Source organism: Pinus tabuliformis, chromosome 9 (assembly GCF_031772625.1).
Source record: "Pinus tabuliformis cultivar Carrire ecotype Pingquan chromosome 9, CPIR1, whole genome shotgun sequence".
Classification (NCBI taxonomy): Eukaryota; Viridiplantae; Streptophyta; class Pinopsida; order Pinales; family Pinaceae; genus Pinus; species Pinus tabuliformis.
This window is the reverse complement of record NC_142307.1, coordinates 260,901,721-260,973,809: the sequence shown is the minus strand read 5'-3', so window position 1 is coordinate 260,973,809 and position 72,089 is coordinate 260,901,721. Positions and strand designations below refer to the sequence as shown.

The 72,089-nt window shown below is 36.4% G+C and overlaps 3 protein-coding genes across 3 annotated transcripts in view; all 3 read left to right on the top strand.

Moving 5' to 3' along the window:
• Positions 1–6,421, top strand: part of LOC149148181 (putative phospholipid hydroperoxide glutathione peroxidase) — an 8,645-nt gene extending 2,224 nt beyond the window's left edge. The window contains exons 3-6 of the mRNA XM_089441599.1: positions 1,116–1,177; positions 5,602–5,720; positions 5,857–6,024; positions 6,189–6,421. Coding sequence (XP_089297725.1) covers positions 1,116–1,177; positions 5,602–5,720; positions 5,857–6,024; positions 6,189–6,221 — 382 coding nt within the window. The 3' untranslated portion in view covers positions 6,222–6,421. The remainder of the gene's footprint in view (positions 1–1,115; positions 1,178–5,601; positions 5,721–5,856; positions 6,025–6,188) is intronic.
• A 31,714-nt stretch (positions 6,422–38,135) lies between these two features.
• Positions 38,136–38,780, top strand: LOC149148180 (uncharacterized). The gene has a single exon (XM_089442097.1). It carries the CDS (start codon positions 38,136–38,138, stop codon positions 38,778–38,780), a length of 645 nt encoding a protein of 214 aa, XP_089298223.1.
• Positions 38,781–39,074: 294 nt separating this feature from the next.
• Positions 39,075–39,614, top strand: LOC149148179 (uncharacterized). Its single transcript, XM_089442096.1, has one exon. It carries the CDS (start codon positions 39,075–39,077, stop codon positions 39,612–39,614), a length of 540 nt encoding a protein of 179 aa, XP_089298222.1.
• The last annotated feature ends 32,475 nt before the right edge of the window (positions 39,615–72,089 follow it).

Below are 72,089 nucleotides of genomic sequence, written 5' to 3'. Positions count from 1 at the left end.
TGATACAACAATGGGACAGAAAGTAAATGTCCATGATACCCAACTTCACAGCTAGTCTCCGCATTCTGCCACGTTCGAGTACACATTGTTGTTTAGCTCAGCACCCACCTGCCAGATGTATGTAATACCTATCTGGGATAAATGATACAACAATGGGACAGAAAGTAAATGATAACCATCCATACCCTTGATAGCATCCTAACCCACCTGAATTTGTTGACCATTGCAAAGAGCCACTGTTTATTTCACAATACTGCGCCATATGTATGATGCACCCTTATACTCCTTTGCCCCTTCTCTAATCCACTGTGTAGATTCTATATGACGAAGGTATTTCCCCTTCATGATATTTTTCCAAATCCCTGTGCCATATAGTGCCCTCCAAAGGGATTTTGTGACCAATGAAATATTAAAACGTTCCGTATCCAATATACCCCATCTGCCACTTTGAATAGGTCGGGCTATGGTGGACATACGAACCAAGTGATATTTCCTTCCTGTACTTTTACCCGCCCAAAGAAATCTAGCCATTATTTTATTGATCTTATGTATAATTTCCTTTGGCAATATATACAAATGCATCCAGTAGACCGACATATTCTGTAGGACAGATTTGATAAGAGTGAGTCTACCCCGGGGAAAGCCACTTGTTTTGCCAAAAAGATAATTTCTTCTCAAATTTTTTTAACAGCCATTCAGTCTTTATTTCCATATTTGTTTGGTTTCAATGTATATCTGAGATAACTGAATCCATCATCTATCTGTATCTTTGCAATTTCAAACATGTGGCAAATTTCCATACTTACCACTGCATCCTGAGAATCTGTGATAAGGGCTGATTTACCTTTGTTCATGAATAAACCTGTAGCCGTAGTGATTTTATTTAGAAATTAAATTTTAAAAACCAAAAAAGTCCTTTGGGCTTCATGGATTGGTCATGGCTATTTGTTTGGTTAGAAAGTTAGACCCATTTCTAAGCTTGAGTAATTCGGGCCTCTTTGTTGCTGTTCTCTGGGCTTCATGGATTAGTCATGGCTATTTGTTTTGTTAGAAAGTTAGATCCATTTTTAATCTTGAGTAATTCGGGCCTCTTTATTGCTGTTCTCCTTTTGCAGTGGGTTGACTACCTCTAACTATAAAGAGCTGAGTGAAGTGTATGCGAAGTATAAGGACCAAGGTATTATTCAAACATAGTGTCACAGTATATATATTAGTTTTGACTAAAAATTTAAATATTTATAATTATCTATATATCTCGAAAAATACTTGTTCTAAAATCTTTTTGGTAAACTATTATGTTATAAGGAGTGTAATGTATTTATACAAAATTTATTTGATTAAGCTATTATAGCATCAAAGTTATTCAGAACTTGTATTTAGCTTCAACCACACTGTGGTTTTTAACCACGATTTAAGCATTAGTACAACCCATCACCTAGTTGCTTACCACTCAACCACATAGTATGTTTATAGCATCAAAGTTATTCAGAACTTGTATTTAGCCTCATCCACACTCTGGTTTTGAACCACGATTTAAGCATTAATACAACCCATCACCTAGTTGCTTACCATTAAACCACATATTCCCATTTGCTAGTTTTGACCATATTTAAAGTTTAAACATCCCAACCTTGCTTCTATACTAAGAGAGAAAAAAAAACTTAGATGCAAACCTAAGAGTGTCCAGAAGATTCAAAGTTAATATGAATTTATGCTAATTATTGTTATATTGTTAGTCCCAATTTTTTTTTATCATTTTGGTTTATAATAGTTACACATATTACATTTTTTTCTTCATACATACTAGGATGTAAAGTACACTTAGTTACCCATACTATAAATTTTTTGTCATACATACAAAGCTGTAAAGTACACCTTGCTTCTCTGTGTGTATGTGCTCTTTGCTTTAGCTGCCTTATTATTTCCTGATATTGACAGGGCATGCATCTTAGACCAGGAAGGTCAGAGTAACATACCTTTTTAAGTTTAGCTTTATTGGGTGACAGGCTCCTTAGGGATTTTTTTTTTAATTTCAATGCGATAGAAACTTTGTATTAGTTTAAATTTTAAACAATACGTTGTTATCGGAAAAACAGTCTTATGCTACCAGAAACCTGGCCAGGCCCCAAGTTCTCATTCAGTTACTATTCTCCAATTCTTGTATTGACAATACATGAGTGTATTACTGTTCAATTTGATGTGTATAACATGTGCCGGGACTGGGAGTAGGGTGGTTTCACGTTTTTTAAAACCCTATAGTCCTGTTTCTTATTCCTTCCCGCTTTCTGTGTGTGGTAACATACGAGATATCCACGTAATGATGTAATCTTTTTAGAGAGTGTTGGAGGTAGTAATCCACATCTTTAAATTGAACCAGAAATTATGCCTGTCATGAAAAGGTCATGTACCTCGGTGGTAGAGAAGACCACCAGACCGGGGCGGGTCTTTGGGGTTTAAACTTTAATTCCTAATCAATAGGGAGATTCTTTTTCTCAATATGCACATTTGAAAAGGTTGTTTTAGTTCTCTGACAGAGAAAATTTAAGATAGACTTGATTGTGTGGTGGTCCAACTCTTTGTGGGAAGGATTTTCAAGGGAGTTCCCTGCTGGCCTATCTTTGGGTAGGCCTATATGCTTTTTCAAAAAGCATACAATTGATGAACGAGGATCCCAGGGATCAACAAACTGCTTGCCATCTCTTTCATTTCTTTTTCTCTGACAGGCTAAAACTCATAGCAGACTTGATGTGTAGTTGTTCAGCCATTCGATGGAACGATTTTGTAGGTAGTTTCCTGCTGGCCTTCCTTCTCTTAGGCCTCTATACTCCTGCAAAAAACATGCAATTGATGAATGAGGAGTCCAGAGATAAACAAATGGCCAACCGTAGATTAAGTTTAGTGGGATTCTAATCTTAAAAACAACTAGGTTCATAAATCAAGGGCGTTGTCTAACCATTATAAGTTTTGGAGTTTCTAGCTGGAATTAGGCAAAACATTTTTTTAGCTAAATCTTGTTTTTTTGTTGTTTCAAATTTGTTTTTGATTCCATATATAGATTCAGCACCTGAGAAAAACCCCTGGGGCACTTGGATTGTGGAGAGTTCACAACTCAAACTTGTGATTCCAACAAATCCTTACTGGATTCTGGGCAAATTCAACTGAAAAATATATCCAGAAAATATCCAAAATGTAACAGGTAGACTACCGCTAAATCAAGCACATAGATCCTATGAATTTGAATAAATAACTCAAACCATTTTTTCAACATTGTTTAAAAAGGACTTTTCAGTACATGGTGAAAACATGGATACTTAATAAGCGTAGAGTTATGCTTGAGCCTTAAACTTGACAAGGCCAACATCAAGTCATTTGCATTAGTAAAGCATAAGTTATGTAGGAGCTAGATCTCCTGCCCTTGCTTTCCTATGCACTCTATGAAGAGAAGCCAATTGCTTTGCATAAAACATGGATACTTAATAAGCGTAGAGTTATGCTTGAGCCTTAAACTTGACAAGGCCAACATCAAGTCATTTGCATTAATAAAGCATAAGTTATGTAGGAGCTAGATCTCCTGCTCTTGCTTTCCTATGCACTCTATAAAGAGAAGCCAATTGCTTTCCATAAAACATGGATACTTAATAAGCGTAGAGTTATGCTTGAGCCTTAAACTTGACAAGGCCAACATAAAGTCATTTGCATTAATAAAACATAAGTTATGTACGAACTAGATCTCCTGCTCTTGCTTTTCTATGCACTCTATGAAGAGAAGCCAATTGCTTTCCATCCAGTAATGCAAGTATCAGTATACTGCAAGAAAGAAGAGAATTTGTATAAACCTTGAATACTTCATAAAATGTTGTTAGATGTCTTTTTATTGGTGAATTCAATTTTGGAGAGGTGTTGAGGAAGTAGCCCCGAAAGCTCCTTCACCGTCCTTTCAGGGATTTAACAGTAAACAATGATTTTATGTGGGCCTTATCTCGCACTTATCTCAGCGTGGGGCTGAGTCTGTAGTGGCTTACCTATAAGGAGGTCATAAAATCAATATCCATAGATAAGCAAAGTTCAAAGTTTATTCTATACTCTGAAGATCTATGTCCCTTGAGACGGGAGACTAGGACAAAGACCCTGCAAGGGGACGTGGGAATATATATGTTATGAGCAATATGAGCAATTTGAAAATAGAGTTATAATGCATCAAACTCACAAGAATGCACCCTAGGGTCATACACAGAAAACCATGAACAGTTGTTTTGCAATTTCCTTGTTCAGTGTCATCCAAATCCAAATATAATACATAAATAACATGATACATGGAATGCCAGTGACACATAATACAAAATAAGGTAGAAAAAGTATCACCACCCTTGACACTCTACTCACCTCTCCAACGTATCCAGTACCTCAAGAGGATCACCATCGTCAAAGAGATCAACTTGACTGATGCATTGAGATTCAAGTATTGATACTTCGAATTGATCAATGCCAATGAATGGGACATTAGCCATTGGGCATATGTGACTTCAGTGGTGGACATGCATGGTCATGTGTCCCTTCAGTGTTTTGTATTCAGGCCTTGAGTGTCCAGGTGTCCATCATGGAACAGACGACACATGGCCTAAAAAAGAGTGCCCTGTGACTTAGCTGGAAGATGTTCTTGGTTTCTGTGTCCCAACCCATACCACATGAATATAGAATTCAAAATCCTGGAAAAGATGGGCTGTAGAACTGTTATGTGCAATTTTAGTATGGCACTGATTTGAGCATTGGATCCCTTGAAGTGGCTTGTTTTTGGTCAAGAGTGGCATCATCTTGGTTTATGTTCCCCACATCTTAGGCCTTTTTTCAGGCTGAACCAGCTTTTAATGATGTAAAATATTGTATTTTATTGTGCTCTAAACCCAAACACTTGTATGTATAGCAACTACTTGATCCTTCAGTGAGGGTAGGTGAGAGCAATTATAATTGACTAGACCTTCATTTCCAGGCATTTTCGACTATGCTAATAATCTCCGCAGTATTGCATATTGGGTATATTCTCTTAAGAGTTTGCATTGTTAGTTCTGTAAAGTTTCTGTTCAATGTGCAATCTGGATAATCTACTTCTTAGCGCAGATCTGTTTATCTGTTATTTTCATAATTCGGTGTAATTAGGTTATTCCATTTGCGCACTCTGTTACAGTCTTGAACTCTAATCATCCAGTGCAATAGGTAGTTATCAGATACTTAGAGCAGTACCCTATTATCTGTTACTTAAGATCTGGTTAACCAGTGTGTTGGTGAGCGGGCCTTGAAGCTGTGTAATAGGGCTTTTAACAATAACAGAAATATCCTCTTTTGTATTCGGGTACATTATACCAAATTCACTGTATTGGGAGTCCAAATTTACTAGATAATTTTTATAAGAAGTGGAAAGTATTCTATGTTGAACATATTTAAGAGTCCAATGGCATCCACCAGGCTTGAGAGTAAACACCATGTTGAGTAGTTCAATAAATAGTATGTCAGTCATTCTCATAAAACCAGTTTTCAGAACTTGATTTTATTTTACAACACTAAAGTTTTCTGACAACTAAAAGGAGTGTGGGAAACTGTTTGCAGGATTAGAAATACTGGCCTTCCCATGCAATCAGTTTGGTGGACAGGAACCTGGTGATAATGCACAGATTGCAGAAGTGGCCTGCACTCGCTTTAAAGCAGAGTTTCCCATATTTGACAAGGTGTGTATCTTCGTAACAGTTTTTAGACCTCCTCGGTATTCTTCTCTTGTGATGCTAGAGGTTTCATTTGAAAGTAACCAGTCCATCTGGTTTGTTCTTTGAATTCTTGGTGTTAAGTGGCAGCTCTGTGACGTAGGTTGCAGTTAATGGTAGCAATGCAGCTCCAATCTACAAGTTCTTGAAGTCAAGCAAAGGTGGGATTTTTGGAAACAGCATAAAGTGGAACTTCACTAAGTTTCTAGTCGACAAAGATGGAAATGTTGTAGATCGATATGCGCCAACTACGTCTCCATCGAGTATTGAGGTCTTAGGCGAACTCTTTTTCTATCTCATCTATGCAGATATGCTTCCTATGGTCAACTCACTAAGTTATTTTGTTGAAAGGCTTTTGCATAAGAAATTCTACTGTGGTAATGAGATGCATGTCTTGAAGAAATAGTTACTAATATTTCGGTTTCATGTTTGCAGAAAAATATCAAGAAGCTTCTTGGAGTTGCATGATTCTTTTGAAAAGCAATATATTATATCCCATTTTGGGTAAAATAGAATAAGCAGCAGCAAATAAAAGACACCGTTCTAATTGTTGCATAAGATTCAAGCGAAAATTGTTAGCAGTTTGGCAGATCATTAGAGTGCATAGACTTTGTTGTTATCTTTCAATGTTTAAATATGCAATATAATAATGAGTTATTTACATTTTATTTTGCAGCTTTAACTTCTTGAACTCTTATTGAATTATAGATGATGTGGATATATTATTTTCCCAACACTTCCATGTTAGTAAATCAACTCAGTGCATGGTCCTTCAACTTCTGGGATGGAAATGGATGTACACTATAGGAAGCTCAGAAATCCGGGAAAATTTTACACATTATTATGTGTATGTTGGATAATTGTATTTATTCTATTTTTTTCAAACTCTCATACAATGTTCAAAGTATTTAAAAAAAATGAGGATGAATTTTAACAGAGAAAATACTTTACTTTTTGTTAGATCTTAGGCTTTGCTGATCAATAATGTAATAAGCAAGTCTGTCTGATTAGTCACATCAGAAAAATACTTTCCAGAATTATTAGTTTAAAAGATTTTTTAATTGAAAGTTTTTATTATAATTAAAAAAACAAAAATATTATGTGTATGTTGGATAATTGTATTTATTCTATTTTTTTCAATTTCTCATACAATGTTCAAAGTATTAAAAAAAATTGAGGATGAATTTTAACAGAGAAAATACTTTACTTTTTGTTAGATTTTAGGCTTTGCTGATCAATAATGTAATAAACAAGTCTGTCTGATTAGTCACATCAGAAAAATACTTTCCAGAATTATTAGTTTAAAAGATTTTATAATAGAAAGTTTTTATTATAATTAAAAAAACAAAAATTAAACAAATTGAATATTCATATTTTACATTAATTACAATAATCATTAGTAAAATTGTAGTTTTGCATTTTTTTTTATATGATCATTTTATTGGGTTTATCAGTGTCTATTATGTCATACATATGGTTGATCAATTAATTCTGTTATAATTATCTAATTACGGAATAAATGTGGAAATAGCAATCTCTATTCATCATGAAACCACGACAAAATTTTGCCAGTAAAATTGTAGTTATTATAATTATTTTACAATTGTAATTATGATACATTCCTTTATATTATTATCATTTTATTGGGTTTATTAAGTTTCAATTAAATCATATATATGATTGAGTATTTTATTTTGTTGGTTTAATCGTTTAACTATGGGACAAGGGGAAATAATAATATCTCATATATAAAGTGCAGTTAGGACGAATATTTATTTATTTATTTTTACTTAATGAATTCTTTTATATCATTTATTGATGAAAAAACTGAAAAAACTGATTATGAGGTTTATTAAATTATTGATCATTTATTCATGAAAATTGATTATGGTTTTATTAAATTCGGACTGCCGCTGATTCAATTATAAACCTGTGGGTTATGGGCCCACAAAAACTGGCTTAATTCTTGCCTTTTGTTACGATAATGAAATCACAAACCCCAACTTTTTTCAGTGGACTCGACACTCAACTTGATGTTCCTTCAGTCAAAAACCACAAATCATTTGTCATAGCCCGAATAAAGGTGCATTGGATAGATCTTAGTTTGGTCTAGTATGGTGGGTAACTTTCTTGGAGGGCACGAATGGCCTTTGGCCGAACTTATTGTTGGGCCCAGGCCTAGTATTTCAAATAATTTTTGCCTTGTTTTTCATGCCTGTCAATTTTTTTTCAACCTTGAGTTTTTCAAAAAATTTTGGTGATATTCAGTGCCTGCCCAGAGAAATCAAATTGGGCAACGGTGAAAAAATTGCAAACATTATACAGGTCTTGTTTAGCAAACACATACCAGGTCCCTTAAGCACTATGGAGATGAACTATCCATCTTATACAGTTCTTGTTTAGCAAACACATACTAGGTCCCATAAGCACCATGGAGATGAACTATCCATTTTAACATCTGTTTTGATTCTACACAACCTTCTACAAAACAATCAACAACTCTAGGATAGAAAAACAATCAAATCCAAAACAATGTTTGAAGGAACACTCACCCGATATCCCAACCTTAAGCACCCTTCAATCACCTCAACAGAGTGTGACTGTCATACAAGAGTGCCAATAATTTTGGTCATTGCATGAAAGAAATTCTGCAAGATACCAAAAAAAGAACTGAAGCTACGTTCAAAACTAGGATTTAATCAAATGTTATCTGCAAAATTCTCATAGCTCGCTAATACAATAGTAAACTATGCAAGAAAAAATCTTAAAACAAAACTAAAGGAGGTAAGTTGTAAAGGATAAGTCCAGTTCTAATTTCAGAAACCAAACCCAAAACAGTACTTGGTTGAATCATTAGCACCCAAAACCCAAAACAATACTTGGTTGAATCATTAGCAACTATTTCTAGCAAATATTTTACTTAATGACCAAACTCTTTTGAAAGATCAATTGAATCCAAGGCTGAAATTTTCACTAATGTAAAGAAAAGGAGGCTTGCTAGAGTAAAAAAAAAGTACTTATAGTTTGCATTTGTCATTAAATGGTTCTAATCATGCCACATTTGAGTTGCAAATATGCATCAGATCATGCCCGAAACTCTACAAAAGAGGTTTAAAATGTGGTCATTTTTTGCTGTGTTTCTAATTTCACACAGGGATGTCTTATGGCTAAAACTTGCTTTGAAAATGTGCCTTGTCTAATCAAGTTTACAAATCAGAGAGAGAGTTTTACATGAAAATATCCTGCTATCAAAATACATTCCAGAATTGAAATGGTGTTTGACGCTGTGAAACAATATTTCCTTGGTGTTGTCGATTCCCTGTAATGTTGAAGCATAAGACTATGTAGTTGTAGCATGTTGGTGATTTCCTAGATGAGTTATGGTGATTTCGTTCAGCGCAATTTTATTGCAGGTTTGAGAAAATGTAACTGATGCAACTTCTGGAGTTGGGGAAAGAATAATGGCAATATTCCTTGCACACATGACAAGGGTAATGAGAAGTTCATTTTGGAATCCAGTGCAGTTAGAAGATCGTTAATGCAGATCGGCCAGAAAGGCTCTGATTCACACAAGATGGAGCCCTATTCTTGCAAGAAATAGATAGATGTCTATCATCTAACGGGTTCTACTGGAGTATAGTTCCATGAAGATAAAAACATTACCTTTTCTATGCGTAAGACCTAGACCAGGGAAGGGAAGGCAAGATCAGACCAGGGTTGGTGGTAAGAATAAAGACAAGGGATTTATCAACAACAAAGGGTAAATATTGAAAATTCAAAGTTCTTGCATTGATTGCTTTTGTTGGGCTTCAGGTAGAAGCTCCTCCCTTTTATAAGTAGAGTCCCTCCTTGCTTTCTTATGACCTTCATTTGCTGTCTAACAACTCCTAGGCTCGAAGCATAGGTACGTAGTTCCTTGCCATACAAAGCAGTGTTTTTCAGTCTGTCGATCACCACACAATATAATCATTCATTCCACAAAGAAGGATTGAGTGTTGAATCAAGAGACAAAGCTTTATTTACACAATAATCACATATGGTTTTCCTCGTTGCACAATTGAAGAGATTTAGCTGCTTCCAAACTCTGTTGTCTGGAGGCACGTAAATGGTTGGTGGTGGAGTAAATGGTTTGAGATCCCTTGAAGATACGAGAGGGGATCATGTTTGATTGTCCACATTGTTGGAGAGATACAAAATGAATGTGGAAGATCATGTCTACTTTGTATGGTGAGGAATTATGCACAATTCAATTATACCATTTCACATTTACCTTAAGTAGTCAGAGCTCTGAGTAATTTTTGTTGAAATATGTAACTAGGTTTGGTCTTCATAAACGTATTTGAGTCACAATGAAATGTATCTATTAAACTAATGAAGAAAATATTATTATTATTATTATTATGACTTATTAAAGCATGGGTTTCATGCTTGGGTCATTAAGTTTTAGCTCAAAGTCCCCATTAAGGACTTATAGGATTTATATTGAGTCATTAGAGTCACTATACATTTAAAGAGACCCTTTTTGGGCTTTTGAATAATGTAAAAAGAATTAATATTGAGTCAAATATTCTATTTTTCCCCTCCATCCCAAGTCAGCCTCAACTGGGTAATTCGACCTCACTATAAGCCTATATATTGGAGCAGTTCGATTTCATTTGGAGCATTCACTCTCACACAAGTTCGAATTACATTGAGCCCAGGTAGCTAAAAAGTGTGAAATTGGAAAAGAACTGGAAAAGTGTGTGAAATTTTGAAGGAAGGAAGAAGACATCAAAATTGAAGTTTTGGGTCATCTATCTCTCACTCGAGTGGGGTATCTAAGAATATCGAAGTTTTTCTTGTCTAGTCGAAGTTGTTGTTGTCGCTGCTACTTCCTGTCGCTGGGTCGAAGCTGCTACTACAAGTTGTTGTTGCTAGGTCGAAGTTGTTATTAAAGGGTTTTCATCTACAAGAAGGAAGAGAGGGTTGACTTGGTGCATAGGAAGTCTTTGTCTAGGTCGAGAGTATTGGATTATATCGTGAAACTATTGAAGGAATAATTGTTGATTGGGTTTTCCCCTAGATAGGGGCTTTTTCCCTAGATGCCCACCTACATTTGGTGTCTTTGCGCTATTGTTTTGGTAATTTCTTGATGAACTAAAAGATAAAAGAATAACATAAAGATAAAATAATCACTAGTAATTATCTATATAAGAATATTTTTCTGCCTTTCTGATTTTCTAACATGGTATCGAAGCTACGGTGAAGAAGGAAAACACCAGTTTGAGGATCTACTGAAAGGAGTTTAAGAAACCTCAAAAGGAATGAGAAAAGGGATCATATAAGTAGATCCTATAAGGAAAGAAGCTTACTACCTTTAAGGACAATGTCTAACACAATAAAGTGAGAAAAAAAATTAGAAGGAGCATCAAATTACAGGGCATGGAAGAAAATACTTGATCTTATTCTCGAAAAGAAAAAAGCCTTGCATTTGGTCAAAGGAAAAGTCAAGAAACCTACCGAAGAATCCAGTGAAGTATAGAGAGTTAGAAATATTGGCTATGAAAATAATGGTAGAAGGTATAAAAGACAATCTTGTCCCATACATTTCCAATATAGACCATGCTCAAGAAATGTATGAATCCTTATCGAAATTGTTCACTATCAAGAACATCGGTCAAGTAGAAAGTCTGAAGAATGAATTAAGGACCACAAAAATGACTAAATATGACATTATGGCTTCCTTCTTTGTAAGAATAATTATAATTAGAGATGACCTTCAAGCCATAGATGAGATTGTACCGGAAAAGGCGCTTGTGATTACTGCATTATTGGGATTGCCACCTACATGGAGTGTTTTTGCTTCAAGACTCAACAACTGGAAATAAAATCCATAATTTGAACAATTATGGAATGCCTGCAGCCAAGCAGAGATGAAAATCTCATTAGTATCCAACAATGAATAAGAGAAAGTTTTAAATGCATACTCTGCTAATCACAGGAAAGGAAACTTCAAGAAGGCAAAATGGCTACGAAGGAAGGTCGACATGTCCAAAATAGAATGCTACCAATGTCATAAAATGTGTCACTATAGAAGTGACCGTCCTGTCAACCCAAAGAATAAGAAAATGAATAGGGACCAAGCTAATGTTGCTGAAGAAGGATATCCATAGAAGAATAAAATCGAAGAACGAGATATAAGGAACTTATACTACTAAGTATTTTGCTCTGAGCTTTAGTTGTTTCATTTTTTATTTCTAGTATTTGTAGGTTTAACATATTTTGGAAAAACATTTTTTGATTTGTTTTTATAAGGTTATAGGTATTCCTCAAGATTGGAGGAAGCCCTCATCGACTTCCAAAGATAAGTATCTTATTATCTTTTCATTTTATTTTTCCTTATCTCATTTTTCTTGCATTAAATACGAATCACATTTCTATTCATATTTTCATTGTTTAGGAAAAACTTGTTGAAGACTCAAGAATTATGGAATAAGGTTTCACAAGACAAAAATATTGGAGTTAGAAGGTTTATTAAGAAATAAAAGGTATTCCTTAGACTATAAGTTTTTCTCTCTTCATGATAAAGGTATATTCATTTTTTATTACTAATTTTTTTTTTTTTTTGTAAGCTTGGTAGGACTTTCTCATTTTCGAGTTTTTACATGTCCGTTATTCACCCCATTTCCAAGGAGGGTAGCACAAGAATCGAACCCAAGATCTCCGATTCGGTGAGACTTCATTTCCACGGCCATTGCCACTTGAGCTACCCCATGTGGACATTTTTTATTACTAATATTATTGTGTTTAGCTTTCTTGAATCATAAAGATTCTTAATTGGGTGATTCATCATTAGATAAATCTACCCTCCTCATATCTTTGATTATTCTTGTGGAACCCTTGAAAGGTTCTTTGTAAAACCATAAATTAAGGATATGCCGATGATAATGTGTGAAACTCTGGTCTATTTAGGGTTATTGATGAAGTCTAAAGAAAATGTTTGATGCTTTGATGGTGTCACGTTTGGGATTTTGGTATGGTTATGAAAACCATAACTTGTTAGGGTTGGATGGTGATGTTTGAAATTCCAATCCTTTGAAGTATTAATAAATTAGGGTTTGATGTGTCATGTATTTAAACCCTAGATCACTAGGATTCAGTAGGATGTATAAGCTAGACCCTTATTAATATCCTATGAATGAAATCCTAGGTATATGTATGTTTGTCTGGTTGAAATGCTAGTCTGATCAAGTTTGTTATATATCTAACTTTAATATATTTGTGTCATTGGGTTTGAATAACACATGATATGATATTCTTGTGCATGATGATGGAATCCTAGATATATGTGTTGACCTAATTATTGATAGTTGTTTGGTCAATTTAATGTTCTTAAATTGCAATCATAAATTATTGACCGGAGTTGGTAAACTTATGAAGTGCAGGTGCACTATATATGCTAGAAGCCTATTCTTTCGTTTAGTAAGATGATAGCTATGTTTGTTTTGAGATTTTTGTTGTTATATAGATTTTTATTAAAGTTAGATTTCTACAAATTAATACTTGAAAGTTAAGCTACTGTTAGGATAAATGAGAGTTAAACTATTGTTAAATTAATCTAACGGGTCATATCTATTTGAGTATCATCCTAGAATATCTTATGTTATTCATTTAAAATTATGAATCTATATAATTACCTTGCTTCTATGAAACAAAACATTGGAATTCAAATAAAAGCTTGTCTACAAAATATATATACAAATTTTGATTTTAAAGAGCATGAAAGAAATGTCTAATTGCAAACTACAAAGTAGATACAAGTTCTAATTCTAAAAAGTATGAAAATACTAATTGTAATGAAACGAAAATCATGAAGAACTAAACTATTGAACGATTGTAAGCATAAAAGAAATAACGAAATGGTAAACAAAATAACTGAGTTATACGAAATAATGAAAACAACGAAGTAAGGAAACTAAACTAGAATGCAGTGATAACAAAAATCAATTAAATGAAAAAAAAAATAAAGCAACGAAATGAAATAAACTAAAAACCTTGATTGTCTGTAGGGGCCCTCTACATTTAGTAGGTGTAATTCACACTCACATATGCACCGAATCATAGAAAGGTAACTTCAAATTAATATGAGAACAAAGGTTTGTTTCACAATTCTTCAACAATTAACTATTACGTCTTCTTTACTATCGTTTATAGAGGATACATATTTATATAAAATTCATGCTCAATCGTTTGAAACTTCTACGCCTACAGGTTTGTTGTTCAATCCTTATGCAAATTTGAAACTATACTTAAAAGCGTAATTTCATCGATTTTTATTTGGAAAGAAAATCAAAGAAATGTGATGCACTCAGACTTTTGTTGCTACGTGTTTTACCTGTGTCTTTGACGCGCCACAGTGTGATTCCTTCAGTGAATTGGCTCAAGTGAATAGGAGGAGATCCATGAGGGGATCGATCCTCAACTACCCATGTGCTTAGCTACTTCATTGGCACACCAGAACCCCGCGAACCATGGAAGTAGCTGCATATTTATAAAATAATTACAGAATCATGTTTATTCCGTAGCCAATGCAATCTTTAACATAACAATAAGGAACATTAACGACTACAAAAAATAAGACATGTAAGAGTTGTTACTTTATCAAAATCTATGATTTAATGCCTTTATTGAGTTGATAGTGATGACGAAAAAAGAGGAAAATAGAGGAAAAATGGTGTCAAAACAAAACAATTATGGAACTCTACATTCCCCCACACTGAAGATTTTGTATGTCCTCATACAAACTGTAAAATTGATATCTTGAACTACTGCATTTGCTTGGACACTTCTGCCAGTACATCTAACTTCATCTTTTAACAATGTAAACTTTGAAATAGGAACTGATACTATTACCCGTTTCATTGAGATAGCAAAAAAGTGACCCGATTTTGAAAAGGGACGATGCAGAACACACGTTTTTTTAGAGCATAATTTTTAGCACTTTAAATTTTTCTATGTACATTACGTTTTAGAATGGTAGTGATTTTCATGCTGATTTAAAAAAGTGGTAACTCTGCATCAGACCCTTTTTTAAAAGACCTATATTTTGACTTTAAATTTTCTATGTATGAAATGTAAATAATTATTTTCTAAATTTAGTAATTTTTGACGTGGTTTTATTCTTCATATTCTTTTTTTGGTAGTGAGGTTTTTATTATTTTTCATATTTAAAGAAGCAGATCGATATTTTGAATTTTCGATATTTTACATATTTATACATTGTTAATTAATTTTTCAATCAACATGAAATAATTGTTTCTAAAACACAATAATTTTTAACAATTGACATAAAAATAACAATTTTCAACATAAATATAACTAAAAACCTACACATTTTGATAACTTTTTGTAATTTTTTTTTTTTTTTAGAAATGACATGTCAAAATCGCATTTTTTATAGGAAAATTTTAACTAAAAATGGTTAAATAATAGTTTTTTTATGAATTTCATGTCAAATAATAATAATAATCACCGTTTTTTTCAAAAAATAATGATTAAGATAAAAATTAACATGAAAATCACATAATACAAATATTGAATGCATACCAACGTTAATTGAGTGCTTATTCTTTTCATAAAATGTCAAAGTCAAAACATTACAAGTATAACTAATTAATAGTTACAAAAAATGAACTTGATTTCCAAGCATAACTTAAATTTAATCAACAATGTCACGTAATCCAAACTCTTTGTCCTCTAGAGTTTCGTCATTGTCTTCCCCCACAATATTTTTTGTTTCATTTTGCTCATTTTCCTCTTCTAATGGATCTTTGATGTCCGCGAATCTCCCAATGTGTGCCTTTCCAATCATTTAGTGTAATGGTGGTTGGAGTTCCTTTGCCTTTTTTACCACACATGATTTACTAAATTCCCTTTCTTCAACCCAATTTCTTGCATTGCATTTGGAAGAAATTGAAGAGCATTAATTATTTGCTGAATAAAATTGCACTGTATTGGATCTTTTTCAATGGCAATGCAATTTCTTTATTTTTGAAGGCAACATGCTAGTGTTGTACCTAATTATCAAGCACAAAAGAAATAATGAAGTAAATTAGTACATTGACATATAAATTAAGAAATAACATATTGAAATTCAATTCCATATAATAAAACTTATCTGAGCCAGAAAATAAATCCAGAACCCAATCCTTCATTTGAACACATATTTATAATATAGTTAATCAACAACTATGGTTTTTGAAAAATGTTAACTATCTCTCATTTTGCTTCTTTGTCTTCATATGTTAGTTTTCTCACAACAACATCATAAGTCAGTATTTGACTATGACTCTTTCCATCTACCCGATTAAAAAACATAGACATATAGCTATCATCTTTTGTTAAACTATCAATATGGATGAACTCACAATCATTTATAAATGGTTGATCTTCACGGCTAAGAAGATTTGACTTTTGCCTATAACATGAAATAGTAAAAGTTCAATTAACTTGTACATAAACGATTTTTTTAACATTAATCAAATATACATTTTAAACGTTTTACCATGTAAGCTGCTTTCTTGAATTTTTTTTCCCATTGAAGCTTGACAATAACATTGCCAATTGTGTGTCTGAATGAAATGTCACAAATCTCCATAACGGTGATGATGTGACTTCTAAAAATCCCGCAACCACTTTACTAAGAGCTTGATAAGTATAAGGGTCACTATCATAGTCAATGTTTGGAATATTGAAACCATGGGGAATATCTGCAATAACTAGGGCATGATCCTTTTTAGGTATGAGTTTAGCAATGTCTTCACAGTCGCCTTGTATTACTTGATATTGAATAGTGGCAAGCCCATTCTAAGTGAAATGAGTAAGAGTTGGATCAAGTTCAACATTCTTAAGACGTTGCTTCTTTAGTCTTTCGATCTTAATTTTTTCAATAAAGGTTCTGAAACTATCTGGTGCTCCATTTGCATCCTTCTTCTTCTTTTATAAAATAAAGAAATATATGTGTAAGTTATAAATTAAAAATAGTATAAAGATGAATAAAAATGAATGTATAAATCAACATACCTTTTTAAATACAAGATATTTATTTTTAATGTTGATGTAGAACTTGGGCTGCCGGGGTGGGGTGGCGTGCCGGGTAGCCAGCCCCACCACACTTAACCCACGGGTCCGTTTGGCCGCCGTGAGCATTACTGGGCCCACCATGCCCACTGCGGATGTAGTGGGTAAATTTGGCCCACAAAAATTTTTAATTTAAAAAAAATTTAAACTTCATTAAACTTATTTAATTTTAAAATTTGCAAAGGAGAAAAATTAACTAACCTTTCAAATGCGAGAATCCTCTGTTGAATATGTTGTTGATAGCAATGTAGCTGCTTCACAAATTCGTTCCAAGTATTTTAACGAACCTCAGAAAACCTTGATGTGATGTGAGTAATAGTGATAGTGAAATTTAATATTACGGAAATGTTTTACCGTGCAATTAATGTGGGATTAATTTATTTTTATAAAATTTAACATGTTAATTTTGTTATGGTGATATATGAAACTATGATAAAGCGAATATTATGAAATTGTTTTACAGTACGATGAATGTGGGATTAATTGTTTTAGAAGGTATTATAAAAAAATAAAAATAAATTAATTGTCTAGTAAATATTATATAGTTTAACTATTAAATTAATTTAGGTAAAAGATTTAGTTTACAATTTTAAATTAAAAAAAAAATTTAGTTAAAATTTTTCAATAAATTGTAGAAGAAAATAATGGAGGGAAAGACATAAAACAAAATTTTTGGAGGGAAAATTTTGTTCTTTAAGCTATATAATATCATTAGGAGAGTCTGCATTTGTATCATTCAACCTCTTCTATTTGAAAAGCATGGATTCTTCTGATAGTGAAGTTTCGCTTTGTGAAGCATCAACATCTTCGTCGCGTAACAACTCTATTCATATTGATGAATATAACGGAAATTATTCCACTATGCATAAAGAGTCAATTCTTCCACATAGTCCTAATCCTAAGGACTATGAGAGCAACACTAATGAAAGAAGGGATGAAAAATTTCAAATAAATAAAGAATCACGGTTTCCACTTAGTCCTAATCTTAAGGATTATGAGAGTAACAGTGATGAGGAGCATGATGAAGAATTTCAAAAGAATGGAGTGTCACGATGTCCACTTATTCCTAATCTTATGGACTATGAGAGCAACAGTGATGAAGAGCATGATGATGAATTTCAAAAGAATGGAGTGTCACAGTGTCCACTTAGTCCTAATCCTATGGACTATGAGAGCAGCAATGATGAAGAGCATGATGACAAATTTCAAAAGAATGGAGTGTCACGGTGTCCACTTAGTCCTAATCCTATGGACTATGAGAGCAACAATGATGAAAAGCATGATGAAAAATTTCAAAAGAATGGAGTGTCATGGTGTCATCTTAGTCCTAATCCTATGGACTATGAGAGCAGCAATGATGAAGAGCATGATAACGAATTTCAAAAGAATGGAGTGTCACAATGTTCACTTAGTCCTAATCCTATGGACTATGAGAGCAACAATGATGAAGAGCATGATGAAAAATTTCAAAAGAATCGAGTGTCACGGTGTCCTCTTACTCCTAATCCTATGGACTATGAGAGCAACAGTGATGATTTTTTTTAATTGAATAGAGTGTCTCAATTTCCACTTAGTCCTAATCCTATGGACTATGAAAGCAGTAGTGATGAAGAACATGATGAAGAATTTCAAAAGAATGAAATGTCACGGTGTCCACTTAGTCCTAATCCTATGGACTATGAGAGCATCAGTGATGAAGAGCATGATGAAAAATTTCAAAAGAATGGAGTGTCACAGTGTCCTCTTAGTTCTAATCCTATGGACTATGAGAGCAATAGTGATGAAGAGCATGATAACGAATTTCAAAAGAATGGAGTGTCACAGTGTCCACTTAGTCCTAATCCTATGGACTATGAGAGAAGCAGTGATGAAGAGCACGATGAAAAATTTCAAAAGAATGGAGTGTCACGGTGTCCTCTTAGTCCTTATCTTATGGACTATGAAAGCGGTAGTGACAAAGGACAGGATGAAGCACTTAGTCCTAATCCTAAGGGCTATGAGAGTAACAATGACAAAGGACATGATGTAGCATTTTCAGGTAGTAAACAACCACATTTTCGACGTAGTCCTAATTCTATGGACTATTAGAGCAGCACTGACAATGCCCAGGAGGAAGAATATCCAATAAACATTGAGTCAAATTTTCCATTTAGTCCCAATTCTAAGGACTATGACAGTAGCACTAAAAAAGGGGAAGATGAAGAATATCCTCCAAGTCTGTATTTGAAAAGCACAACTGATCATAGTGTGGATAAAATTCCTTAGAATGATGATGAAAATGCTTATACAAATGATGATCCAATGATGGAGATGTTGCCAAGAAATATTGTATCAAGGAGTAGGAGCAAACATTTTCGTATCAATCCAAGATGTTCTAGTTATACAAGGGGTACAGTAGAATATCTGACGAGAAGAAGTTCTATCAACGCTTTCATTTCAAGTGAATATTGTCAAAAAGATTGCTTGAAACATATGAATTTCAAATTTGCATTAGAGAAAAGGAAGAGATATTTGTCAATGAATAAAAGCATGCAAAATTCATATTTAGTTGGGTGCATGCAATCTACATATTCAGGTTATGATTATCATATTGGGTCTTTATTTAATTGTAGAAAGGCTTTCAAAATGTTTCATTCTATGGGTAATTTTTCTCTCGAGAATCCAAGAAAATTTGGAAAAAGATCCCACATTTTATTCAGAAGTACGTCATAAACGACAGTTTGGGCCATTATCAAATACTGCAATGTCATGGATGAAAGATTTGTTTTCAAAGCATGGAGAGTGTATGCCAAATAGAGAGACAATATATATTCCAGATAATTTTTCAAGACAATAATTATACAACTTATACAAAGAATATGCAGAAGGTTCTGTGGGACATGGTTAGTTTATTACATATCAATATTTTGTGAAGGTATGGAAGAAAAAATTCAGAAATGTCCATATTCCTAAGAAGACAAGGATGGGGATTTTCAGTACATGTGTTTCTCTTAAATAAAAAAGGGGCAAATATGAAGGGTCAGAAAGAGCTAAGCATTCATAACTTTAACTTGTAAAATTTTATAGTCATCAACTATGAAAATGTATTTCTTAATGGATTTCTTTTATCTTGTGTAGATTCAATTGTCAAAGAACTTTAGGAGTATCATGAACAACAAGCAAGTGAAAGGAAAAAGTTATACAAGCATTGAAAGAAGTGTTATGATAATCCGAATAAATATTTGGGTTTGATAATTGATGGTATGGACCAGAAGAAAACACTTTTACCACATTTTGTTCGCACACCCAAAACTTTACAGGAGGAAAATTTTATTCAATATCACTTGGTCGGTTGTATGGTCTTGAATGGGAAAATGTTGCCAAGGGCATACTTCACAGCTCCAAATATTCATAATGATGCAAATCTGACAATAACCATAAATCATGATGTGCTTTCTCATTGGTTTGGTAATCTTCTTGAAGTTTTGTATCTACAATTGGACAACACTTTCCGTGAAAACAAAAATCAGGTTGTTTTTAGATATCTAAGCATGCTTGTTGAATTGAGAATTTTTCAGAAGGTAAAGGTTGGTTTCCTTCTTGTTGGGCACACTCATGACCATATTGATAAGATGTTCAGTCGTTTTTCATTCACATTGAGGAGGAAGGAAGTTGGGAGCTTGCCATCATTAATTGAATGCATTAAGAAATCATACATGCCAGAGCCTACTTTTGATGTGTTGGAAAAAACTGCTGACATGCTAAGGTTTATTCTAAGATCGCATGGTGAGGAGAAATGCATTGAACAACTTAATGCCATTAGCTTCCAACATCAATTTCGTATCAAAAAAATTGATCTGAAAACACTAATATAGGACAAGAAGTATTCAACTACTGTAGAATGGGCACCGTCATCAGGTTTGGAATTTTTGAAGTTCATTCCAGATCATCCAATATTTGCATCAAAAATATTGTTATTACAATCAGTTGGTGAAGTTCATAATGCACACAGAGAGAATAAAGATATAAATTATTTTGATTACCTAGAAGAAATTAAAAAATGTATTAGATATACATATGAGTACTTTGACATTGCTGATTCAGTTTGGTGGGAGTCATTTTTCAATAATCAAATTGATATCAGTTCAACACAACAAATGAAGATATACTTTGAAAAATCCATTTATTTGGCCACAAAATGTTTCAAATGAACACGAGGAAATACACATTGTTGAACAACAACAATCTCAAGGTATTAATTCTTAACAGGCAAAGGAAAGAGAGATGTATATTGGTTCCAGAAGATCTCGTGCACAACATGAAGCCATGGAAGACCTTTACAGGGGTTCAGTATAGGATATTAAGGAGGGTTGCATGATCACAGTGCTAGCAGATGGAGATCCCAATGGTTGTCCATTATGGGTTGCTAAGGTTATAAAGGTCTTTATAGAAAATGAGGATGTTACAGGGGTTGAAGTAGATTGGTATGCCACAAATACACACCCATTCAATGGTGTGTATAAACCAGAGATGGTAGTTGACAAAAAAATTGGCGGAAAGAGAAAAAGAAAGGATACAAATATAAATTGCTGCCACACAGACCTCTTAAAATTGGAGGATGTTGACATACTTGTTTATGACTTTAATTTAACAAAGAGAGGAACTCTTCACTTCAAAACGATAGATATTTTTGAAAAGGTTGTTACCAGAAGGAACAGTGTTGAGATGGGAGTCTATTGAAACCATTCGTAGATCCAAAAGAGTTTTGAGAACTGAAATGGTGGGCATGCATGTAGACTCAGATGGGGCAATAGTTGATGAAAGAGAAGAATATGGAACATCTTCATCTGCATCCAGTCATTCATCTGAAGATGTGAATTTTGATGGTGTGCAAGAAAATATGAGTGATTTTGAATAATTGTTTAAGACGGTTTATATAATTGATGCTTGCATCGTATCTTGAAATAAAAATTTTGATTTCCATATGGTGTTAAATTAGAAGTTATGAGTCATTTTTATGTTGTTAAATTATATGTTTTAATTATGATGATTTTTATTGTTTAGAATATCTACAATGCAACAATAAATTAGAGATATAATGTATGTTCATTCACTATACAAATAATGACATTTTGATTAATTTAGTCATGTAATTTGTTCATAATGTCATGGTTTTTTAATTTTATGGTTGTCAAAATTCCATTTTTTTTTGTATCTTTAATGTTATGGTTGAAAACAATTAGAATTTTGATAATCTTTAGTGTGATGTTATTATATGTTTAACAACATTGATGAAAACTAATAGAATTTTAATGTATTTCAGATCCCATTATTTTATTTTTATGGTCATTACTAAAAGATGTTGAATTTATACTTAGGAAAGAAAAATGTTATTCTACTAAAAGCATTAGTGTGTTTTTTTCTTCATAAACAACTGTTTTTTTGCACATAAAATTCGATTTTACTGGCATTTTTTAAAGATGTTGAAAATTGACCCTAAAAAAAAAACCATCGTTCCAGTGTCAACACTTTTCGTTTTCAGGGTGTTTTTTGCACAGTTTTTGCACGAAAATTTCGTTTTCACTGCCATTTTTCAAACATGTTCAAAATTGACCTTAAAAAAAAACCATCGTTTCAGTGTACACACTTTTCATTTTTAGCATTGTTTTTGATGTTTTTTCAGGTTTTTTTTGCCAGAGTTCCCGTTTTGAGTTTATAGTTCCCGTTTCAAAGTTTACATTTTTCTTTCACTTTCTTTCCAGTAATTGCCATCCTTGGTTTCCTCATGAGGATTTTGTATTTCAAGTTTATAACTTGTCTTTGTAAAGCCTTAGTTTTCTTCTTCAGTTTATTGTTCTTATTAAACCATAGACTTAGATGTAGGAGGAGATTGTCACTTTTAACTATTTGAATTAAGTTCTATGCTTTCACGACTTGATTTTCATTTTTAATGTATCTGTTTAATGTCTCCAGTTCGAAGATTTCTTGTTTCAATATATTGACTACTAGAGGTTCTTGTGGCTCATTAAACTGAATTTCTTCTTCCTCTTGAATTGGAATTGATGTTCTTGCTACGTCCCTTTTCTCCAGGGACTCAATATAATCATATATCTCTTACTGCACCGGATCAATCTCTGGTGTTCTTCGTCTTGGACTCTGAGGAGGCGAGGTGATAGTTGGTGATAAAACCCTTGGAGATGAAACCCTTGGAGGAGTTCCTAAATCTTCTTCTTCTGCCTCTGAGTTTTCTTCTATTTCTATATTGACATGCTCTGTGCTCTTTGAGGGTAGTCCTTTTGCTGAGTTGAGTCTGGTACTCCTTCTTAAACCTATGACAGGGGTCTTTTGAGTTTTCTTCCTTTCTGTTTTAGGCTTCTTTGCTTGTGGTGAAATCTTTGTTTCTTTACTGGCTTTCTTTCTTCTAACATTTCTTTTGTTTATTTTCTCTAAAACTTCTACAAGAGGGATGTCATCTTCTGACAATTTCTGTGGCTGTTGTGGTTCTTGTTCCTAAGTCTTATCAATTTTTCTTTTCCTTCCCCTCTTAGGTCTGCTACTATTTGGCTTCCCATGAGTTTCTTCCTGAAAGTGATTTCTTACTAAAAATCTCTCCCAATTATCACCTATGTTTTGGAGATGGAATTCAAAAATTATTTTGACTAGACCATGGTGATACGTTGTGTTATCTATAAATTGAATTCTCTTCTTAACATTTCCTGACATCTTTCTAAGACTATTCAGTAAGAAATATGAAAGGTTGATCTCATTTTCTTCAATAAAATTCATTAGCAGCGAAAAATGATAGAAAAACATATGCCCAAACCTTCTTTCGCAGGTAACGAACTTTTGGATTATTAGAAGTAGGTTTCTCCACTTACTTTTCAATGTTTTGCTTGGGATTCCCTTCTTGAAAATGGTGGTGTCCATGCTTGGTTTCTTCAGGAAAACCTTCCATTCTTCTGTTTCAATACCTCTGTTCTTGAACCATTTCTCTCCAATCCGTGGCAGTCCAGTGGCTTCGGCTATAAATGGCTTTGTCACTATGATTTTGATGTCTCCTGTCTCCACTTCGATTCCATCAAATTCCCTAAAGAAGGATTTGGTTAATTCTTTAAGGAAACCATCGAATTTCTCTACAAATTCTAGCCACTATGCTTTCTGCAATAATTCTTTTTTTTTTTTTTTTTCTGTGGATACCCCTCTAAAAATTTCTTCCCTGTTGGCTCTGTTTTGACTATCACTCCCATGGCCGAGAAGCTTTGTTTCAAAACTGTTTTTTTTGACAAGGTAGGATGGCTTGGTAGGGTTTTAAGAGCGGAAAGGCCGAGAGTGTGAGTGATGGAATAATGATATCATAGGTAGTGAGGGTATAATGGAATGAGGTAGAATTTAATGTTAAGTTCATTCATGCTTATGTTTTGGGTGGCCGATTCAATGGATCAAAATATGATTTATGATGATTGAGAGTGAATGACAGATTATGCAAGATTTGACATGACACGACCAACTCTTTGCAATAATGATTTTTATTTTTTGCTAGTACTGTGTCTTATAATTCATATATGTAATGTTTTGATCCCTATTATTAAATTAAAGAAGTGCATACCTTTGAATTATTTTCTTGCTAACCTTTGGTTTTCTTTTATGTTGACTTCACGTACTTTGTAGTGGATGGAGTCAATCATTCCTTCAATTGTATGATCATAGGTGTTTGTCAAATTGGCTGCAAAAAGTCATCAAAGCTGCAGAAAATCAATAATTATGTAGCTATTTTTTTTATTTTTGAAAAGAAAGGGATAAAAGAAGATGGATTTATAGAAAATGGAATAAAAAGAAAATTTAAGATGCCAAGAATTCTTGGGTTTCATCTTGAATTTTCTGCATAAACATGCCAACAATTGTTGGTTTATATATATATATATACATATATATAATACGAAAAAGAAAATTTTAAGGTGAGAAGAAAAATAATTCTTCTTAACCAACTTCAAATCAGAGTTGTCTTGGAAAATATTTACTAATTCCTTCTTTTTCATTGGTTTATGATAGATCCTTAGTCGATGTCCATTCATTAGGAGAAGAAATTTTTCTTCATCAATAGTCCTAATTCTGACTGCTCCATTATAAAAAAAATTTCAATCTCATTAAGGCCCAAGCCAGTGAGTTTGAAATTTTCCTTGGAAATTTTTGAACTTTGAATCAAAGAGTAATGCCTAGTCTCTTGGCTGAAAATTTCTTTCTTTGATGTATTTATCATGCCATCTGGATCTCTGTTGCTGGACTAAACTAGTCTTTTGGATAATATCTTTTCTTATTTCATCAATCTCATTGAGTTGTTCCATTCATTGCTTTTGTGCTTTTGATAAGTCAAGTCCAAACTTGATTATTGTTATTTAGGTATGAATCTGGAACTCAATTGGAAATATGATCTGCTTCCCATAACCAAGTTCATAGGGAGTATGTCCTGTAGTGTTTCTCCATGTGGTATGGTAGGCCCAAAAAGCTTCTAGAAGCTTTTCTTCCTAGTCCCTTCTGTGCAAGGGAACTGTCTTGGTGAAAATTACTTCAATCACTTTGTTGGTAGACTCTACTTGTCCATTTGCTTGTGGATAGTATGGAGTAGATTTCCGATGCTTGATTTTATATTCTTCCACTATCCTCTGCACTACTTTGGATGTAAATTTCTTTCCTTGAATGTCACAATTTCTCTTGGGACACCAAAACGAGTAAAAATATCCTCAAAAATAAATGAAACTAAAATATTTTCGGTAGCAAAAGAAAGTGCTTTAGCTTCTACCCAATTAGTAACATAATCAATGCATACAAGAATATATATTTATATTTGAAGATGGATTAATTGGTTCAAAAAAATCCAAAGCCCATTTTTCTAAGGGTTCGATGAGTAACTGAGGCTGTAGTGGAATTTCGTTTGAAGTAACAAGTTTCTCCATTATTTGACATCTATCACACCTCTTAACATATTCCTTGGCATCCTTAAAAAGATAACGCCAATAATATCCTAAGAGAAGGACTTTATAAGCAGTTCTTTTGTCAGAAAAATGACCCCCACATGGTTTATCATGGCATGATTTTATCATTTCCGGTATTTCATCTTCTCTTATGCATCTTCGGATGATGAGATCTGGTCCTGTCTTGTATAATTCTTCATTTATCCATGAATAAGATGCACTTGTTTGGATTATTCTTCTCTTTTCTCTAGGAAACAAATAGCAGGGTAACTTTCTTGAAACTAAATAATTGGAAATATCTGCAAACCAAGGCGATTTAGTAGACAATGCAAAAATATATTCATCAGGAAACTTATCCTCTACAGGTGTATCATTTTTATCATTTTAAATTCTAGATAAAAAGTCAGCAATTGTGTTTTGTTTTCCAGGTGAGTCCAGAATGGTGATATTGAATTCTTGTAACAGTAATAGCCATCTTGTTACTCTACCATTAGTAACTGGTTTATTCATTAAATATTTAATGGAAGAATGGTCTGTATGAACGAAAGTTTCATAGCCAATAATGTAATCTCTAAATTTATTAATGGCATGAATGACAACTAAAAACTCCTTTTCAGATACAATATAATTTAGCTCTGCAGGAGTTAATTTTTTACTGATATAATAAATGGCATAAGGAGTGAGGTATTTTTGTCCTGACACAGCTCCTAGAGCGGTGTTTAAAGCATCGGTTGATATATGAAAAGACAATTTCCAATTAGGTCCTTTTACGATGGGTTCTTCAGAGATCTTCTTTTTCAAAGTTTGAAAAGCCTTTTGACAATTAGAGTTCCAACTAATTTCACAATCTTTGATGAGTAATTTGAAGAATGGAGATGCAATCTTTGTGATTTTTCTATGAATATTCTATAATATCTAGTAAAACCAATAAAACTCCTAACATCTCGTTGACAACTTGGGATTGATAATTTGGATATAATTTCTACCGTAGAAGAGTCTACCTTAATTCCATTTTCGAAAATATGGGGACCTAAAACAATTCCTGCATTAAACATCATAAAACATTTTTCATGAATTAATGAAATATTTTCTTCTTTGCATCTTAAAAGAATTTTTTTCTAAATTTTCAAGTTCTTCTTCAAAAGAATTTCTGTAAACAGTAAAATCATCCATATACACTTCCACACAATCATGAATAAGATTAGAGAAAAGTCCTAGTACTGCTATTTGGAATGTTGCTGGAGCGTTGCATAATCCAAAAGGGAGTACTAGGTAAGCATAAGTTCTCCATGGACAGGTGAATGTGATTTTGTCTTGATCTTTGGGTGCTAACCGAATTTGATTATACCCACTAAAACCATCCAAAAAGAGAAATATTTTTTTCCTGCTAATGTATCTAAAACTTGATCTATGAAAGGAAGTGGAAAGTAATCTTTCAAAGATGATTTATTAATTCCCTGTAATCAATGCATACTCTTTATTTTCCATTTTTCTTAGGAATGATTACCAGGGGTGAAACCTATTTACTGTCTGATATTGGACATATGAGATTTACATTTAACAGTTTCTGCAATTCCTCTTTAACGATTTCTTTTAAGTTTGGATTCATTCTTATTTGTGGTTGTCGAATTGGTCTAACATTTTCTTCAATATAGATATGATGCATGCAAGTTTTAGGATCAAATCCTTTCATATCAGTGTATTCCCATGGATATGAAAAATAGTGTTTTTGCAACATTTCTACTAGTTTCTTTTTCTGTAATTCTTTCAGGTTTTCATTGATGTTCAAGATTTTTCCTGGAAAAATTTCTATTGAATAATTTCCAAAATTTTCCATAGAATATAAAGACATTTGTCTAGATGATAGATATTCAATATTACATTGTTCTTGAAAATTTTGACTATCGCCACAACATAAAGAGGGTTCATTACTTTCTATTGAATTTAAAATTTGATCCTCATTTATTTGTGCAATAGTGAAAACTGGTTATATATGATTATCATCATCTATCCGTTATTCATTTTCTACTTCTATCATTGTTTTTATAGGTGGGTACAATGTAAATTTCTTTGTCGAGATTCCATCTGAGATAAACATGTCTTCTGATCTACAACTGATAAAAACATCGGTTGTAGCTAACCATGGCCTTCCTAAAATTAATGGATATCCTCCTAAATTATTCTTGGGTGTTAGAACTATGAAATCAACAGGATATTCCCAAGAATCTAAGGATATATATATATATATATATATCTTCTAACACACCATCAGGTTTAATTACAGATTTGTCTGCTAATTGTAACAATGTTGGTGTCTATTGAATATTAGGAAGTTTCAATTTATCCATAGTTTGTTTACTCATTATGTTAATGGTTGCTCCTAGATCAATCAATGTGTTTGGTATTTCAGTTCCATTGATGTGTGTTTTTACAATGGGGCTTCCTGGATCTAAATATTTTTGAATTATTGTTTTCCCCATCATGATATCTGCAATTTTCCTGACTAGTTGAATTCTTTTTTATTTCTTTTCTTTTTCTTCCTGATCCTTTAGTACTCAATTCCTTAATTGTTTTTTGCAAAAATCGATATTTCTTTTATTGCTTGTAATAAAGGAATTTTTATATAGACATTTTTCAATTCATCTAGCATATCATAATCAAGCAATATGATTTTTTTTTCTACTCCTTTATCGATTTTCAACCTTTCAGGAAAAGGTGGTCTTGAGATAGATATTGTAGGTTGTTCTATAATAGGAGTATTATTAGAATGTGTGAGATTTTTGTCTATTTCAATATTTTCTTTCTGAGGAAGGGAAATTTCTTCTTCAGAGTTATTATTATATTTTTGAGAATTCTTTTTTGTTTCCTGAATAACAACAGATGGTTTCTTCCTTTCTAATACTCTACCAGACCTTAATTGAACATTATTAAGATATAATGGAGTTATCATATAAGTTTGAGGATTCTGTCCTTCTAAGTTGTAAACAAGTTGTGAAGTTTTATTGTTTGGATTTGGGAGTGGTTGAATGGGTAATTGATTTGCTCTTTATGAAAATGGCAAAGAAAGTTATGGATTTGCATTTTGAGCTTGAGCTTGAGGTAAATGGCTAGTTTGAGGGAAGTATTGTGGTGGAAAATTTGGATAAGATGGCAGATATTGTTGATATTGAGAATATCTTCCATAAGGATTTTTCCATCCTTGATTCCAAGATTGTGGTGGTTGAGCCCAAGGCTGCCATGGGATAGGTGGATTCCAATTATTTTATGAAAATTGTTGAGGATTAAAATCTTGAGTTTGATTTGTTTGAGGATTTTTCCATGGTTTTTTGGCAATAAATTAAAGAGGGTCTACTTGATTTGGTATTCCTTCTTCACTAAACACAGCCTTAAGACCTTGTATAGAGGGACATTCTTTTGTATCATGATTTTACACATATAACATAGGTTTCTATGCTTTTTAAACCTAAAGGACATTATCTCAGAGCATGTTTCTTTCTACACCTAGGAAAAACATGGATAGTGCAACATTTTAGATTTCTACTTGTTTTGTATTTTAAGGGTGTCAATTTGCTCACTGAGACTCCCTAAAATATCTGTTTTAAAGTTATCAAGAAAACTTCCTATTTCTACCCTACTTACTAACCCAACTACAGATTTATTTACTCTTGATAAAAGAGGAACCCTTGAACTTTTTCCTGTCCTTGCTTTACCTCTTGAAATATGTACACATAGACCACAAATACCAACAAAGGGTAACTGCGAAATATCTCCTTTTCTCATTATATTATGAATATCAATACACTCATCTTTAATGGATTTAAGTAAGAGAGCTTTCAAAGTTTCTTCATCTAGATTATTCATTTTTTCTCTTTTGATATTATAAACAAATCTTTCGACAAAGTCTTCAAGATTCTCATCTTATTTTTGTACCATTTTGAAGACTACATCTTTGATGCTATGAGGCATACAATAATCCTTATATTTCTCTAAGAATGCATCTTTCATTTGTGCCCATGTCCTTATAGAATTCATTTCTAAACTCATAAACCATTTTAGTGCTGCATCATTTAAGGTGGTAGGGAACAATTTTAATTTTTGAGCATCATGCAGATAATCATATGATCTACATAATACTTCAAATTCAAAGAGAAATGTCTTTGGGTCTTCACTTCTTATTCCATGAAAATTGGGGAGAATAGAAGGCGAGATGTTTTTCATTGTTAATGTTGTATCTTCATCAAGGATAGGGAACCCAAAAGGTTCTAGATCTCCTCTTCCTCTACCTCTACCACCTCCTCTTCCTCCTTCTCCTCCTCCTTTGTTTCCTCTTCCTCCTCCTCCAATCCTATGTTGTTCACCATTGACATTGTGTACTTCTCCTTCTTCAACCATGATGGATTCCTCAAAATAGATATCTAGTTCTACAACATGATTATATAGTTTTTCTTCTAGTTCTTCTGGTTCCTTTATCAATGGTTTGAAGTAAGTTTCTTCCTCTTCTTATTTAGAAGGTACTTCCGACTCTTGAGCTAGAAGTTGTTCTCCAGTTGAAGATAGAAAAATTATTCCAGTTGTTGGATATGTAAGATCTACTTCTATCACAGCCTCCGTTGATGAAGTTGGTGAACCTTTAGATTCGATTTCGGATCTTAAGACTTCAGGAAGTCTATATTGGCATGCTATGGATGGAATTCGAGTTTGTGTGGGTGGTGTGGCACTACAAGGTCATGGTAGAGTGGGTGATGATGTAGGAATTGAACTTATCCCTCAACCTACAAACCTACCTCTAGAGTCTCTTTCCCTATGGCCGTCATTTTTGTTTAAGGCTTCTATTTACACTTCCCCAGCAAAGACACCAAAATGTTTGGTCAATTTAATGTTCTTAAATTACAAGAATAAATTATCGACTGGAGTTGGTAAAATTATGAAGTGCAGGTGCACTATATATGCTAGAAGCCTATTCTTTTGTTTAATAAGCTTATGGTTATGTTTGTTTTGAGATTTTCGTTGTTATATAAATTTTTATTAAAGTTAGATTTCTACAAATTAATACTCGAAAGTTAAGCTACTATTAGAATAAATGAGAGTTAAGCCGTTTCTAAATTAATCTACAAGGTCATATCTATTTGAGTATCATCCTAGTATATCTTATGTTATTCATCTAAAATTATAAATCTATATAAACACCTTGCTGCTATGAAACAGAGTATTGGAATTCAAACAAAATCTTGTCTACAATCTCTCTCTCTCTCTCTCTCTATATATATATATATATATATATATATATATATATCTTAAAGAGCATGAAAGAAATCTCTAATTGCAGACTACAAAGTAGATACAAGTTTTAATTCTAAAAAGCTTGAAAACACTAATTTTAATGAAGTGAAAAGCATTGAATAACTAAACTATTGAACGACTATAAGCATAAACGAAATAACGAAATGGTAAACGAAATAACTGAGTTATAGAAAATAATGAAAACAATGAAGTAAGGAAACTAAACTAGAATGTAGTGATAACATAAAGAAATTAAATGAAAACAATCATAAAGCAATGAAATGAAATAAACTAAAAACCTTGACTGTCTACAGGGGCCCTTTGCATCCAGTAGGTATAATTCACACTCACATACACATCAAATCACATAAAGGTAACTTCAAATTAATACGAGAACAAAGGTTTGTTTCACAATTCTTTAGCAATTAACTATTACGTCCTCTCTGCTATCATTTACAGAGGATACATATTTATATAAAATGTGTGCTCAACAGTTTGAGACTTCTATGCCTACAGGTATGTTGTTCAATCCTTATTCAAATTTGAAACTAAACAGAAAAGCATAATTTCGTCGATTTGCTATTTGGAAAGTAATTGAAGAAACATGATGCACTCGGACTTTTGCTGCTACGTGTTTGACCTATGTCTTTGACCGCGCCACTGTGTGATTCCTTCGGTGAATTGGCTCGAGTGAATAGGAGGAGATCCATGAGGGGATCGATCCTCAACTACCCATGTGCTTAGTTGCTTCATTGGCACATCAGAACCCCGCGAACCATGGAGGTAGCTGCAGATTTATAAAATAGATGTAGAATTATTTTAATTCTGTAGCTAATGCAATCTTTAACATAACAATAAGGAACATTAACGAATATGAAAAATAAGACATGTAAGAGTTGTTACCTTATCAAAATCTATGATTTACTGCCTTTATTGAGTTGATAGTGATGGTGAAAAAGAGCAAAATAGAGAAAAATAGAGTGTCAAAACAAAACAATTATGGAACTCTGCAATAGTCATGAGTCCTAGGGTTTGGAACTAAGCCTTAGTCGAAGTTTGATTCTCTAGGACAATAATTTTTTTGAATTCTAGTTTTTTGTGACTAAACGTTAGTAGACTTTCAAATCTCTAATATGTGATGACAAGTGTGATAATATGAGATTTATGATAGATTATTGAAATATAAATTTGAGTTATTATTGGTTTTGATTGTTGAATGTCTCATGTATGAAATCTCAGATCTTGCACTAAATCCTAGTGGAAAAATAAGACATGTAAGAGTTGTTACCTTATCAAAATATATGATTTACTGCCTTTATTGAGTTGATATTGATGGTGAAAAAGAGGAAAATAGAGAAAAAAGAGTGTCAAAACAAAACAATTATGGAACTCTACAATAGTCATGAGTCCTAGGGTTTGGAACTAGCCTTAGACGAAGTTTGATTCTCTAGGACAATAATTTTTGTGAATTCTAGTTTTTTGTGACTAAACCTTAGTAGACTTTCAAATCTCTAATATGTGATGACAAGTGTGATAATATGATATTTATGAAATATTGTTGAAATATAAATTTGAGTTGTTATTGGTTTTGATTGTTGAATGTCTCATGTATGAAATCTCAGATCTTGCACTAAATCCTAGTGGAAAAATAAGACATGTAAGAGTTGTTACCTTATCAAAATCTATGATTTACTGCCTTTATTGAGTTGATAGTGATGGTGAAAAAGAGGAAAATAGAGAAAAAAGAGTGTCAAAACAAAACAATTATGGAACTATACAATAGTCATGAGTCCTAGGGTTTGGAGCTAGCATTAGTCGAAGTTTGATTCTCTAGGACAATAATGTTTGTGAATTCTAGTTTTTTGTGACTAAACCTTAGTAGACTTTCAAATCTCTAATATGTGATGACAAGTATGATAATATGAGATTTATGAAATATTTTTGAAATATAAATTTGAGTTGTGATTGGTTTTGATTGTTGAATGTCTCATGTATGAAATCTCAGATCTTGCATAAATCCTAGTGGAAGTCTAACATATGAGTTCTAAAGTTGTTGGATGCATTGTAGAACTATACTCATTTGAAATGCTTCCAGGGTTTATGACAAAACCCTGACATGTAGTTGAAGTATAACAATATGTGTTTCTTGTTGTTTGTGAAACTAACTAAGTTTAGGTATTTGATGTCTAATGTCTAATGCTTCCATTATGATATGATTATGAAATAGTTAACTTCATGCTTCTATAAATTTTGTTGTACTTTCTATCTAAGCTGTGTAGGTACATAATCTTCAAGATGATGAAGAATCAAGATGTTTGTAAGTAAAGTTGATATGATAAGCATTATGAAGAATTTTATATGAAAGATGATGGTCATGATAAATCTGATAAGAAGGATGGAAGCCTTGAAAGATTCTTCGATGTCGTAGAAAATAAGTTGAGTCCCCTAAGTTAAGAGGGAGCTTGGACGAAAGGAATCTCCCTAGTTGAGAGGGAGGGCATATCATAGTCATGATGGACACCTTGAAAGAAGAAATTGGAGAATGCATTTTGAGGGGTTGCTAAAATAAAGAAAGTAAGATTTGTTTGTAGAATGTGTTTCTACATGTGATGTAGGAAAGGAATATGTATGATTGAGGATTATTCTATCAAGGTTCATTTGAAAGTATCACTATGATAAATTGAGAAGCAACATCAAGTTGTCTAAAAGACCCTACATTTTTGTGTTTACTCATGTAAATTTGAAAGTTTGTTACTAAATGGGGTTGTGTTTGTACAAGTAAATCTCTCAAGAGGTTTGATAGCATGTTGGTTACACACGAGAGATTTGTTATCGATTTGTTTGATTGAGGAGGATTTGTTACTGATTGGAATAGTTAGAGTGTTGAGGCTTTGTGTGTAAGACACATTGCTTGGGAGGACATCTGGCCGACACTTTGTGTTGATGTCTGGATCCCAAAATAGGGAGGGTGGCATTGGTCATAGAGCTCTGACCTCAGATACACATCTGGACCCCTGGGTTGATGGTTAGCAAGTAAGCATGATGGTACCTAGAGAGGTTTAAATTTTTAGCCCATCTTAGTCCCACCCAGATATATTTCCTTGGTCAAGAATCTAGTTTGTGGAACCATGTGTGTCTAAACTATTGAAGGACCTTGGATATATTGCCTTGTTTAGGAATCTAGTCCATGGCATTGTGGTGCCTAAAATCTTCATGGTTAATGTGTTTTGATATATGTAGTGTCCTATTTTTCTAGTATAGTTTTTTCACTCCTATCAAGGGTTATATATCTATGATAGGTTGATCACTTGATTGAGGAATAATGTTTTACATACATAGTTATATTTCCTTTTATGTTTATGTTTGACAGATTGATCACTGGATTGGGGAACAATGTTTTATATAATTATATTTCCTCTTATATGTGGCATCATTGATTATCTGTATTAGATGGTTTTGGTTAAGTAAAATGTTATACATATGTTTTTTTTCTATTTGTATCTGATTTATGAACCAGGTGTATGACATGAATGGTGATCCAAGATTGAGACACATATATCCATGGATTCTTATGGTTATGCGGAATAGATAGTTAATTATGATTTATGGATGATACATGATTTGTGTGATTATATATGTCTAATATTGTACTAAGCAGGATGTGGTAGGGTATCTGGTCATTTTCCAACAAGGATGTTCAATTATGAATGACTGTGGATGGAATTTCTTCAAAACCGAAATGACTATGGAAGCCATGCACCATTCAAGGTAAAATGCGATTAAGTTAATTTTATTATGAAATTAATTTGATTCCATTGATCTATGAGATTGTAATGTGTGCAGGTCTTTGAACAAGGCCTTACCAGTGAACCATTAGATGGGTAAAAGCTCACAATCAGTACCATAAGGAGAAACACAAAGTTTCAAAGCACAATAGATGAGAGGGCATGGAAATTAGGGCGTGGAGTCCTAAATCCAAGAAAGATAAAGACAAGGAGTCTTGTATATTTAGGCCGCAGAGTCCTGAATATTTAAAAATATCAAGCTGTGGAAGCTTTGATCTTTGGAGTAGATCAGGGCGCGGAGTCCTCAATCTACTAAGGCACGGAGATGCATACAATAGGGGTGCGTAATCTCTATTCTCTAGAGTAAAAATACCACTCATGGATGAATTTCCTTAAATAAAATTTCACTTTCACAATTCTGGAATGACTTTATAAAAATAGAAAGTCATGTCCAACATCTCAAGCATGACTTTCCAAAAATAGTAAATCACTGTACATAAATTGGTAATCAAGCGGAGTTGAAGAAAAACGAATTAACTTATCATTAATCAATTCTAATAGTTCAATCTTGATTGAATCCTCAATATTATTAATATTATTATTATCTTTTACGAGACTATGATATTATTATTAAAAAGGAATTACAAGTCAATTTTATCTCCACAATCAATTCATACATCTCCTTCATGACTCTCATGGCTCTCTCTCTCTCTCTCTCTCTTTTAAACAATTCATTATACTGTATTTTATGCACTCATAAAAGAATGGTATATTCCTTTTCACTCATTAAAAATATGTCATAAAATATTCCTCTTACTCTCTCTTTAATGCATATGTTACACTCTCCTTAACTAAGACATGCATACCTCTCCTTAATGGCATAAGTTACACTCCTTTGAATGGAATCCAATGCATGCACATTACTCCTCCTTTTATGACAAGCATTGGTTGCTCCTCCTATATATGAGTCTCATGTATTCTCACTTGGGGGATTACGAGGCCAAGAGTGGAAGAGACTTGAGGAAAATAGTGAGAGGGAGTGATATGGAGAGTAGCCAATTGCTTCCATAATAAATCTGAAATTAATGTTAAAATCCTAAGACCTCTAGCTATTGAGGTTGGCCATGAGTGGTATTGAGAGGAAGTGAAAATTTGCTTCCTTAGTTTGCCTTGCAAATCTCTCTACTATTTTCTTTTGGTACTGCTTGTGAGCTTTTGCAGCTCGGGGGTTCCAGGGGGAGAAGTTCTTCCTGGATATGGTTGGGAGGAAAACCGGGTGGTTCATAATGAGTTGGTAAGGATATTGGAGTTGGAGCATACTCTCATTGGAGCTGGAGCATACTCCCATTTTTTTGAGTTGTATAAATTCACTGCTAGGTATGTTGAAAACATCATATTGTGTTTCTTTTTGTAGTTCATTACATGGTTTTTCTTATCTGGTTGTTGGCTGAAACTTAGATTTATATCAATGCTGCACAATAAATGTTGAAGCAATTTTGCAATAACTGTAGTTTATTTTATGTAAGTTTTTTTTTTTTTTTGTATAGTTTCATTGCAAGTTGATTTACATCATATCTTAATGGTTGAAGCATTCAAGCTGTCATGAGTTTTATGAAAACATGTTAATAGCACAAATTTGGGTTTTCCTTCTCTTTTTACAACTGTAGATAAGTTTTCAGAGTATATGTTTGACAAAAGGAATAAATGAGATAGTATGAATTTGTTTTTGGTTGTGGTTTTAAATAATCGCATTTTTGGGCATTATGTTTCGATTCATTTTAAGTTCAGGGGGTATCTGTACCTTATGGCCATGTCGCCTGAAATTTTATTTCAAAAACCAGAGTTTCAGAATCCGGTTCTATAATCTTTTATATTCTACAGATTTGCTGCTGCTGTGTGGTGGTTTGCCTTGCTGTTATTTTTTTGTAGTTGTGATTTACCTTGTAATCTCTTTTTATGAAATTAGTCTATTATATAAACTTGGAATTATTATTTTAAAGTATAAATGGTTAATACATTGATAGTTTAATAAACTTATGACTGCTTGTTTGATAGTTTAATAGTTAGCAGCTTGTTTTGTGACTGTTAACCATTGTTCAAAATTCCCAATGGTTGTAGCTACATCGCTGTGAGCTATTTGTAAAAATTCTTAAATATTTATAGTCATTATGTGCCTAAATTTTTGTATATGCAGTAATCAAGATGGATGACAGTTCTACTTATGTATCAGGTTCACTTCTTGGCATTACTGACAAAGAAAAAGAAATTATGTAATCTTAGATTCATGTTAGTTAATTTTGAAATTGCCTTAAGGGTTATGGTTGTAAGTGTTTGACAAAATGCCTCAATGGCTGTACATTTTATGCTTGCAAACTATTTGACATAATGCTTCAATGGTTTTAGCTAATTACATCTATGAATTGTCTATAAAAATGACTAAATAAATTTAGGATTTGCAACCAAGGTGTTTTTGGAGATATTTCAAAGAATAAGCATGATGATTCCATTGAAGTAAAATCCATGGAAGCAAACTAGTTAGGTGAAATGTTGTAATTGTTAGCTCACATATGAATTCATAATAATTGGAAACCACTCCTTTAGAAGTTGAATTATCTTATTTTTCTTCCCTTTGTTTTACTAAAGAATTCATTGGCATATTATCTAGAACAAAATCAAATTAGTCACTCTTAAACACTCTTAATTGCAATAGAAAGAACAATTAGCTTATTGGAAATTGTGGTTTGTAAATATTGATATTATTTATCCCACTAAAGACTATCATTTAAATGTGATTTTAAGACTTATGGTTGTAATTTTTGGATCTTGAGGAACCATGACCCTGTAGCCTTAATGAGAAGTTTAATATTACCATGGGTTAGTTAGTTAGTAGAAATTAGTATGTAGTGTAAAGAATACCAATAAAAATAAAAATGTAGATACATAACCTTGCATTAACTTTTACGTCTTAAAAACTTAAACTTAAATCGCATTTTGAGTCAGCCTTAGTATAATACTGATGGTTGGTAAGGTGGGACCTTACATATGGTATCAAAGCAGGTTAAAACTCTAGGACCTAGGGCTTGCCTGCTAATATTTATTTACTTACCCAAATTTTTCCTTGGTCAGGTTACGTAATCATCGAGAGAACATCAAGGAGGAGGAAGGAAGTCTCATCTCCACCTCCCCAAGATAAAGAATCTGAGCAAATATCCATCAGGGAAGTAAGGGATATGATGTTATCTTTCTAAAAGATGATTGAAGTCTTGATTAGTAGGGTTGGGGGAAATCCTTTAGTGCCTGGTTCTTCATATCAATTAGAGAGGCAAGAAATACCATCTGATGGAGATGTACATAGAGAGTTGGAAAAAGTTAAGCTTCCCATCTTTAAGGGTACCACAAAAGGGGAGGTAGCAGAAGCTTGGTTGGACAACATGTGCCTATGTTTTGAGTTGCGGAATTATTCTAGCAACCAAAAGGCAAAGTTGGCTATATACCAACTTAAGGAGAGTGCACTATTATGGTGGAGGAACTTAGAATCCCAATTGGGATACTCCATCTCTACCTTGACATGGGAGCGATTTGAAGAGGAATTTCGAGAAAAGTACCTTTCTGTTGAATACCTGGAGAGGAAATTGAATGGGTTCCATGATCTTAAGCAAGGAACTAAGACAATCCTTGAATATGAAGCACGATTCATGGAGTTGCTTAGATATGCTACCCATCTAAATATTGAAGCCCTCAAGGTAAACAAGTTTTTGTATGGATTGAATCCTATTATAAAGGAAATGGTGCGTATTTTGAAGCCTACTACGTTACACGAGGTAGTGCAACAAGCAATTATAGCCGAGGACGAATTATTGGGGAACAAAGGGGGGGATAAAACCCCAAATCTATAATTCCATGGGAAACCTCCTCGAAGGGGAGGCCAATATGTAAGACATAAGTCAAGTGGTTCACATCATCAGGGATTTCAAAAGAATCATACTTTGAAGAACCAAAGAAATAACCCAAGGCAACATCTTCAACAAAGTAATGCTCGCACTTAAGAATCACCTAATAAAAGGGTCAAATTTATGAAAACTGCTCCCACTAATGGATGTTGGACTTGTGGAGGACCTCATTATGGGTGAGATTGCTCTGAAAAGAAGACCGAAGCACAATCAGAGCAGAAACAAGCCACTGTTAGAGATATGGGCAGAGCCCATAGGATTCATGCAATTGTGAAAAATCGCCAGGTCAAGCATCAGTCTAGATTGCTTGAAGCATCAGGTAAGATAAATGGTATGGCTGTTACTATTTTGATTGATCCTGGCACAACTGAAAGTTTTATTTCTCCTAATGCTTTATTGAAGTGTAAATTGGTGGTGATAGAGAAAAATGATTTTGATGAGGTTCAGATGGCCTTAGGGCGATCTCAAAAGGTTGAACGCTTAGTGCAAGAGTGCCCTTTAGACTTGCGAGTGTGTGTCACAAATGTGAATCTTTATGTGACACCACTTGGCCACTATGATGTGATAATTGGGATGGACTGGCTTGAAGCCCACCGGGTTGTGCTTAGTTGTCGAAGCAAAACCATTCATTTTTTGAGTGATGAGGGCCAATATATGGTTATCCATGGGGAAAGGAGACCTGTTTCTTTAAGACTTATCTCATTCTTGCAGATGAAGAGAAGTATTAGGAAAATATGTAAAATGTATGCTGTAATGATTTTAAATGAGGGAGAGCTTTAATCCTTTGAACAACATCCTTTCCTTTCAGAATTCTCCGATGTCTTTCCAGAGGAGTTGCCTAGTTTACCTCCAAAGCGAGTGTTAAGTTATGGTATGTTTTATTCTTATAACAATTTACTTATTTTTCTTATTATATTCCATAGATTAGCAATAACATGTACATAAAGTAAAGTGTAGATAGAACATTAAACGATTGACAGAAAACAAGCCATGACAAGAGACACAAGATGTGGCGGCTAGCCAGAGACAAACCCCACAATGTGTGGGGAAACACTTTGATCAAATCTTCTTTTATCTTCAGTAATTCAGTGAGAAATAGTACAATAAATCTGATTTATATCAGCAGTAGCAAACTCTAGATCAGCAACATCAACATTAGCAGCTTCATCATAAAAAATAGGGCAGTTGATATCTCACAAATCGACTGTCGGATCGGCTTGATTCCACCACCAAAAGTTGCAGCCTTCAGAGGAGGTTCAGATGAACATATAACATAGTTCAGATGAGAAGATCTTCTGGTCCACACAGGTCAAACTTCACTTGTGTAGTTGCAGCTTCAGTTCCAGTAGCTTCCTTCAAACTAGGGCAGTCGATATCTCGCAAACTGTCCGTCAGATCAACTTGATTCCATCACCAAAAGTTGCAACCTTCAGAGGAGGTTCAGATGAACCTACAACATAGTTCAGATGAGGAGATATTCTGGTCCACGTAGGTCAAAATTCACTTTTGTAGTTGTAGCTTCAGTTTCAACAACTTCCTTCAAACTAGGGCAGTCGATATCTCGCAAACTGTCCGTTGGATCGACTTGATTCCACCACCAAAAGTTGTAGCCTTCAGAGGAGGTTCAGATGAACATACAACGTAGATCAGAAGAGGAGGTTTGATGGTCCATGCTGGTCAAATTTAGATCTACAGTTGTAGCTTCAATTTCAGCAGCTTCTGGCTTCACATGTGTGAGAGAGAGACCCTTTTCTGCGCAGTAGAGAAGAGACTCTTTTCTGCGTAGTAGAGAGAGATGTGATGAGATGGGTGGGTCCAAATGAGGAAAATTCCTCCTGTATTTATACACAACGTTGGTGTTTGAATAGATGCGACTTTTGGGTTTTTGAGCCCACATGATTTGTAGGTCGGCTTGATAATAATTCCATAATCAAAATAAATTCATATCTCCATGAATACTTATCGGAATCGAATGATCTTTAGATCAATCCTACACCTTTCAATGAGAGGAATCTAATGAACATATTATCAGCCATGAATAAGATGAACCACATGAAGTTTGGCCCTAGTTTCCAATTTTAACACTCCCTCTCAACTAGGGAGAACTTCATCTACAATCTGTCTGTTGGTCGCTGCTATTCATCCATCAAATGCACTGCCCTGTACAACCTGACCCTTGCCCTGCTTTGCTCTATTCTGCCTATTTTTCTTTGTCTTGTTCTACCCTGTACTGATCTGTATGGCTCTGTTCTCTTATGCTCTACTATGCTTTTGTCCGAATAATGAATAAGAAGAAATGATCGAGGATGTATCATACTGACTCAAAGTCAGTCTCAGATTATGTACCACTGGTCCCAGACCAGTCTCAACCAACCTGAAGTCAGTGTCATAGTGAGTACAACTCCTACCATTAGTCCCAGATCAGTAACATCCTCCATTGACTCAAAGTTAGTCTCAGAGTGTGTACCACTGGTCCCAAACCAGTAACAACCAACCCGAAGTCAGTGTCATAAAATGTACCACTCCTACCACTAGTCCTAGACCAATATCATTGATCCCAGATTAATGGAGGTCATCCTAGCGTAGGGAGTATGGTAGATACAACGATGCGTCCATTGGTACTACTATGGTCCCTAACTTCATTTCCCTGCTCATTGATCAGATGAGAGTTACTTCCCATGAGTCCCAGACTGCATGGGTAGGATGTCTCGATATGAGAACTTAATCAATCCCGTCCTCATAGGAGAACACATCAATCCTGCTACAATTTCCATGGAGAACACATCAATCTAGGCCTCACAGGAGAACACATCAATCCTGCTACAATCACCATGGAGAACACATCAATCCGGGTCTCACAGGAGAACACATCAATCCTACTACAATCGCCATGGAGAACACATAAATCCAGGCCTCACAGGAGAGCTAATAATCTTGCTACACAGGAGAGCGAATCATCCTGTTCCACAAGAGAGTAAATCATCTTGTCCCACAAGAGAGCGAATCATCTTGTTCCAGTGCGCACCACCAGGGGAGGGTGAGTCACCCTGTGGTCGTATGTTGCTCCAGTAAGAACTGCAAGGCCTCTGATCTCTCAGAGCTCAATGTATGCAATATGCAGGACCCTTGTACAAGGGTTTCTTGACGACTCCAAGTCGTTTGGGAAAATCACAGATTAGATCTTTCCTCAGGGCTTTGACAAGGTGTATTGACCAATACATCATCTTAATGCGATGAAGCCTCCTTGCTCATTGACTTACCATATCCCAGATGATGTCTATCTGCTGGAGCAATCGATGAATATGGGATTCCTCAATAATTGAATCCCACCTCTGGTTGTCACATAGGATCATGGTGGTATCCAATGTAAATCCAAACAGCTCACTGAAGAGCTTTCACAACTAGACTATCTCACAGGAGGCCATGCTAGCAGCAATATACTCTGCTTCGGTAATGCTCAAAGTCACCAACTTCTGCTTCTTGCTCACCCAGGATATCGAAGCAGATCCCAAGGTGAAACAACACCCGGAAGTGCTCTTACGGTCCACTACATTGCCTGCCCAAACAGTATCAGTATATCTAGGTAGTCTCACATCTCCGACAGTGTATGCTAACCCATTAGTAATTGTGCCACGAAGATATATAAGAAGATTCTTGTCATCAATCCAGTGAGGCTCAACCAAATATGATCTCACAATGCTAACTTCAAAACATATGTTCGGACAGAGGTTCACTAAGAACATCAATGCGAATGAGTTTATGAAACTCAGAGGCATTTCCCAAATCTGGTCTGACATCACTACCATATAACTTCTAAAATTTAAGGTCCTCGAGGTAGTCACAGGCTTGCAGTCCATCATACTGAATCTTTCCAATATCTTTACCGCATATTTTCCTTGAGATAGAAAAATTTCCCCTAGCTTCTGCCACACTTCAAGTCCTAGGAAATAGTGCATTGGTCCTAGGTCCTTCATTTCAAATTCAAAAGCCAACTCCCTCTTACATTTGTGAATGAGAGGGTTTGCACCTGTTAGGAAAAGGTCGTCCACATACAGCACCAGTATGAGAGGTTTTTCATCTTCAACCTTAAAATAAAGGTTAGGACCGCTTCACTCCTAGTGAATCCCAGCTTCATCAAGTAGCTATCGATCCTCTCATACCATGCTTGAGGTTTTTGCTTCAGCCCATAGAGAACTTTCTTCAACCTGCATACACAAGATTTTTGATCATAAATCTCAAATCCTTCGAGTTTCTCCATGTAGACCTCTTCTTTGATCGAACCACGCAAGAACGCGGTCTTGACATCCATCTGATGTAGGTTCCATCCTTGTGAAGCCGTAAGGGCTATGATCGAGCGGATGGTCGTATATTTGGAAACAGGTGCAAATATCTCATAATAGTCTATACCTTCCTTCTGGGAGAAACCACGAACAACAAAATGAGCCTTATACTTTTCCATACTTCCATTTGCTGCATGCTTTATCTTGTAAAGCCATTTTGAAGTAACAATTGTCTTGTCCTAGGGTCTGGGAACTACTTCCCAGACATCATTCTCCATAATGGTCATAGCATCCTTCAGTACTTGATGCTTGACGACATCTGAGAATGATGAAGGTTCATTTTGTATGATTGTGCTCATGATGGTCAGGTATCCCTGATACCTGTTAGGTTTCTTACTTTCACGAAAGGTTCCTCGGGGTGCAGCATGTCCTCTAGCATCATCAAGTATCCCCCTAAGCCATGAAGGCCTCTTCCTAAAAGAGGAAGGCTTAGTTGGATAAATAGGATCCATGGTTTCCTCCACATCAGTCATTGTTACATCATCTACCCACATAGACAACTTCCACAATCGTACGGTTCTTCCTTTCCGCCACACCATTCTGCTCAGGAGTATGTGGTGTAGTAGTCTCCCTCTTAATGCCAGCCTCAGATATGCCTGAGTGAACCAACTGTAATATATCGGAGGTCTTGCTTTGGCTTGAGGGGAATGGTCCCCTTTTGAGCTTTCCTTCGGCACATCCTAGACATACACCTTTCTCTACTCAGAATTCGGGCATCCTTGTCACCATTTGTCTTACACCGAGTAGAGCTTTATAATAAAGGGGGGCAAACCTACGATGCCAAAGTTCAGATTGAATAGATGTGCCATAAGACATGACACCTAGTGGACTTCCATCGACCTAATATAAAGAATCAACTCGAAACCCAAGAGTGAAAGCATCTTTAACATTATTTTTCCATATATGTACAGTGCCATCACTAAAGGTTACCTTGTAGCCTTTGTCTTCCATTGCCGAGATGGATACCAGGTTCTTTTTGAGATCAAGTACATATAATACATCTTGTAAGTGGATCATATTACCTTGATTCAATTTGAGAGAAACATTGCCTACACCTTTCATGGGGTATTTCATGTCATCTCCAAGGACAATTTCCAGGTTAGTTTCTTTCTCTACTAGATTATGGAGAACTTCTTTGTAACCAGTGAAGTGCCTTGAGGCACCACTATCAATGAGCCAAATTCCCATTGAGTCTGAAGGAGCAAAGGTAGATAAAGAAGCTAGTAGATAATATTCATCCTATTTATTGTCAACAATGTTAAATTCATACCTAGAATTTCTAGCCCTCTTGAATGGTTGTCCTCTTCCTTGATTTCCAGCTCTCCTTTTACCTCTGCTATTGAATTATCATTCCTTTGATTTCCATCAGAGGGATTTGGATCATCGTCCCGGTGTGAGTCCTTTCTATCAAGGCAATCCCTTGCATAGTGACCTACTTTATTGCAAAAGTAACATCGTCCTTTTCTTCTACCCTTAGGTCCAACCTTTCCTTTTGATTTAGTCCCAGAATTATTTCTTTTCTTAGCATGAGAAGAAAAGGAAACAAGAGGACCTTTAGGCATGGGAATTTCTTGCTCTTCTACCCTTGTTTCTTCTTGAATGCATCTAGCCATTAATTCCTTGAAACTAGGAATTACATTATTGTTCAGAAGAGTAGTCTTGAACACGTACCATTCAGATGGTAATCCTCCAAGAGTTGTGAGTGCCATTTCCCTGTCAGTAATAGTTTTCCCATTAGTGTTATAGACATTTTTGTGCCTTACAGCTCCAAGCATGAAATGTCCATAAACCAAGGGCTCCTAAGTCCTTAAAAGTGTTGTTATTACTCCTAAAGGAACAAGGTCAACAAATTACAGCTTCTCCCAGAATTTCTCCACCAAAAACTGCTCAGAACTAGTCAAATCAGGATCATTTCAGCTGCTACACTAGCTAGGTGCGTTGCAACGCACCTAAATGCACTACCAGGGTGCGTTGAGTGGGAAATGACAAATGGCAGAGTCATTCCACGAGGTGGAGAGACAATGGAAGCTTCCAGAATCTTCTCCAATGACACTTGCCTCACTGAATTCGACCAGTGATGGGTAAGAGGCTCTCAGTCTCCAAGTGGAAGCAAGAACTGACAGAGAGAAGCCACTAATCAATTCATGAGCTGACTCATCCTCTTTGCATACATCTATATATGGATCCCTCATCCAAGAGATCCATAGGCTGGAATTTTGTACATTGCAGAGAATTGCTGTTGGTTTTGAGATAGATATCAGAATATTGGGTGATTTATGCTTTGTTGGAGGTGAAGAGGGGATTCTATGCTGGGAGGTTGATGCTGGATCAGGAATCATCGGTTGTAACTCCTCCTGGATCTTCTTGTTTTATCAATAAAACTATTTGAGTTTCTCCTACATGCTTGTGTATCATTGATGTTTGTTACATTTGTATGTTTAGCTTAAATCTGATCCTAAGCTATTTATGAATATAAATCCATGTCTTTGTGTAGTTTCCTTCTTCTGTGATCTTATAGGAACTTGGTGAAGATGGGAAAGTAAGGGAGCAGGTAGCTGGATGCTGTCAAAGAGGAGAGAGATTGGATCAAAGGACTAGCGCAAGACACATGTTGGTTCATCCTATTCCTCTTCATTTATAGCTCATAAAGAAGAATACGAAAGTAGTTTTCTCTGTTTGTTTCTGAGGTCACTGTCACACCTTAGTGGGATAGGGTCGTTCTGAATAGACACTTTTCCCGTTAAGAAAATGGCGACTCCGCTGGGGATCGTGTCTAGTTAGTTTGTTTGTGTTTCTCTTGTTGTTTGTTTCATAAACTTAGAAGTAGTAATCGAGCTGCATTTGCCATTAACAAATGCAAAGTAGACATCTGCTACTTCAATCCATTCACTGGATCTGTTTATGATTTGAACAGCTGATTCACAAATGATCTGATTACCCTTTGTGATAGCTCTTAAACCTTCATTAAATCCACCCTCTGATTGTGCATTACTGATTGCTTTTACTCGGCCAAAAACCATAGATTAAACTGCAAACCGTGACCCAGAACCTGGATAGAATTCTCGTTTCTGCCCCAGTGCAGGCTTTGTGAAGAGATTCTGCATTTCAACGCAGTTCCCGAGAGGGTTACCTGCGCTGCAATCCAGTTTCTCTGTCTAACAGGTGCGCTGATCAGCCTAGCCTTGTGCAGCTGAGGTTCTTTGCTTCATTTTTTCAGTTTTGTCTCTGATTTTTACAGTCTGTGATCAGTGTATGTGTCTATTTGAAAACCCCTTTTCTTTGCCTTAATTCCGCCTCATTTGTACAAAAAGACTGTAGATGTTTTTGTGTGTTTGTTACATCATTTACAGTTTTCCATTGAAAAAGTAGAATAGTCATACTGTCGTCCTTTGATTTAGATCCGTCGTAAGTGTCGATTTTGATCTTAGGAGAAAGTTTATTTGCTATTGACAGTCGATTATGCTTTTACTTTTTGCCTTTGGTTTGAATTTGTGACTTTCTAGTGTCGAAACGAGTATTTACTTCAAAATCATAAAGTGTCGTAATCATCTCTACCTTTTGATTTCGAAAAGAAGCTTGTTTGTGTTTGTCACTTGAAAGCAAATTCAGATTTGTACATCAACTTTCTTTTTAGGCATCAATATTAAGAAAGTGAAAAACAAATACATGCACATGTGCATTTGCATATTGATAGTCTGTTTGGCTTGATTTAGGAAAAGTGCATTTACAGTGTGCTCTTTGCTCTTTGAGAAAAGATTGTGTCTTTCTTTTCCCCTTGTAGCTAGGATTTTCATTGCTGAAAAGAGATAAAAGCTTGCTTATCATCTTTAGATTGCATTTTAGGAATTACATCTACATCTCATGGTGAACCCAAAAGGCAAACTTCATAAGAAAGATCAACCTAAAATAAATTCAATGAACTTAACAACGCTTTGTAACTTAATGCACAACCTTTAGAGGTCTAGGCTAGAGACGTATTCCGGCGTCGTAAAGCCTGGTAACTGTTGTCCTCACTGATGGTTGGGTGATTCCTCCACTTTGAGACGATAAGTGCCAGTACGGAATTGTGCTCCCACGTACCGTCGAGTATATATTGGGAGACCCCTATAGGCTTAAAACCTTTTTTCCATAGGAAGCCGTGTCGGCCGCCCTACTGATTGCAATGCACCGAACACAGCATTCGGGAAGATTGACTGCCGTACCTTAAAAAGTATTCTGCAGTTTTGCGATTGGTTTGGTACTCCCTCTACCTAGATCTCTAGAGCAGTCCCTTTCGTTCCTTTTCAGACTCCTTAACGGAAAAGGTCCATCTGAGCACTTGTCACTTCAGGCTCATTAAAAATCGAAGGAGACTAGAGTCATCTTTTGTTTTTTCTCGACTCTTTAAAACTGAAAAAACAAGTTGTGTCAAAGCATGTTAAAATTTATTTTAAACGGAATATTCATCCCCTTTTCCTACGTTGATCTTTGGGTTGAGAAAATGGAGCCTACCAACCAAGGAATTCCCCTTGGTGGAAATCCTAGTCCCTTCTCCTCTTGGGGAGATGTTGGTGCGCCCCATATGGCCACATTGTCGCTTCCAGGACTGACAATTGGCTTGCCAGTATGGCTCTTCTCAACCAATGTCGTTCAGAACACCACTATTCCTGAACAATCGAATCAGCAATTAGACAAGTCCAGAGTTACCCACCAACCTTCTACTTCCTCTAATTCTTCCTCTCCTCCTTCCTCTTCGCTTGACGAGACTGGTAAAGCTAAAAGCCAAGTTCCTAAGGAGAAGAAGGAAAAGAAGAAGAAAGAGAAAAAGAAGAAGGAGCCAAAGGCGAATGGGGGAAAATGAGTGTCGTCTAACGAAAATCCACACACAGCACCGACCAGGCCTAAATCGCCATGTGCCATTTGTAGAGGAGACCACTTTCACAGATATTGTCCTTGCATCCCCCGGATACTAAGGGACTGGTCTCCTCGTTTGCACAATCTGGTGTCATCAACCTCTGGAGATCATGTTGAAAACACACCGTCAACTAGTGAAAGTGAAGCCCCACGACAAAAAGGGAAAGTTATATTTCCTTGTAAACTGTGCGAAGGCGACCATGCCCTCCACCGTTGTCCCTTCTTAGACGAGGCTAAAAGAGTTTTGGATGATCGTCCGATTTCACCGTTATGACTTCCTCCTGGATATAAAAAACTCTTGCCGAGTCCGTCACTAGTTGAGAACCTAGCTAGCCCGCTCAAGTGGTCGGCTGAAGCGCCTATCATTGAAGATAAACCAACTGAATCCATACCAGACGAAAGCCAAAAGGTCGAGGCGGCAGTTGACCCGGTCTTGCCTTCAAAGGTTTTATCTTCAGATGATACAGTCACTGAAGAGAACAAGGATGACACCGTCCAAATTCTCTTCATCAACACAGACTTCGACGAACATGGGGGCAATCCACCCATTCCTTTACCGCAGGAAGGAAGTTTGTCAGAGCCATACCCGGCCGTCTACTCGGTCCCACCTCCAAGCAACCTAGTTGTATCCTTTGACTGGAATCAACTAGGCAGACCCCGTTTGCCAGCAAGCATACCATTTCGAATTATCGTTCAAATATATAGAATGGTCATGGCTGGTACCATCATAGATGAGGGGGCTTCTGTGAGTATCCTTTCCTCTATTGCTTGGAAAGCGCTTGGTTCGCCATCGCTGTTGCCTGAAATGAGAAATCTGACAGGATTTGATAAAGGAACCAGTCGACCTTTAGGGATCCTTCCCGATGTGCCTATAACATTGAGAGGGAAGACAGTTCGCATGAATGTCATGGTCGTTCAAGGACCCTTGGATTATAACCTACTCCTTGGACGAGACTATATTTATTGCATGGGAGCCATCGTCTCCTCACTCTTTAGAGTAATGTGTTTTCCGCACGAAGGAAGAGTGGTCAAGCTCGTGGACCAGCTTTTATTTCCCAGATCACGCATAGAAAATAGTCATATACCATCCCTAAATGGTCTCTTCACGCAAGAAATGTCTCAATTCCCAGTCCGTCCTCCCGATGAGCGCGAGTAATTCGGAGGGATATGACTGAAACCCAGGGGGCATGCATCCTGGTCTGCTTCGGCAGGAAAACTTCGGGTATAGGGTAGGTTTCCGCGGGAGAATATGACTAGTCTGTACCCCGTCCGTCGGTGGAAGAGGGGTTATTCTAGAATAAGATTCTCTTGTCAAAGTTATGTGAGTTGGCAGACGTCGTCACTCACCTTCGTTTATCTCGGTAGACATCACCAAAGAAGTGTTTTATTTGCTATGTGAATAAAACAATCTTTGGGTAACCTGTAAGAGGTAGGCCTCTCCTGATAGAACAAATGTTTTGTCTGCAAATTGAGAGGTAACTTTTAAACTATGTTTTATACCTGGGGGCATGCAAACCTTTTGGCATGCAAGCGAGGGGCGGCTATTTATTTTTTTAAATTTTTAGGACCTCTAACCCTTTAAACGCGTAGGACTAGTCGTCACCAAACTTGCATAAAGAAAGGATGTGGGGCAAAAATCTAAAAGTTGCCGGTTTTTATATGAGACATTCTTATCATATGACTAGATTAATTGAGCAGTTTTAGCACATAGTTCAAGCTCGTTAAAAAATAAACATAAGATCTGAGCAAATGTTTCCACCCGCGTTTAAGCTCGTTAAAAAATGAACTATCCCCCAGTAAATAACCACCGTGAATGAAGCATTTTCAGCCATTAAAGCCTTGGTCGTGTTTGCACCGTCACCTCCACTTTTCCATTGGCCGATCATTCACCTCCATTTGATTGTTTACCCATTTTGAGGAACAGCTGCGAAGAATGATTTCACTAGCCATCCTTGTGACACTGCCGTGATTGGAAAATTCCAAACCTTACCTGGAATCAACTGCTACCCATTTTATCACTCGTTCCTCAAAAGACGAGTCTTCTTTAAGCTCTTTTCATCTGACTCGTAAAATATGAAAAGATTGCCGAGTTTTGGCCTTCCAGCTCGTTAAAGCGACAGGAAGTGCTATCCCTCCTCTAGATTTTAATCTTTTTGGACCTGAGGGATTATTGCACAAAAAGATCAAGCGCTTGTTTTGTTCGGCTCGTTAAAACTATCGAAAATTCATCCCTTCTGTATTGTTTTATACTTTTTCGGACTTAAGGGATTAGATGACGAAAAAGGAACTTCGGAGTTACCTTTACGTACCTTTTCAGACTCTATAAAAATGAAAAGGACCGAGTTATCTTTGTCGTTAGACTCGTTAAAAATATTAATAGCGACAAACTTGTCTTTAGGCGAGAACGAGTTTCACTATCACTAGGCTCGTTAAAACATAGCGATGGGTTTGCCCGAAGGGAAAATTATAGAACAAGCATATGTTATCCTCCTCAAGCTTGACAAAAATAAAGAGGTACTGGTCAGCAATGACTGGGGAAAAATTGGGAAGAAAACTCAAAGAAACTTTATTGGTAGCAAGTCGCTCTTGAACATGACACTTCCACTCCGTGCCTGAGTCGGGTTGGGTTATTTCATTCACCGGTCACATCACCATGGTCACGCCATACCATCCACATTTGGGTAAATGCTACCAATCTATCACATAAGTGTCGCCGACATGTTCAAGAGAAGTCATCCAGAGAAGTCACCCGTGTCCCATCCACTACCATACATTATACTTCATTCTTTCATGACCGCCACCCTGAACCATATATCATCAGATCGTTTTCACCTCCATCAAAATCATTTTCTCCGTTCCATGTCATTGATGTGGGATTCATTAAGGCCCTCCTTTGATGGATCGCTTCTTGTCGACATCAGCTCATTATCCAAGAAGTTGATCTAGGAACAACCCCTTCAGTACTTTGAAGCTTGCATGCCTCAATGGCAAGTTTCTCACTTCCGGCGATAGGTATACATCAATGACCTTCGACCGAAAGATTTTGCGTGGTGTTCGACGCCAAGTCCTTTATTCACACCACGTGAATTGTACTGCAGTACCTTGAGGGTCATTATCATTATCGGTGATTCCTCTCGCGCTTGTTAACAATTTACATCATTGACTGGTAATCAAGCGATGTGTTTCCATGTTCGACTTCAAAACATTTCTCGCATGGATTGACTTGTACTTCGAGTGAAGATCGGACGAGATTGAAGACCCCGGATCTAGTTTCATCCATCCGGGCTGCGATATATATTCAGGAAAAATAAATACATTGAAATGTACAGCATTGCAGCACAGATAATCATCCTACCAAAAGGATGATGACTCCATCAGAATCATCAGTCTACCATCAGACGATTGTCTGTCCTATGTACATGAAAATGAATTTATAAAGCTGAGCATGGGAATGCCCGCCTCAGCTAGATCATGAAAACAGTATGAAGATAATGTATTGTATTGTATCTTATTACAAGTCTCCTCCCAGCATTGAAAGAACTTCGGATCCTCCTAATAAAGCATTTCACTCGATAAACGACCTCATACTTTAGGGGGCAACTGTTATAGACATTTTTGTGCCTTACAGCTCCAAGCATGAAATGTCCATAAACCAAGGGCTCCTAAGTCCTTAAAAGTGTTGTTATTACTCCTAAAGGAACAAGGTCAACAAATTACAACTTCTCCCAGAAGTTCTCCACCAAAAACTGCTCAGAACTAGTCAAATCGGGATCATTTCAGCTGCTACACTAGCTAGGTGCGTTGCAACGCACCTAAATGCACTACCAGGGTGCATTGAGCGGGAAATGACAAATGGCAGAGTCATTCCACGAGGTGGAGAGACAATGGAAGCTTCCAGAATCTTCTCCAATGACACTTGCCTCACTGAATTCGACCAGTGATGAGTAAGAGGTTCTCAGTCTCCAAGTGGAAGCAAGAACTGACAGAGAGAAGCCACTAATCAATTCATGAGCTGACTCATCCTCTTTGCATACATCTATATATGGATCCCTCATCCAAGAGATCCAGAGGCTGGAATTTTGTACATTGCAAAGAATTGCTGTTGGTTTTGAGATAGATATCAGAATATTGGGTGATTTATGCTTTGTTGGAGGTGAAGAGGGGATTCTATGTGTTGGTGGGGAAAAATGCCTATGCAGGACGATCCTATCCACCTAAGGTGTGACAGTGCCTTAGCAACAAATAGAGACAACTATTCTAGTATTCTTCCTTTATGAATTAGAATGAAGAGAGATGGATGGACTAACCGGTGTCTTCCGTTTGTCCCTCGATCCAGTTTCTCTTCTCTTTGGGAGTTCACAGCTACTTGCCTTCTCGCTCGCCCAGCTTCAACAGGTCTCTGCAAGATTACAAGAGAATAACACTACACAAAGACATAGATTCATAAACATAACTAGTTCAGGATTAGAAGTAAACTAAACATACTAATGCAATCATACATCAAAGATACATCAGTATATAGGAGAAAACCAAGATAGCTTTATTGATGAATAACAAGGTTCAGGAAGAGATACAACCCAGAGGGCTCCAATCCAGCATCTCCTTCCCAGCAAAATGGAGTTACTATCTTCACCTCCCTTCAAAGCATTAAGCACCCAATGATTCCAGTCTCAAACCAACAGTAATTCTTTGCAATAACAAAATTCCAGCCTCTAGATCTCATGGAGGAGAGATCCATATATAGATGTTTTGCAGAGAGGATGAGTCAGCTTGAGATCTGACTAGTGTCCTCTCCCTCTATCAGTTCTTGATTCCACTTGGAGGTTCTTGCCTCCACTTGGAGATTTGGAACCTCTTACTCATCACCAGTCGAATTCCCTGAGGCAAGTGTCATTTTGGAAGCTTCCTGGGTTTTGACACCTTGAGAAATGAGCTTGCCACATGTCCACTCTCGCTCAACGCAGGTAGCCAGTGTTGGCTTTGACATTCAGCGCAGGTAGCCAGTGTTGGCTTTGACATTCAGCGCAGATAGCCAGTGGAGCCATTGACATGATCCTGAATTGACTTGTTTTTGAGCAGTTTCTGGTGGAGAACTTCTGTGAATTGCTGTGGTTTGTTAGCCTTGTTCTTCTAGGGGTAGGAACAACATGTTTAGGGAATTTGGATCCCTTAGATTATGGACATTTCATGCTCAATGCTGTAAGGCACAAAAATGTCTATAACAGTTGCCCCCTAAAGTATGAGTCCGTTTATCGGGTGAAATGCTTTATCCAGGAGGATCCGAAGTTCATCCAATGCTGGGAGGAGACCTGTAATAAGATACAATACAATACATTATTTTTCATACTGCTTTCATGATCTAGCTGAGGCGGGCATTCCCATGCTCAGCTTTATAAATTCATTTTCTGTACATAGAACAGACAACCGTCTGATGGTAGACTGATAATTTTGATGAAATTATCATCCTTTGAGTAGGATGATCATCTGCTGCAATGATGTACATGTCAAATGTCTTTATCTTTCCTGAATATATATCGCAGCCCGGATGGATGAAACTAGATCTGGGGTCTTCAAACTCGTTCGACCGGGGTCTTCAAACTCGTTCGATCTTCACTCTAAGTACATGTCGATCCATGTGAGAATTGTTCTGAAGTCGAACATGGAAAGACATCGCTTGATTACCGGTCAATGAGGTAAACCGTTAACAAGCGCGAGAGGAATCACCGATAATGATAATGACCCTCAAGGTACTGCAGTACAATTCACGTGGTGTGAATAAAGGACTTGGCGTCGAACACCACACAAAATCTTCTGGTCGAAGGTCATTGATGTATACCTGTCGCCGGAAGTGAGAAACTTGCCATTGAGGCATGCAAGCTTCAAAGTACTGAAGGGTTTGTTCCTAGATCAACTTCTTGGATAATGAGCTGATGTCGACAAGAAGCGATCCGTCAAAGGAGGGCCTTAATGAATCCCACATCAGTGACACGGAACGGAGCTAATGATTTTGATGGAGGTGAAAACGATCTGTGACATATGATTCAGGGTGGCGGTCATGAATGGATGAAGGATAATGTATGGCAGTGGATGGGACACGGTTGACTCTTTCTGAACGACTTCTCTTGAACATATGGCGACACTGGTGCGATGGATCGGTAGCATTACCCCAATTATGGATGGTATGGCGAGACCATGGTGATGTGACCGGTGAATGAAACAACCCAACCCGATTGTGTTACGGAGGAAAAGTGTCATGTTCAAGAGCAACTTGCTACCATCAAAGTTTTCTTGAGTTTCTCCCAATTTTTCCCCAGTCATTGCTGACCAATACCTCTTTATTTTTGTCAAGCTTAAGGAGGATAACATATGCTTGTTCTATAACCTGCCCTTCGGGCAAGCCCATCGCTATGTTTTAACGAGCCTAGCGATAGTGAAACTCGTTCTCGTCTAAAGACAAGTTTGTCGCTATTTAGTGATTTTAACGAGTCTAACGACAAAGATAACTCGGTCCTTTTTATTTTTAGAGAGTCTGAAAAGGTACATAAAGTTAACTCCAAAATTCCTTTTTCGTCATCTAATCCCTTAAGTCCGAAAAAGTATAAAACAATACAAAAGGGATGAGTTTTCGATAGTTTTAATGAGCCGAACAAACAAGCGCTCGATCTTTTTGTGCAATAATCCCTCAGGTCCAAAAAGATTAAAATCTAGAGGAGGGATAGCACTTCCTGTCCCTTTAATGAGCTGGAAGGCCAAGGACTCGGCAATCTTTTCATATTTTACGAGTCAGCTGAAAAGAGCTTAAAGAAGAATCGTCTTTTGAGGAACGAGTGATAAACAGGGTTAGCAGCTGATTCCAGGTACAGGTTGGAATTTTCCAATCACGGCAGTGTCACAAGGATGGCTAGGTGAAATCACTCTTCGCAGCTGTTCCTCAAAATGGGTAAACAATCATATGGAGGTGAACGATCGGCCAAATGAAAAGTGGAGGTGACGGTGCAAACACGACCAAGGCTTTAATGGCAGATAAGGTTACATTCACAGTGGTTATTTACCGGGTGGTGCTTATGTGTATTTTTTAACGAGCATGAAGTCCGCGTCAAAACTGCTCGGATCTTGCGTTTATTTTTTAACGAGCATGAACTTTTCTAAAACGGCTCGATTATACCAGTCATATGATAAGAGTGTCTCATTGAAGATGCTATTTTTTAGGGAGCTTAGATCTTACGTAAGTTTTGCTCCGGATCCTTTTGTTATGCAAGTTCGGAAACGACTAATCCTACGAGTTTAAAGGGTTAGAGGTCCTAAAAATTTAAAAAAATAAATAGTCGCCCCTTGCTTGCACTCCAAAAGGTTTGCATGCCCCCAGGCATAAAGCACGATTTCAAGGTTACCTCTACTTCACCTCCGCCAAAACATTTGTCTTGCCGAGAGAGGCCTACCTCTTTCAGGTTACCCAAAGATTATTTTGTTCGCGGCTACGAATAAAACACTTCTTCGGCGATGTCTACCAATGGTGAGCGACGATGCCCGCCAACTCACATAACTTTGACAAAAGAATCTTATTCTAGAACAACCCCTCTTCCAATCACGGACGGGGTACGGACTAGTCATATTCTCCCGCGGAAACCTACTCTATACCCAAAGTTTCCCTGCCGAAGCAGACCAGGACGCATGCCCCCTGGGTTCCAGTCATATCCTCCCGGATTACTCGCGCTCATCAGGAGGACGGACCGTGGGTTGAGACACTTCTTGCGTGAATAGACCATTTAGGGATGGTACATGACTATTTGCGATGCGTGATTCGGGAAATGAAAGTTGGTCCACGAGCTTGACCACTCTTCCTTCGTGCGGAAAACACATTACTCTAAAGAGTGAGGAGACGATGGCTCCCATGCAATATATATAGTCTCGTCCAAGGAGTAGGTTATAATCCAAGGGTCCTTGAACGACCATCACGTTCATTTGAACGGTCTTCCCTTTCAATGTTATGGGCACATTGGGGAGGATCCCTAAAGGTCGACTGGTTCCTTTATCAAAGCCTGATAGATTTCTCATTTCAGGCAAAAGCGCTGGCGAACCAAGCGCTTTCCAAGCAATAGAGGAAAGGATACTCACAGATGCCCCTTCATCAATAACTGTGCCAGCCATTACCATTCTGTATATTTGGACGATAATTCTGAATGGTATACTGGCTGGCAACCGGGGTCTGCCTAGTTGGTTCCAGTCGAACGAGACAACTAGGTTGCTTGGTGGTGGGACCGAATAGACGGCCGGATATCGCTCTGACGAACTTCCTTCCTGCGATAAAGGAATGGTGGCATTGCCCCCTTGTTCATCGGAGTCAGTGTTGATGAAGAGAATTTGGACGGTGTTGTCTTTATTCTCCTCTGTGATGGTATCATTCGAAGATGGAGCCTCTGAAGGCAAAACCGGGTCAACTGCCACCTCAACCTTTTGACTTTCGTCAGGTATGGATTCAGATGGTTCATCTCCAATGGTAGGTGCTTCGGCTGACCACCTGAGCGGGCCAGCCGGGTTCTCAACTAGCGAAGGACTTGGCAGGAGTCTTTGATATCCAGGAGGAAGTTGCGCTCGTAAAATCGGGCGATCTTCCAGAACTCTTTTTGCCTCGTCTAAGAAGGGACAACAGTGGATGGCATGATCGCCTTCACACAGTCTACAGGGAAATCTAGCTTTCCCTCTCTGTCCTGGGGCTTCACTTCCACTAGTTGACGGTGAGCAGTCAACATGGCTATCAGAGGTTGACGCTACCGAATTGTGCAAATGGGGAGACCAGCCCCTTAGTATCCGAGGGATGCAGGGACAATCTCTGTGGAAGTGGTCTCCCTTGCATATGACACATGGCGATTTAGGCCTAGTGAGTGCTGTGTGTGGATTTTTGTCAGACGACACTTGTTTGCCCCCAGTCGCCTTTGGCTCCTTCTTCTTCTTCTCCTTCTTCTCCTTAGGAACTCGGTTTTTTGTTCTACCAGTTCCGTCAAGCGAAGAGGAAGGAGGAGAGGAAGAATTATACGAAGTAGAAGGCTGGTGGGTAACTCTTGTCTGGTCTAACTGTTGACTCGACTGTTCAGGAATAGTGGTGTTTTGAACGACATTGGTTGAAAAGAGCCAAATCGGCAGGCCAATTGTCAATCCTGGAAGTGACAAAGTGGCCATGCGGGGCGCACCAACATCTCCCCAAGAGGAGAAGGGACTAGGATTTCCACCAAGGGGAATTCCTTGGTTGGTGGGCTCCATCTTTTCAACCTAAAGATCAACGCGGGAATAAAGGGTGATTGTTCCGTTTAAAATAAATTGTTAACGACGCTTTAGACACAACTTGCTTTTTCACTTTTAAAGAGTCGAGAAAAAGCTAAAGATGACTCTAGTCTCCTTCGATGTTTTAACGAGCCCAAAGTGACAAATGCTCGGATGGAATTTTTCTGTTATAGAGTCTGAAAAAGGCCAAAAGAAACTGCTCTGGAGTTCTAGGCAGAGGGTGTGCCAAACTTTTCGCAAAACTGCAGAATACTTTTTAAGGTACGGGCAGTCGATCTTCCTGAATGCTGTGTTCAGTGCATTGCGATCAGTAGGGCGGCCGACACGGCTTCCTAAGGATAAAGGTTATATTCCTATAGGGGTCTCCCAATATATACACGACGGTACGTGGGAGCACAATCCGTACTGGCGCTATCGTCCCTAAGGAGGAATCACCCACCTTCCACGAGATCGACAATCACCAGGCTTAACGACGCTGGAACACGTTTCTAGCCTAGACCTCTATGTTGTGCGTTATGTTGCAAAGCGTTGTTAAGTTCATTCAGTTTATTTTAAGTTGATCTTTTTAGAAGTTTGCCTTTCTGGATCACCACGAGATGTATGGTACAATTCCTAAATGCAGTCTAAGATGATAAGCAAGCTTTATATCTTTTCAACTTTGAAAATCCTAGCTACTAAGGGAAAAGAAAGACACCATCTTTTCTCAAAGAGCAATCAGCACACTCTAATGCACTTTTCCTAAATCAGGCATGCAAACTATCAAAATGCAAATGCACAATGCAGGTGTTTGTTTTCCACTTTCTTAGTATTGATGCCTACAAAGAAAGCTTTTTGTACAACTTTGAATTTGCTTTTAAATGACAAGTACAAACAAGTTTACTTTTTCGAAATCAACAAGGGTAGAAGAGATTACAACACTTTGCGACTTTCAAAATGAAGACTTGTTTCGACACTTAAAAGAGACAAACTCAAACCAATAAGCAAAAGCAAATGTATAATCAACTGTAAACAACCAATGAACTCTCTCCTAAGATCACAATCAATCAGATATGAATCAAGGGCTACAGGATGATTATTTCACTCATGCAAAGGAAAACTGTAAATGACGCCACAAACACATAAAAACACTCACAGTATTTTTGTACAAAAGGAGGCGGAATTTAAGCAGAGAAAAGGAGTTATCAGACTGGTACCTATGCTGGTTACAGGCTGCAAAAATCAAAGATCAAAACAGGGCAACAGAGAGCAGAGAACCCCAGCTGCACAAGGCAAAACTGGATCAGCGCAACCTCAACACTGGGGTTTTGACATTCAGCGCAGGTGGCCTTCACGGGACCTGCGTTGAAATGCAGAATGCCTTCATAGTGGTCGCGCTGAAGGAGAACCGAGAGTTTCTCACTGGGTTCTGGGTCACAGATTGCTAATTAATCAACGGTTTCAGGCCAAGTAAAAGCAACAAGCAAGGTACCATCAAAGGGATGCTTTGAGAGGGTACTAATATCTATCACAAAGGATCATCAAATCATTTGTGAGTCCATTGTTCAGATCATAGACAAATCCAGTGATTGGATCAAGGCAGCAACTGTCTACTTTGCAACTGAGAATAGCAGAAGAAGTTCGATTGTTGCTGTTGAGTCTATGAAACAAACAATGATAGAGACACAAATAAAATGACTAAAACAAATCTCCCCAGCGGAGTCGCCAATTTGTTGGTGGGGAAAAATGCCTATGCAGGACGATCCTATCCACCTAAGGTGTGACAGTGCCTTAGCAACAAACAGAGACAGCTATTCTAGTATTATTCCTTTATGAATTAGAATGAAGAGAGATGGATGGACTAACCGGTGTCTTCCGTTTGTCCCTCGATCCAGTTTCTCTTCTCTTTGGGAGTTCACAGCTACTTGCCTTCTCGCTTGCCCAGCTTCAACAGGTCTCTGCAAGATTACAAGAGAATAACACTACACAAAGACATAGATTCATAAACATAACTAGTTCAGGATTAGAAGTAAACTAAACATACTAATGCAATCATACATCAAAGATACATCAGTATATAGGAGAAAACCAAGATAGCTTTATTGATGAATAACAAGGTTCGGGAAGAGATACAACCCAGAGGGCTCCAATCCAGCATCTCCTTCCCAACAAAATGGAATTCCTATCTTCACCTCCCTTCAAAGCATTAAGCACCCAATGATTCCAGTCTCAAACCAACAGCAATTCTTTGCAATAAGAAAATTCCAGCCTCTAGATCTCATGGAGGAGAGATCCATATATAGATGTTTTGGAGAGAGGATGAGTCAGCTTGAGATCTGACTAGTGTCCTCTCCCTCTGTCAGTTCTTGATTCCACTTGGAGGTTCTTGCCTCCACTTGGAGATTGGAACCTCTTACTCATCACCAGTCGAATTCCCTGAGGCAAGTGTCATTTTGGAAGCTTCCTGGGTTTTGACACCTTGAGAAATGAGCTTGCCACATGTCCACTCTCGCTCAGCGCAGTTAGCCAGTGTTGGCTTTGACATTCAGCGCAGGTAGCCAGTGTTGGCTTTGACATTCAGCATAGATAGCCAGTGGAGCCATTGACATGATCCTGAATTGACTTGTTTTTGAGCAGTTTCTGGTGGAGAACTTCTGTGAATTGTTGTGGTTTGTTAGCCTTGTTCCTCTAGGGGTAGGAACAACATGTTTAGGGACTTTGGATCCCTTAGATTATGGACATTTCATGCTCAATGCTGTAAGGCACAAAAATGTCTATAACACTATGCAGGGAGGTTGATGCTAGATCAAGAATCATCGGTTGTAACTCCTCCTGGATCTTCTTGTTTTATCAATAAAACTATTTGAGTTTCTCCTACATGCTTGTGTATCATTGATGTTTGTTACATTTGTATGTTTAGCTTAAATATGATCCTAAGCTATTTATGAATATAAATCCATGTCTTTGTGTAGTTTCCTTCTTCTGTGATCTTACAGGAACTTGGTGAAGCTGGGCAAGTAAGGGAGCAGGTAGCTGGAAGCTGTCAAAGAGGAGAGAGATTGGATCAAAGGACTAGCGCAAGACACATGTTGGTTCATCCTATTCCTCTTCGTTTATAGCTCATAAAGAAGAATATGAAAGTAGTTTTCTCTGTTTGTTTCTGAGGTCACTGTCACACCTTAGTGGGATAGGGTCGTTCTGAATAGACTCTTTTCCTGTTAACAATTAGATAGGAGATTATTCTTGATCTTGGTGATTCTTAAGAAGTATTCTTGCATACTCTCATCTTTACCCTTCTTGATTTCACTCATCTTATTTTTAAGAAACAAAACTTGATTTTCATCATTGAATTTAAATAAACTCACCAATCTATCGTAGATTTCCTTGGAGGTGTCTAGTTCAGAGATGTAGGCCACCAAGTGCTTTTCGATAGAGTCCCGGATGATCTTCTTTGTTTTGACTTCTCCATTTTTCTATTTGTTCTAGGCAGCAGCATATGCATTTGATGGAGGCTCAACAATATTGCCTCTTACATGGTCCAACGCTCCTTTATCTTCTAGGGTTATATCGATAGACATTTTCCATCCATGATAGTTAGCTTTCTCACGGAGCTTGTCTTTGGCAGGAAAGAGTGTTGAGGACCCCATAGTTCTTTTAGGATAACCTTGCCAATCTTCTCTTCGGTGATTTCTCTTGCTCTTGCTTGGGCTTTGTCTTCACCTCAACTATGATACCATGTTAAGTTATGGCATGTTATATGCTTATAAAATTTTATTTCTTTATCTTATTATATTCCACAGATTAGTAATCACATGTACATAAAGTAAAGTGCAGATAGAACATTAAATGATCGAAAAAAAACAAGCCAAGACAAGAGACACAAGATGTGGCGGCTAGCCAAGGACAAACCCCACAATGTGTGGGGAAACCATTTGATCAAATATTCTTTTATCTTCAATAATTTAGGAGAGAGAAATAGTACAATAAATCTGATTTATATCAACAGTAGCAAACCCTAGATCAGCAGCATCAGCGTTAGCAACTTCATCATCAAAACTAGGGCAGTTGATATCTCACAAACCGACCGTCAGATCAACTTGATTCCACCACCAAAAGTTGCAGCATTCAAAGGAGGTTCAGATGATGATATTTTCTGGTCCACGTAGGTCAAACTTCACTTCTACAGTTGCAGTTTCAGTTTCAGCAGCTTCCTTCAAACTAGGGCAGTTGATATCTTGCAAACCGTTCGTCGGATTGAATTGATTCCACCACCAAAAGTTGTAGCCTTCAGAGGAGGTTTAGATGAACCTATAGTGTAGTTCATATGAGGATATATTCTAGTCCACGCAGGTCAAAATTCACTTCTGCAGTTGCAGCTTCAGTTTCAGCAGCTTCCTTCAAACTAGGGCAGTCGATATCTCGCAAACCATCTATCGGATCGACTTGATTCCACCACCAAAAGCTGCAGCTTTCAGAGGAGGTTCAGATGAAACTACAACGTATATTAGAAGAGGAGGTTTGATGGTCCACGCTGGTTAAAGCTTGGATCTGCAGTTGCAACTTCAGTTTTAGTAGCTTCCGACTTCACATGTGTGAGAGAGACTCTTTTCTGCGCAGTAGAGAAGAGACTCTCTTCTGCGTAGTAGAGAGAGAAAGAGATGTGATGAGATGAGTGAGTCCAAATGAGGAAAATCCCTCCTGTATTTATACAAAATTTTGGTGTTTGAATAGATGCGACTGTTGGGGTTCTAAGCCTACATGAGTTGTAGGTCGGCTTGATAATAATTCCATAATCAAAATAAATTCATATCTCCATGAATACTTATCGGAATCGAATGATCTTTAGATCAATCCTACACATTCGATGAGAGGAATATAATGAACATATTATCAGCCATGAATAAGATGACCCACATGAAGTTTGGCCCTAGTTGCCAATTTTAACAGCGAGAGATTGACTTCTCCATAGAGCTAAAGCTTGGTACCGAACCTATATCCAAAGCTCCCTACCGAATGTCTGTTGTTGAACTTCGTGAGTTGCAAGTGAAACTTAAAGAGTTATTGGATAGGGGTATGATTAGGCCTAGTTTTTCACCTTGCGGAGCTCTAGTGATATTTGTAAAGAAGAAGGATAGATCCCTTCGGCTCTGTGTTGACTACAAGTAATTGAATGGAGTAACTATTAGAAATAAATATCCTTTGCCTCACATTGATGATCTATTTGATCAAATGAAGGGAGCCACCATATTCTCCAAGATCGATCTTCGATCTGGATATCATCAGCTCAAAGTTAAAGAAGAGGATATTTCCAAAATTGCTTTTCGAAATCGTTTTGGTCATTATGAGTTCGTGGTTGTTCTTTTTGGGTTATCTAATGCCCCAGGAGTGTTTATGAGTCCGTGAATGGTGTATTTAGGAATTACTTGGGAAAATATGTACAAGTGTTCCTTGATGACATCCTAATCTATTCGATGTCCCTAGAAGAGCATGAGAAACACCTGAGATTGGTGTTACAATGTTTGAGAGAAAATAAACTTTATGCAAAAATGTCCAAATGTTTGTTTTTCCAATCAAAAATCCATTATCTTGGACACATTATCTCTAGTGAAGGCATTGCTGTTGACTCAACAAAGATCGATGCAAATTCAGAATGGCCAACACCCTCTAATGTGCATGAAGTGCGTAGCTTCATGGGTATGGAAAGATACTATCAGAGATTTGTGGAGGGGTTTTCAAAAATAGCTAGCCCTATCACTTCATTGCTTAGGAAGGGATTACGATTTAATTGGACAAGTGAGTGTGAGCAAGCATTTTCCAAGCTCAACAATGTTTGACTACAACTCCAATACTTAAGGTTCCAGATATGGATAGATCATTCATAGTATGCACTGATGCGTCAAAAGATGGATTGGGTGCGGTATTATCACAAGATGGTAGGGTGATTGCATATGCCTCTAGGAAGTTAAGGACGCATGAGGAAAACTATGCAACCCATGATCTAGAACTAGAAGCTATAGTTCATGCCTTACGACTTTGGTGACATTATCTAGTGGGAAAGAAATTTAAATTGAAAACAGATCACAGAGTTTTGCAACATATATTTACTCAAAGTGATCTAAATGCTAGGCAAAGAAGGTGGTCAGAACTCCTAAGAGAGAATGATTTTGACATAACTTACATCAAGGGTACACTGAACAAAGTAACTGATGCACTCAGTCATAGACCACGAATATTTTCAGTAATTCCATTGAAGGTTGATTTACAGGAGCGCATCTTGAGGGCATAAGATGTAGATGAATGGTGCAAGGAAGTTAGAGTTTCTCTTTCTGGGGAGGGGGCTAAGAAAAACAAGGTAGAAGGGTATTATTGCGATGACGATGGTATGGTGAGATTCATGAAAAATATTGTAGTTCCAAATCAAGATGGGCTTCATGAGTTCATTTTGAAAGAAGCTCCCCATGCAACATATATGGCTCACCTGGGAGTCCAGAAGATGTATGATGATTTAAAGAAAATTTTCTTTTGGGCAGGCATGAAGAAGGATGTAGAAAATTTTGTGGCAAAATGTTTGGAATGTCAGCTAGTTAAAGCAGAACATGGTCATCCAGCAGGATTGTTGCAACCACATATTCCTGATTCCAAATGGGAAGAAATATCTATGGACTTTATTGTTGAATTACCTGCAACAACCAAAAGGAATAACTCCATTGCGGTGGTGGTAGATAAACTTACTAAGAGTGCCCATTTTATACTCGTTAGAGATACTTACAAATCATCTGAAATAGCACAAGTATTTATCAAGGAGGTGGTTAGAATTAATGGTTTTCCTAAGAAAATCATATCAGATAGGGCCTCTATATTTACAGGAAGATTTTGGACTAGTTTCCAGGGAGCCCTTCAGACACAATTAAATTTCAGTATAGCTTATCATCCAGAGATCGATGGCCAAACTGGAAGAGTAAATCAACTGTTAGAGGACATGCTTAGAATGTACTAAATGGATCAACAATCTAATTGGGAATATTATCTTCCACTAGTGGAGTTTGCTTACAATAACAATTATCACCGCTTCCTTGGTATGACACCTTATGAGTTATTGTATGGAAGACCATGTAGAACACCTTTAAGTTGGGATAGATTAGAGGACAAAATCTCAGTAGGTCCTGAAATTCTTCAAGAAATGGAAGAACAAGTGTGTCATATAAATCAAAGATTAAAGTAGGCACATGATAGATAGTAGAGCTACGCTGATATGAATAGAGTGGATCATAGTTTTAAAGAAGGGGAATTTGTTTTTCTTCGAGGAAAACCTCAAAAAAACTCTATTAGGTTTGGGAAAGGATCTAAGCTCTCTCCTCGATTTGTTGGGCCTTTTGAGATCATCAAAGGGTTGGACCTATGGCATATCATCTTGTTTTACCACCAATCTTTCATTGTATACATGATGTATTTCATATTTCAGTATTACGTAAGTATGTTCATGATCCTTCTCACATTTTAGATTGGCATCAATTATAGGTAACAGACGAAGGAACTCTTAAGGCAAAGCCAGTTTGCATTTTGGACCATCGCACTCGACAACGCAGACGTTGCATGGTGGACCAAGTAAAGGTCCAATGGGACCATACAGTCCTAGTTCTACCACTTGGGAAGATGCATCTTCTATGCATCTTGAGTTTCCTTTTTTGTTTAGTTAAACTTCGGGCCAAGTTTACTCCAAGAGGGGGAGTATGCAGTGTCCTATTTTTCTAGTATAGTTTTGTCACTCCTATTAAGGGTTATATATATATGATAGGTTGATCACTTCATTGAGGAATAATGTTTTACATACATAGTTATATTTCATTTTATGTTTATCTATGACAAATTGATCACTGGATTGGGTAACAATGTTTTATATAGTTATATTTCCTCTTATATGTGGAATCATTGATTATCTATATTAGATGGTTTTGGTTAAGTAAAATGTTATACATATGTTTTTTTCTGTTTGTATCTAATTTATAAAGCAAGTGTATGACATAGATGGTGATCCAAGATTGAGACACATATACCCATGGATTCTCATGGTTATAAGGAATAGATGGTTAATTATGATTTATGGATGATACATGATTTGTGTGATTATATATGTCTAATATTGTACTAAGCAGGATGTGGTAGGGTATCTGGTCATTTTCCAACAAAGATGTTCAACTATGAATGACTGTGGAAGTCATTTCTTCAAAACCAAAATGACTGTGGAAGCCATGCACCATTTTGGGTAAAAGCTCACAATCAGTACCATAAGGAGAAACACAAAGTTTCAAAGCACAATAGATGAGAGGGCATGGAAATTAGGTCGTGGAGTCCTAAATCCAAGAAAGATAAAGACATGGAGTCTTGTATATTTAGGCCACAAAGTCTTGAATATTTAAAAAGATCAAGTTGCGGAAGCTTGGATCTTTGGAGTAGATCAAGGTGCAGAGTCCTCAATCTACTAAGGCACGGAGATGCATGAAATAGGGGTACGGAATCCCTATTCTCCAGAATAAAAATACCACTCATGGATGAATTTCATTAAATAAAATTTCACTCTCATAATTCTGGAATGACTTTCTAAAAATATAAATTTATGTCCAACATCTCAAGCACGACTTTCCAAAAATATTAAATCACTTTACATAAATTGGTAATCAAGCGGATTTGAAGAAAAACGAATTAACTTATCATTAATCAATCCTAATAGTTCAATCTTGATTAAATCCTCAATATTATTAATATTATTATTATCTTTTACGAGACTATGATATTATTGTTAAAAAGGAATTACAAGTCAATATTATCTCCTCAATCAATTCACACATCTCCTTCATGACTCTCATGGCTCTATGTAACTCTCTCTCTCTCTTTTAAATAATTCATTATACTCTATTTTATGCACTCATCGAAGAATGGCATATATCTTTTCACTCATTAAAAATATGTCATAAAATATTCCTCTTATGCTCTCTTTAATGCATATGTTACACTCTCCTTAACTAAGGCATGCATACCTCTCCTTAATGGCATAAGTTACACTCCTCTAAATGGAATCTAATGCATGCACATTACTCCTTTATGACAAGCATTGGTTGCTCCTCCTATATATGAGTCTCATGTATTCTCACTTGGGGGATTAGGAGGCCAAGAGTGGAAGAGACTTGAGGAAAATAGTGAGAGGGAGAGATACAGAGAGTAGCCAATTGATTCCATAATAAATATGAAATTAATGTTAAAATCCTAAGATCTCTGGGTGTTGAGGTTGGCCATGAGTGGTATTGAGAGGAAGTGAAAATTTGCTTCGTTAGTTTGCCTTGCAAATCTCTCTACTATTGTCTTTTGGTATTGCTTGTGAGCTTTTGCAGCTCAGGGGTTCTAGGGGGAGAAGTTCTTCTTGGATATGGTTGGGAGGAAAACTGGGTGGTTCACAATGAGTTGTTAAGGATATTGGAGTTGGAGCATACTCTCATTGGAGCTGGAGCATACTCCCATTTTTTTGAGTTGTATAAATTCACTGCCAGGTATGTTGACAACATCATATTGTGTTTCCTTTTGTAGTTCATTACATGGTTTTGCTTGTCTGGTTGTTGACTGAAACTTATATTTATATCAACGCTGCAGAATAAATGTTGAAGGAATTTTGCAATAATTGTAGTTTATTTTATGTAAGTTTTTTTTGTACAGTTTCATTGCAAGTTGATTTACATCATGTCTTAATGGCTGAAGCATTTAGGCTGCCATGAGTTTTATGAAAACATGTTAATAGCACAAATTTGGGTTTTCCTTCTCTTTTTACAACTGTAGATAAGTTTTAAGAGTATATGTTTGACAAAAGGGATAATGAGATAGTATGAATTTGTTTTTGATTGTGGTTTTAAATAATCACATTTCTGTTTTGATTTATTTTAATTTTAGGGGGTATCTGTACGCTATGGCCATGTCACCCCAAATTTGATTTCAAAAACCAAAGTTTCAGAATCCGCTTCTGTAATCTTTTATATTTTACAGATTTGCTGCTGCTGCCTGATGGTTTGTCTTGCTGCTTTTTTTTGTAGCTGTGATTTACCTGGTAATCTCTTTTTATGAAATCAGTCTGTTATATAAACTTGGAATTATTATTTTAAAATATAAATGGTTAATACATCAATATTTTAATAAACTTGTGACTGCTTGTTTGATAGTTTAATATTTAGCAACTTGTTTTGTGACTGTTAACCGTTGTTCAAAATTCCCAATGGCTATAGCTATATTGCTGCGAGCTATTTATAAAAATTCTTAAATATTTATAGTCATTATGTGCCTAAATTTTTGTATATGCAGCAATCAAGATGGATGACAATTCTACTTATTTATTAGGTTCACTTCTTGGCATTACTGACAAAGAAAAATAAATTATGTGATCTTATATTCATGTTAGTTCATTTTGAAATCGCCTTAAGAATTATGGTTGTAAGTATTTGACAAAATGCCTCAATGGTTGTACATTTCATGCTTGCAAACTGTTTGACATAATGCTTCAATGGTTGTAGCTAATTACATCTATGAATCGTCTATAAAAATGAATAAATAAATTTAGGATTTGCAACCAAGGTGTTTTTGGAGATATCTCAAAGAATAAACATGATGATTCCATTGAAGTAAAAATCCATGGAAGGAAAATTGGTTAGGTGAAATGTTGTAATTGTTAGCTCACATATGAATTCATAATAATTGGAAACCACTCCTTTAGAAGTTGAATTATCTTGTTTTTCTTCCCTTTGTTTTATCAAAGAATTCATAGGCATATTATCTAGAACAAAATCAAATTAGTCACTCTTAAACAATCTTAATTGCAATAGAATGAACAATTAGCTTATTGGAAATTGTGGTTTGTAAATATTGATATTATTTATCCCACTAAAGACTCCATCATTTAAATGTGATTTTAAGACTTATGGTTGTAAGTTTTGAATCTTGAAGAACCATGACCCTGTGGCCTTAATGAGAAGTTTAATATTACCATGGGTTAGTTAGTTAGTAGAAATTAGTATGTAGTGTAAATAATACCAATAAAAATAAAAATATAGATATATAACCTTGCATTAACTTTTACATCTTAAAAACTTAAACTTAAATCACATTTTGAGTTAGCCTTAGTATAATACTAATGGTTGGTAAGGTGGCACCTTACAATATATTCCTTGTACATTTTATTATGAATACCTCCCTAGTTAATGTTGGGTGTGTGTTATATTATTTCCACGACTAGTCGTAAGCGCGACAGGATCATGGGGGGGAGGAAGCCCCCCCTGTTTGTTGCATTGAGGGTAGCGGGGGGGCATAGTCCCCTTTCCGGGGGGTTTTAGGTGAGCAGACCTACCTATGGTTTTGTGCATGGGTTTCGCACATGGTTTTGGACATGATGGTTTTCTACCGATGAAATTTTGTAGATTCGGTCAAGGGAACTATGGTTATGTTATAATAAAGGGTTAATGGATTGGGGTTTATGAATGCTTCAACATGTATATATATGTATTGTAACATTTAAAGGAATATAATGAAAAATCAATCAGGTTGTCCCAGTTTTGGGATCTAGGGGAAATCTCCGTGTATTTATTTTGTGTTTCTCACCATTGTATATTTCATGTTTGTTAAGAATTCATTTGCAAGTAATTTATGTATAGGGATAAAACCTACATTTGGTATTAGAGCTATTTTGGCTTCAAGGGGATGCCTTTTCTACTGAGGGGTTTTGCTCGGACCTGTGGTATACCTTGTTCACTGGGAGATCCATGGGATCGATTCTTGCATTAAAAGAATATGGCGAGTAGTGGAAAGATAGAGACTGAGAAAGTTAATGGTTAGAGTTATGATTTGTGGAAACTCAAGATGGAGGAACTGCTGGTGGATAAACATCAGTGCATTGCAGTAGATCTGGGTACTAAACCAACAGTAATGTCAACAGAAGACTGGGGGAATTTGGATCGAAAGGAAAAGAGCACAATACGGTTGTGTATCTCCGATTCAATATTGTTGAATGTATTAGGGGCATATACAACGAAGGATTTGTGGGTCAATTTAGGGACTTTGTACCGATCTAAGTCTCCAGTGAACAAATTGTTCCAGTGGAAAAAGTTATATAACCTGAGGATGAAGGATGGAGACTCGGTGATAGAGCATCTAAACGCATTTAATACTATGGTAAGCCAGTTGTTATCTGTTGATATAAAAATTTGAGATGAATATAAGTGAATCAATTTACTGTGTTCTCTACCAAATTCATGGGATAGTCTGGTTGTTGCAATAGGTAGCAATAAGACTACCTTGAAGTTTGATGAAATAGTCTCATCCTTCTTGTCAAAGAAGATGGGATGAAAAAATATGGAGAGCCAGAATGGAGATGCCTTGTCTGTACGACGACAGTCCTTGAACATATAAAAAAATAAGTCCCCGAGTGGGAGATTTAAATCTAAAGGGAGATCTAAATCTCCAGGAAAGCCTGTAAAAGTATGTTGGAAATGCGAAAAGGAAAGGAACTTCAAAAAGGATTGTAGATCTAAATCTTCTAAGAAAGGAAAGGGATTTGATGATGCTTCTTCTACAGAGGTGAAAACCACCTCGGATGAAGGTGGGGAAGTGTACTTGGCTTCTTCTTCAAGTACACATGTAGATCATGAGGCATGGTTGATTGACTTAGGTGCATCCTTTCACTTCACTCCCCATAGGGAGTGGTTCTGCAAGTATGAGAAATATGATGGTGGTGATGTCTTCTTAGGGGATGACAGGAAGGCTAGAATCATTGGACGTGAAAAAGTCAAGATGAAGTTGCAAGGTGGAAGGATTAGAATACTTCCGAGTGTTTTTCATATTCCTGCATTGGCCATAAATTTGATTTCTATAAGCAAGATGGATGATGCAGGTGTAAAAACAATGTTTAAGAAAGATACTTGCAAGATGGTTCAATGATCACTGGTATTGATGTGGGGAGTTTAGATTGTAACTTTGTATAAGCTTCTGGGTAGTATTGTTATTAATGGGTGCAACAATTTTGTGATTCCTAAAAGCGGCGCAGAAAATCTAGTGGTCTTTGGAGAAAAGACCATGCAATGGCATCAAAGGATTGGACATATTGGGGAGAAGGGACTTCAAATAATTCATGGTAATGGTATGGTAGGAGTTATTTCTAATTTCTCTCTAGATTTTGATTTCTATGAACATTGTGTATATGGGAAGTAGAATCGAGTGAGTTTCCACTCTGGTGCTAAGAGGGAAAAAGGGATATTAGAGCTTGTGCACAGTGATGTGTTTGGACCTGTGTTGGTTCCATCACTGGGAAAGTCTATGTACTATATATGCATCATTTATATATGACTTCTCAAGGAATACATGGATATATTTCCTCAGGAAGAAATCTAAAGTCTTTGCCAAGTTTAAAGAATTTAAGGCTCTAGTGAAAACCAAATAGAGAAGAAAATAATGATGCTGATGAGAGATAATGGTGGAGAGTTCTGTAAGAAGGAAATTGAATACTTCTGTAAGAAGTGTGGTATAGCACAACAGTAGACTACTCCATACACACCTCAGAAAAATGGAGTTGCAGAAAGAATGAACAAGATGTTAATGGAAAATGAAAGAAGCATGCTCAATGGTTTTGGATTAGGACAACAATTTTGGGCAGAGGCGGTGGAGACTGCATGTTACCTGGTCAATAGATCACCTTCATCAGTGTTGGAGGATAAGACTCCACATGAGGTATGGACTGGTAAGAAACCCTCTCTTTCACATATGAGGTATTTGGCTGTGATGCATATGTACAAGTTCCAAATGAGAAAAGAACCAAGTTGGATAGTAAATATGAAATGTGCATCTTTATTTGGTATAAGGATGGTTTAAAAGGTTATAAGATTTGGAACTCAGAAAAAAGGAAGGTTCTGTACAACCGAGATGTGGTGTTTAGAGAGGTGAAAGATGTTATTAAACATGAATTCCTACCAAAGTAACTTGAGAAGATAGAGTTTGAGCTAAAGGAGGAAGAATCAAACTCTACAACAGAACAAGAATCAAAAGATGAAGAGCCACAAACTCTAGCAGTGAGAAGATCAGTTCGAGAAAGAAGGCAACTAGAAAGGTATAGTCCGTATGCTTTCTATTCAAATTTTGCGTTATCTATTACTGATGATGATCCCAAAACTGTTAAGGAGGCAGTGGATTCAGAGGACGGAAAAATCTGGAAAGAGGCAATGGTTGATGAAATGGCATATTTGGATGAAAATGAGGCTTGGGATATGGTGGAGTTCCTAGCTGGAAGGAAACCCATTGGAAGCAAATGGGTGTTCAAGAAGAATATGAATTCAGAAGGCAAGGTGGAGAATACAAAGTTAGCTTGGCAGCAAAAGGTTATTCCCAGGTGTCGGAAATTGATTTTGGCAATATTTTTTCTCCTGTTGCCAAGGTAGCTTCTATTAGATTACTGTTATCTATTATTGCTACTTTTGATTTTAAGGTAAACATATTTACCGATCAAATGGTAACTATTACTTCAAAACGAGTACTCTAGCCCAAAAACCCCAAAAAAACATGAAAAAGAAACCCAAAAATGAAAATTGTGTATCCGAGAACGATGTTTTTTTTTAGGGTAATTTTTCAACATTTTTTTTTAAATGGAAGTAAAAACTATTTTTTTTACAAAATGGATGAAAAAAACACCCTTAAAAAAACAAGTGTTGATTTTGGAATTAAAAAAAATCGGGTTATAATTTTGACATTT

Coding starts and splice junctions, on each gene's coding strand:
- LOC149148180 (XM_089442097.1), top strand. CDS start 38,136: ATGATTGAAGTCTTGATTAGTAGGGTTGGGGGAAATCCTTTAGTGCCT.
- LOC149148179 (XM_089442096.1), top strand. CDS start 39,075: ATGGGCAGAGCCCATAGGATTCATGCAATTGTGAAAAATCGCCAGGTC.